The 65353-nt window shown below is 41.7% G+C and overlaps 2 protein-coding genes and 2 non-coding genes across 9 annotated transcripts; 3 read left to right on the forward strand and 1 right to left on the reverse strand.

Annotated features, from left to right (window-relative positions):
* The first annotated feature begins 12590 nt into the window (after positions 1-12590).
* On the forward strand, positions 12591-45596 carry tpd52l2b (tpd52 like 2b). 6 transcript variants are annotated; one of them, XM_071901322.2, is made up of 8 exons: positions 12591-12787; positions 16880-17037; positions 17966-18114; positions 29661-29708; positions 35444-35545; positions 39215-39259; positions 40469-40517; positions 41957-45596. In XM_071901322.2, the coding sequence occupies exons 1-8, from the start codon at positions 12769-12771 to the stop codon at positions 42038-42040; spliced, it is 654 nt and encodes a 217-aa protein (XP_071757423.1). In that variant the 5' UTR covers positions 12591-12768; the 3' UTR covers positions 42041-45596. The 6 variants fall into 6 exon arrangements, with proteins under 6 accessions (XP_071757423.1, XP_071757424.1, XP_071757428.1 ...); XM_071901323.2 differs by having other exon boundaries at positions 39218-39259; XM_071901327.2 differs by lacking the exon at positions 39215-39259.
* Positions 45597-48466: 2870 nt separating this feature from the next.
* Positions 48467-48538, reverse strand: trnae-cuc (transfer RNA glutamic acid (anticodon CUC)). The gene has a single exon. It is a non-coding gene; the product is annotated as a tRNA-Glu (tRNA).
* A 1199-nt stretch (positions 48539-49737) lies between these two features.
* Positions 49738-49819, forward strand: trnas-aga (transfer RNA serine (anticodon AGA)). The gene has a single exon. It is a non-coding gene; the product is annotated as a tRNA-Ser (tRNA).
* A 1252-nt stretch (positions 49820-51071) lies between these two features.
* On the forward strand, positions 51072-59265 carry ppdpfb (pancreatic progenitor cell differentiation and proliferation factor b). The gene is made up of 5 exons (XM_071901340.2): positions 51072-51244; positions 52256-52351; positions 54017-54094; positions 56833-56926; positions 58761-59265. Exons 2-5 carry the CDS (start codon positions 52297-52299, stop codon positions 58873-58875), a joined length of 342 nt encoding a protein of 113 aa, XP_071757441.1. The 5' UTR covers positions 51072-51244; positions 52256-52296; the 3' UTR covers positions 58876-59265.
* Positions 59266-65353: the final 6088 nt, after the last annotated feature.

The raw sequence follows: 65353 nt of genomic DNA on the forward strand, positions 1-65353 counted from the left end.
AAGGCCAAACTCCGATAGCGGCCTGCCAGAGACTAGACTCTGGACGTAAACACAAACCAAGTAACCCTATCTGGGTTCTTCTTTTGGATTTAATGTTCACTCCTACATTTTCCTCCAATCCAAAAATAGTTGGTAGTTGCAGTAGTTAAAGGGGAAGTAAGTAAGATTTTTACTGTTCCATAGCACAACATTACCATAATGTATCTGCAGGGGTTGATACGGTCGTTGATCAAAACCAGTGACTCAACCGTTACTTGGGATTTCTGGCTTACTGTTTTTGTTGTTGTTTTCAGTTGAGGAGGAAGCTCCTGAAGAACCAGAGGTGGAACCAGAGCCAGAAGAACCCAGAGACCTTCAGGAATCCACCGTCCAGAACCTAGAACCAAAACACCATCCAGAACCCACCGTCCAGAACTTGGAACCAAAACACCTTGCAGAACCCACCTTCCAGAACGTGGAACCCGTTCTGGAACCAGCCTTAGAACCAGTTCATGAGCCAATCTCAGAATCAGTACCACCACCAGTAGTACCAGTACAGATAGCCGTACCAGTGGCATCCTCGGTTTCACCAGTACCAGGTCTGGTTGTGGACTCTGTGGACTCTGTGGACTCTGTGGCGGTTCTGCAGCCGAGGACAGATGGCCTGGTTTTGAATGAACAAGGAGCCAGTCTGGTGAAGGAGGAGAAGAAGGAGGAGGAGGAGAAGAAGATGGAGGAGGTGGAGGAGGTCCGGGGAGAGGCGGAGGGATGTGCGACACCTGACCCTGTTAAAGAGGGAAGCCTCTGTGAAAACCAGGATGGGATGAGCACACAACAGGTACAGCATGACACACATTGTAGAGAGTGCAAAAAATCATCTATTTCAATTTTAGTATTAGTTTTCTTTAAGTGTAACCCATGTAGTATTTTTGTAAACATATTGGATTACATCATGATCCCCTCCCCACTGCATTTGACGAGAAATTCTCAGTATGCCGTCTAACAGAAGTTATGTTTGATGTGAAATTCGATCAAATTAAAGCTGCAACTACAGGCTAAAATGGACTTTTACAGGATAGTTCAAATGAATTAACTTCTCTGTAAACGTGTCTGTTTGAGCCCAGGGATCACACAGCAAATGTCCCAGTGTTAATTAAAAATGTTGATTTTTCAGTGACAGTTATTTTGAGATAACAAGTGTTGATTGGAGAGTTGTTTGTCCACTCATAGAGCTACGGCTAACTGTGTTAAATCAGCTCAGATGGGTGTGAACTTACATAAATACTGGCATACTGTTGATTTTTACTCTTTCAGAGTTAAATGATGGTTTTTCTGTGTAGTTTCCAACTGCTGTACTTCTCTTTCATCCTCCCACACATCTTTTGACAGACCGATCACCGACACTCTTTAATAGCAGCTATCTCTTCATTTACTCTTTCAAAATGAATATTTCCTCCCTGTCTCGTGTGAATATTTTAACTATCTCCCTCCACATATCAGTATGAGGGGGGAGAGGCAGAGCATGGTGCAGGTGATTGGACGACACAGAGAGAGACAGAGGAAGGCGCAGAGGAAAAACGAGATACACAGGATGAGGAAGACGGGACGCGGACAAAGGAGGAAGAAGAAGAAGATGCTGCGTTCTACCCCAGTTGGTACAAACCCAGCGGTTGGCACAAAGTTAGCCCTGGTCTGGCTGCTGCTGTGGAAACCCTGCCAAAGGTTTACGAGGTAGAAGAGAAGACACGCTCACCGCCTCAGACCCAGACTGAGGCTCAAGGTGCAGGCGAAGAACCCCAAATACAACCACAACCTCCGGTCCAGGATTCTCAGCTCCAGCATGGTCCATCAATGTCTGAAACTCAAGCTCAGACCCAGTCCCACCTTCTCTCATCTCTTCTGTCTCCATCTGAATCCAATACTGAACCACACAGCATGTCTTACCCCAACCGACCGACTCAAGAACTCCCACTTTCGTCTCAGCTTCACCCTCAGCCCCAACCTCAACCCCCACCCCCACCCCAATTGGGAAACCACTCCCAACCTCAACCTGTCCTCCATGAATCCCAATCCCTACTCGAGCCAATGCCTGTTGGGCCCGGCAGCGCCTTCATTCCCCCAGAGGGACCGACTCAGGAGATAACAGGAGAAACCGGTTCTATGGAGGAGGAAAACGAGGAGGAGGGGTGGGTGTGTCTATCCGGGGCTGTGGATAAAGGTTTTGGCCCGGTAGAGGATAGCTTAGATCTTGAGGAGGGTAGTTTAAAGAGTTTTGCAGGCAATATGAGCGCTACACCGCCCATACCACCAGAGGAGACCGGTCCTGGGCTGGAGAAAAGTAGTTCAGGGATGGATGAGGATGCCTCCGAGCTTGAGGATGGTAGCTTAGGTGGTGGAGAAGGGAGAGAGGAACTGGAAGAGGGTATTTCAGGTCTAAAAGGTACATCAGAGCTGAAAGAAACTGTCTTAGGGATGGGAGAGGGCAACTTAGAGGCTGGGAAGATGAATGAAGGACTGGAAGAGGGAATCTTAGGGCCTGAAGAAAGAAAAAACGAGCTGGGGAAGGATAGTTCTGAGTTGGGGGAGGATGCTTTAGCTTTGAGGGAGGATAGCCTTAAACTGAAAGATGATAGCCTGGACCAAGGAGATCACGCAGATCACAGCAGGGAGAATACAACTACAGCACCGCAACAACAGAATGGCTTGGCAGAGGAAGAGAGAGACGCAGAGAGAGAGAAGCTTGAGGCTTGTAGTTCAGGGTTTATAGAGAATAAACAGGAGGTTGGGGAGAGTAGCGAGCAGCCTGAAGACAAAGACCCCAAAATGGAGGATTGTGATGCTGAAAATGGGGAGAAAACAGCTTCCTCTGTCTCTCTTCAGGTCAGTTTCGTCTGGTTTTACCTTCATCGTCATCATCGTCGTCATCAACCAGGCTCTAGCGCTCTTCACCCACCTGCTGATGCCGCTACGCCTCCACATCATCTCGCCTCCTCTCTTTACTGTTCTCCTTGGTTGTTTGTCGACGTTTATGTTTTGCCGAGTCACCTTTGCAACATGGCCGAAACTGCTTCAGCGCTGTCACTCTGGTCACTGTGTTGTTGTTGTGTTTGTAGAAAATGAAGGGAGAAAAGGAGTGGTGGAAGGAAGGAAGGAAGGAAGGAAGGATTGATTTAGTGACGGACTTGAGGCACAGCTGAGTCTTGATACTTAAAGGAATAGTTCACCACAAAATTAAAATTCTCTCATTGTCTACTCCATTGAAGTTTGTTCAACCACCAAACACAACGAGTTAGCTACTGCAGTTTCATCTCAGCCTTCTTCCAAACAATTGAAGTGAATGGGGTCTGGTATTTTAGCATTACAAAAAGGGCATCAAATGAGTGAGTCTGTTTAAGTTTGTACGACCACAAATCACACAGCGAGTTAGCGCCTGCAGTTTCACCTAGCCTCAACTAGTCAACTCTCAAACAGTTGAAGTGAATGGGGTCTGATTGTTTCGAGTTACAAAAGGGCATAAAATTAGCATCAAATTTCTCTAAACAACTCGTGCAGCATAATCCAACTGTTTTGTAGCCAAACGATTGCACAAAGTCCTAAAAGCCTATTATTATTATTTCACACTTTTACTGTAGTAGTGAGTAGTGGTTCTTTGTGTGTAGTATGGCAACCAAAAACAAGGAAATTAAATTATCACACTAGAATAACACTACATAATGAGGTTAATACAGGCCTGTTGGATTCACACTGCTATCGTTTGGCTACAAAACACTTGGGTTACGCTGCACAAGTTGTTTAGCAAAGTTTGACGGTGATTTTATGCTCTTTTTGGAACCAGACCCCATTCACTTCAATTGTTTGAGAGTGACTAGCTAACTTGCTGTGTGTTTGGTGGTCATACGAACTTTAACGGCGTATCTACACATTTGGGGGTGAATAGATAAGGACTGAATTTCTTATTTTGGGGGCGAACTGTTCCTTTAAATCATAGACACTGTATTGTATAACCAAACAAGAGATGCACCTATCAGGACATTCTTATACCGAGCATCTTGGACCAGGTGAGCAGGCAGGGCACACTTCAGCAGGAAACATGGCTGTCCCGGGGCTCAAACCTGAGACCTTTCTGTTACGGGACGGTCATGCTAACCACCTGAACTCATGACCTAAACTCAATGAGTGACTGTGTGAATAAGCGTTCCCCCTTCCTTCCTCCTTTTCCGATGGTTTTCTGTGTTACAGTGTTTTTCTTGTTCTATGTTGCCCCATCATCACTCCATCTCTCCCCTCTCCTCCCTTCTCCTCCCATCACCACCTTCACCCCAAATATTTTCTATCCCTCCATCGCTCTTCCTCCTTTTCTGATTCCTCTCCTCTCCTCACTGCTTCCTTCACCCTTTTCTCTCTCTCCATCTCCCTGCTTTCCTTTCCTCCCTCACTTATTTTGTCTTTCCCTTCCCTCTCCTCCTTCTCCACTCCCTCCATCCTCTCCTCCGTTTGTTCTCTCTTCTATCTCCCCCTCCCTCCTTCATCAATCCCCCCATCTATTGAATTCTTACCTCTTCTCCTCAATTCTCTCGTTCTACCTCTCCATCCTTCCTCCTTTCCAATACCTTCTCCTTCAATCGCTTCATCTTTCTAATTCCTTCTCCTTCTTCTCCTCAATTCTCCCTTCTTCTGTCTCTTCCTCCTTCCTTCCACATTTTATCGGCTCTCGTTCTCCATCACTCCTTCCATCCTTCAAATTGCCTCTTCTCCTTCTCCATTCTTTCTCCATTCTCTCCCTCCCTCCTTCCTTCCCAATCTCCCATCCCTCCTTCTCCATCGCTCCTTCAATCCTTGTAATTCTTTCCTCTCCTCCTTCATCTTTTTCCCTCCCTCCTTTCCTCCCTCCCCCTTTTCCATCACTCTATTGTTTTCCCTTAACTCCTTTCATAAACTCTAATTCCTTCCTCTCATCCTCCATTCTCTTTTCTCTCTCCCTCCCTCCTTCCTTCCCAATCTCCCATCCCTCCTCCATCGCTCCTTCAATCCTTGTAATTCTTTACTCTCCTCCTTCATTTTTTTCTCTATCTCTCTCTCCCTCCTTTCCTCCCTCCCCTTTTCCATCGTTTCCCCTTAACTCCTTTCATAAACATGAATTCTTTCCTCTCATCCTCCATTCTCTTTTCTATCTCTCCCTACCTCTCTCCTTCATTTATTCCCCCTTTACCACTCCCTTTTCTCCCATCTCTCCTTCCCCCATCCCACCATCCCTTCCTTCACCCTTCTCCATCATCTCTCCTCTCTCCTCCTCCATTCTCCCATCCCTCCTTCTCCATCGCTCCTTCAATCCTTGTAATTCTTTCCTCTCCTCCTTCATTTTTTCTCTATCTCTCTCTCCCTCCTTTCCTCCCTCCCCTTTTCCATCATTTCCCCTTAACTCCTTTCATAAACTTTAATTCTTTCCTCTTCTCCATTCTCTTTTCTATCTCTCCCTACCTCTCTCCTTCATTTATCCCCCCTTTACCACTCCCTTTTCTCCCATCTCTCCTTCCCCATCTCTTCATCCCTCCCTTCTTCCTTCTCCATCATCTCTCCTCTCTCCTCCTCCATTCTCCCATCCCTCCTTCTCCATCGCTCCTTCAATCCTTGTAATTCTTTCCTCTCCTCCTTCATTTTTTTCTCTATTTCTCTCTCCCTCCTTTCCTCCCTCCCCTTTTCCATCGTTTCCCCTTAACTCCTTTCATAAACTTTAATTCTTTCCTCTCCTACATTCTCTTTTCTATCTCTCCCTACCTCTCTCCTTCATTTATTCCCCCTTTACCACTCCCTTTTCTCCCATCTCTCCTTCCCCCATCCCTCCATCCCCCCCTTCACCCTTCTCCATCATCTCTCCTCTCTCCTCCTCCATTCTCCCATCCCTCCTTCTCCATTGCTCCTTCAATCCTTGTAATTCTTTCCTCTCCTCCTTCATTTTTTTCTCTATCTCTCTTTCCCTCCTTTCCTCCCTCCCCTTTTCCATCGTTTCCCCTTAACTCCTTTCATAAACTTAAATTCTTTCCTCTCATCCTCCATTCTCTTTTCTATCTCTCCTTCATTTATTCCCCCTTACCACTCCCTTTTCTCCCATCTCTCCTTCCCCCATCCCACCATCCCTCCCTTCACCCTTCTCCATCATCTCTCCTCTCTCCTCCTCCATCCCTTCCTCTCTTCCTCCACTCTCTTTTCCCACCCCTCCTTCCTCCTCCCATCCCTCCACTCTCTTTTCCCGCCCCTCCTTCCTCCTCCCATCCCTCCTTCATTTTTTCTCTATCTCTCTTTCCCTCCTTTCCTCCCTCCCCTTTTCCATCGTTTCCCCTTAACTCCTTTCATAAACTTTAATTATTTCCTCTCATCCTCCATTCTCTTTTCTATCTCTCCTTCATTTATTCCCCCTTTACCATTCCCTTTTCTCCCATCTCTCCTTCCACCATCCCTCCCTTCACCCTTCTCCATCATCTCTCCTCTCTCCTCCTCCATCCCTTCCTCTCTTCCTCCACTCTCTTTTCCCGCCCCTCCTTCCTCCTCCCATCCCATCCCTCCCTCCATCCCTCCATCTCTCTCCAGGCTGTCACTCTGCTCTTCTACCTGCTGGCCTTCCTGGTCATCCTGCAGAGGGTTTGGTCTTACATCGGCTGCTTCATTTGCACATAACAGCAGCAGGAGACTCATCGTCACACTGCTGCTCAGCTCAGGTACACAGAGGCAGATAAACCACCCGGGGCAAATAACAGCTGGAATTTAAGGCTTTTATATTAGCCTTACGATAAAGTAGCATACTTTAAGTTTACTTGTTAAAGTGTAGTTAGGTATAAGAAGTATTTGTAAGGATTTCAGATACTTTCATGCAAGTGTGTGAGCGCTGTCTGAATCTTTTCTTCTTCTAGCACTTATTAATTTGATGTGATATTGTTTGGGGAACGTTGCTAACAAAGTGTTTTTATTCAGTAGCCATTGCACTGCTACTTGAATAAAAATGACAGGTAATCTGTGGAGTTACAATTACCTTGTCTCGCTATAAAACTAGCAAGTGATGAATTGCAGCCCTATAGCTTTAAAGCTTTTAATTCCACTAACTGTTAAATCAGTAATAATAGTATTTAATAATGTGTGAGCGCTTCGAAACAGTTTGAACAGTCAGTATAAATGCAGTTGTGTAGTCACTCAAGTTTCAAGTGTGATTGTTTTTTTGTTTTTTTGTGACCAAATTTTTATTTAAAAGAACATCAACTTGAGACTGTGATTGTTATGGATCAGCTGCAAGTGTGCAAGCTCTACTCTCTCTAGCCATGAATGCACAAGACACTCAAATATTTACTCTAATCTTATCTCTACTCTCTCATCTGAAGACTTCATTTGAGTTTTTGAAGCATTTGCTGGCAGGTCTGGCTGCCTGATGTACTGAAAGTAAACAGCGATGTGTTCATGGTTGTGTCTCACAGTGCTGACACTTTATTCTGCGTTAGAGAAGTGAGAAGCTGAAGTTTAAAGAGGCAGACCTCTATTGGCGATAAATAGGAAATCTCTGCATCAACAACCTTATTAACCCCCTACAGATACACTATATTATGGTCATTTTGTGCTATGGGGCAATAAAAATCTAATTTATTGCCCCTTTAACTCAGACTCTGGCCTCTGCTGACATCTAGTGCTACAACACAGGAATTACAATTCTGAATCTGATGCAGCTCACTTCAAACTTCAAGTCAGGTAAAACAAACGCTAAGATTATTATTATGAATGAACTATTTGACTTGGGTCTCTGGTTTGTACTTGTGCAGACGGTATTGTTGGTTTTGTTGGTTTGCAGCCTCAGCTCTCACTAACTCTTGCCCACAAGGCACTGAGCCTCTTTCTGCATGACAGTCCTGGCTGCTCTGTCTGCATGTTCATAGAAAAGCCATAATAACTCATTCGAGTGCTTCTGTTTCGGCTTCTTCCCATACTGTTGTATGCATTATGATGAGTTTGTTTCCAAAATGTCATATATCCATTGTGGAAAACATCATTAGCTGAAGTTCACCATTCAATATGTTTAAAATATAAGCGATCCAGTTTGTGAAAGTGTTATTTTGTCAACCAAAGACAAAACTACCTACCATCCTTTAAAAAGTACCATAATTTGTAACTTTGTGTTATGAATCATTGTGTAAGAGTAGGTGTGATTTTTCACAAACGGTGGATATTTCATTTTCTCTTCATACAGAGTTTATTCTTCATATTTGGATAATATACTCACTGGAATATAGGAAGCTACTCAGGAATAAATTAAATAAACCAAATGGTTAACAGCGATAATACACACCAAGGTGTGTGGTTAAAGTGTTGGGTGCTTCTAAGTCTGTGTCATCCATTCAAATGTTTTAACTCTAGAAAGGCCAGTGAAGTTTAGGGGTCAAAGAGAAGACCAACATGCCATCAGTTAAGAGGTAAATATAATTATAAGAACTTATTTCCTTGTGGGATTTAGAAAATCTCACAACACTGGTTTGTACAGAAAGTGGATTAGGAAAAGTTATGAAGAGACATTTTGAAAGCTGAGATGGTTCAATTCTAAAATTCAGAACTGAAAGTGAAGACTGTGGCTGAAACTTTCTGTTAACACACACTTTGCTGGGTATTATTTTCTTACTCATCCAACACCCCTCCAGCCAATTAGATGAACTTAATTCAAACAAATGTTATAACTTTTAGTCTAACAACAAACAAAAGGTGGATGTGTTTTCTTACTGTTGACACAAAACTTTATTTTTTCGTCATGTCGAGAAGGTTAAAAGTCACTATTGCATCATAACTCAGAAACTAAGTTTTTCAGAGTTTCTTCATCATCATCTGACTTTGGAGGGCCAAGTAGGAAATTTGTTTTTCCAATATATCTGATGGCACACGAACGCACCAAGAATCAGAGTCACTTTATTCACCTCGTACAGTAAATGTACAGGAAACTGGTGCAGGAACACTTTGACAACTGACAATCTCTATTTATTCATGTAAAACCATCTGCTGTCCCTCTGTTCTCCAGACTGGGAGTCCTGCTCAGACCAGCCGCCCCCTCCCCTCCTCTTCTTCCTCCCCCTCCTCCTCCTCTTCTTCCTCCCCCCCGTCCCCCTCCAGTGAGGCTCCCCGTCGGCCCAGTTTCTGCTTCTCCTGGCTCAACCCCCTCTACAAGAAGAAGTAGAGGAGCGGCGTTGGAAATGAAGTTTTCCCATGGAGAGAAAAGGAGAACGCTCGACACGCCACAGTCAGGTTTAAAAGGCATTTCAACAATTCAAGCCTTGGGACTCTTATTAAAACACACTGAGAACCTGTGGCGGTCTGAAATTGGTTTATCAGCTGAATTTCCATGGGTGAATTCAGTTTGATCTTTGGTTTCCACCCAGTTTAAAATAGAATAGTACTTTTGTCAGAAATAGACCTGATTTAGATCCGAGTCCTTGCTGTGAGAAACACTGCCTTTTTCTGATGGGGCTCTTATTTTGAAAAGGTAAAAACACTCAACACCAAAGATCTTCGTACGGTTGGAATCGAGTCACAGTTTTAATTGCTTGAGACTTGACTTGATGCATGAAGAGAAGACTTGAGACTTGACTTGACTTGGGTTCTGGTGACTTGGGACTTGACTCTGACTTGTACTTTGATGACTTGAAAAGGTTTCTAAAGTCTTGACTTGAGATCTTGTGTTTGTGTAAATGACTCAGATTGAAAGTGATGAGATTTGTTCCAGCAGACGACTGAATTTAAATTCTGTTTTCTGAATTTGTATGGAATGATTGAATTTATTGAAGTTGAAACTGATTATAGAAATCAAACTCATGATGCTCTTACCAAGTTTTTATCCTATTAAAACCATATTGCATTGAAAAGTCCTAGATATTTAGTTTTCTTTAAGATATTAAATTGATACTGGACTCTTGATTTGTTCTGACTTGACTTGCTGTTCTACATTTAGACTTGAGACTTGTGCCTCACAACTTGAGACTGACTTGGGACTCGAGCAAAGTTGACTTGGTCACACCTCTGGTAGCAGCAGTAATAGTAGAAGTAGTAGAAGAAGAAGTAGTAGCAGCAGCAGTAGGAGTAATCATAATAATAATAATGATAAACTTTATTTATATAAGCACTTTTCAAACCATTGTTATAAAGTCTTTAACAAAAAAATAAAAGTATAGACTAAGAATAGAAATAAAAATAAAATCACAACTACAGAAAAAAGATCAATGAAGTAAAAACAGATCAACTGAACAAGGAACAATTCATCTGGTTTCACTGCAGTATGACCCATGTGTTGCGTTTGATAGGCAATGATTTATTTATGATTAATTGATTAGATGATTGGATGATGAAATGAATTTTTTACCACACTGGTTCAGGTGCATGTCTGTGTCAGTGTCACTGGAGAATCCCTCTGTGTGTCTGAGTGTTTCAGTGTTTGGTGTTGTATCCAGGCTGATCGGTGATATTGGTTTTGTTTGAGGCATTTATTGATAAAAATAAATCTGATTTCACCTAAAATGTTAAAATGTGAGTGTGTGAGTCTCTCTCTCTCTCTCTCTCTTCATTTCATTTCAATGCTTTATTGGCATGACAGTTAAAAAAAAACAAATATTGCCAAAGCATGTAACAAGAAATTAATCAATTGATCAACATTACAGAAAATGAATTCTATCCCCTCCGATGTATCTTTGTGCGTGCATGTGTGTGTGTGTGTGTGTTTGTGTGTCTCACGCACGCGCACTTGTTTATTTATTAAAATACACAAAGGAAAATAGAAAGCAGACAGCACAGGGAATAAAGTCTGCATACCAAAACTATTGCAAAAATGTTTCCAGTTTTTTGACAGCTGCTGACTCTGCGACGTCATTTACAGCCGCCGGAAAAGGAGCAAAACTGAATTCAGCAACACTGAAGGAGAAAGAACACAACTTCCGGTTTCAGCGAGTCGCCTTCAAAATAAAAGCACATAAGATCATGAAATCGAGGTTTTTGTTCAGCAGACACTGCCGCAGGAAAACAGTACTGGACTCCATGCAAGCCCAAATGTGCATCCCATTAATAATAATAATTAAAAAATCACATTTACTTTTTAAATTTTAAGCATTTAGCTGACACTCTTCCCCAGAATGACTGAGAGTGAGTGTAGATGTAAGAAAGATGTAAGAAAATCTTCCTGTCGCCCTGGAAAGATGTTATGTGACAGAAAAGTGCTGCATGTGGAAATAAGATCTGAGGAGAGCAGATAGAATCCTTTCTTCCTTTCCTGATCCACTGCTTGTGTGATAGGCAGCAGGCCACGCCCATCCCCATTCCCTTTAAATCTACTGTAATCTGAGAGCTGAGGTCAACTCACATCCACTATCTTTCATTTTTTTAATTCACAGTACTCTGTTTCTAAATGTTTCAAACCAACCTGAATTGAGGAAGCAGAGCCTTGTAGTTTTGAATTTAGAAGATTATTCATTGAGCCGTCTGCTGATTCCAGTCAGACTCTGTGAATATTATTATATATATTGAATATATTGGATGTGGCTAACAAGTTTGTCTGGTGCTTTTGCCATAATGGCATCTAAATCTTCCCTCTACTGTTAAAGCTGCAAACTCGTTGAAAAATGTAAACAGCGTCTTAAAACCCGTCTCTTCATCCTGGACTTCCATTGATTTTATTGTTTTATGTGCTTCTTGTGTGCACAGAATGTGCTGAAATTTGCAGAAAAGCAGTATTTATATGTAAGTAAATATATATGATACCAGTAGTATTTATAAGCATATATGATCAGATATATACGTTCAGTACTGTGCAAAAGTCTTAGGCACCCTAGATGTTTTATATACATTTTTGTCTTAGATGTTTATTTATTTGTTTTCTGCATTAGTGTGTCAGTAGACTGCTCTTTATAGAATTTTTATATTTATATTTAGAAACTTTTAATTTCATTATTTTTGAAAGCATCTTCACTTTATGGATTTTTTTTTTTTAGACTTTTGCACAGTACTGTATATATAAATATAGTTATGTATAAACATATTTGCTATATAGGTATATCCAGAATAGGATATCAAGCTTTTTGTTCAGCAGACACTGTGGCTGCTGGATTTGGAAATTCTGCTGCTTTCACTGATGGAGCCGCTACAGAATATAAACAAGCAGAAACTGACTGGTTCCCTCCTCAGAGCAGAGGAACACCAGCAGCTGATCTCCTCCCCTGTCTTATCTGTGGCCTGAGTTCAGATAGTGGAGCTCAGAAATAACCCTCCTCCTTATCTGTATGTTGTTTCTGGGTTCACTGTAACTTCTAGAAATTTCACAGACAAAAAATTATAATGCTTCAAAGCAGGTATAAAGTCTGTTTAGTCAGAGGGTAAAAGGTGTTTGGGGAGGGCTTAGGTCTCTTGGGGAGGAATTAGAGCGCATGAATATATGTATAAACACCTTGCTATAGTAATAATGAGAAGAATGCGAAGAAGAGGATGAAGATGAAAAAGAAACTATTTTGCTTTTATTTTGAAAATCCCGTACAGGAAGTAGTTGTGTTATTCTAGTCAGCTTTACACAGACCTCTTTAAGCTGAGCTGGCTGTTTGGCTGTTTTGGGTTGGAGTGCACTTGCTGTTCCTGTCTCTGTCGACGAGTTTTCCTGAGTGGGATCTGTCACTAAACAGGAACATTTATATTTCCTGAGTGGAAGGCACACTGAGCTAGTTTGCTGTTCACGCTTTCCGACAGTTAACCTCAAGTTTTAACAGAAAAGAGTTCCAGCTCTGCCAAATCGACGCCATGGATCCCGCCAGCCAAGGTAATTGTTAGCTGGCAGGCTAGTTAGCTTAACGTTAGCTGGGCAGACGGCTGTGCTAGCTTAGCCTGGTGACGAGAAATTCGTGAATTATTCGCTAACCAGTCAGCAAATGTCTGTTATGAATTCACCCGCCTCCAGTCAGCTCGTGTCGCTGTCTATATGACAGTTTGTTGTCCTGGAAGTGTGAATTGTTTACCGCTAATAAGTATTAATTCTGCAGCAACGTGAAGACAGGACGGGCCCAGTTGGTAAATGTCAGGGACAGCAGCCAGTGAAGGGGACAGGGAGGCGGATCGTGTTACTATTACTGACAACATTCAATCCGTGCTGGCTAATCTAGCTAGCAAGTGAATATTGAATATTGGATGAATCATTTCTGCGAAACTGTCAAACCCTGTGAACTTTTCCAAACACACCAGGTTTAATGCTTGTAAACAGAAGACTTGTAGTTCAGACTGCTGGCTTCTTATGTATCTACCTGTAGTAATGTGTGTCGGTGTAGCTGAGTTGAGTCACACTTCCTCCTGTATACCCAAATCTGCTGACTAATTGAGTGTTGGTGATGATAACCCCTTCACTAGTCTAGCTGCTTCTTTATCACTATCATTGTGTAACTCTGTCAGGTCTTGTTTACTGCCTTTCTCAAAGTAGCTGCTGTTGTTTTTGGTTTCAGGTACTTTGCATTGAAGAAGCAAACAAACATTTCAAGGCGGCATTAGGCTAAGTGATGATCTTTATGGCTGCAAAAGCACTTTGGGAGTTTCCTAATGAGATCCCAGAGCTGTTTGTGATGATGAGTGGCCTGATAGACATGCCACTTCACATTAGTCTTCCTCCGCCTCAGCCCAGCCTGCTGTGGACGTACTGCTGGGGACGAGCTGCTTATTTCTGCTGATAGGAAGTGAGTAGGGATGCCTACATTCGTCTTGTCTCTTAATATGACAGAGCAGAGAATTGAGTTAAGTGGGCCTTATCTCTTCCTATGAAATGTCAGTACTAAATGATGAGTTGAAGGCCTACAATGGGATTTTGGCTGAGCTTGGTACTTTGCCTCGCTCTGATGTTAATATTTTTTAAAGGAAAATTCCACTCTTAAACACTTTCAACACTGTTAAAACAGCTGTTGGTGATGTACGTTGCATTTCTGGGTCCTGTGACGTCACCTCCAGATATTTCCAGCAGCTACAGTGGAGTTTGACATGAGAAAATGTTTCAGGATGTAAAACATCAGCGGTAAACGTCAGGTTTTGGTGTCAGTCCCTCAGAATCAAAGAGCGAGGGCTTCTTTCTAGAGCCGCCATTTTGCACCGAGAGACGTTCAACAATCATACAGGGAGAAATCCATCGTAGAAGAGGAGAGAGACCAATTTCTTCACCCACAGGAGCAGGAGAGAGACCAGAATGCACTGCAGCAGAGAGACAGGCTGGGGTTTGTGTAAAGGGCGTGGCTGCGATCACAGACACGCGCCCCCCCCCCAATGTTCAGAAACGTTGGCTAACTAGCTAACAGGTGAGGGGAAGCAAAAATCTAACATCTGAGGAAAACGACATCATCCACCTTTGTTTGAAAGCAACAAGTTCACGCCCTGTCTCTGGGGGACGTTGAAAGGCATTCTGGGAAACATAGGAAACCACTAAGTAGAAGTAGACGAGGCAGGTTGAGGGAAAGTGTTTTTCACTGATAAAGTAAATTGCATCACAAAATAATTCCTGGTGTGTATTGAACAGCACAGATCGATGATATCTCACAGTGTAAGAGGGTCTGAAGGGGATTTTTTTTACTTTAAATGAGTTGTGTCCCAGTTTAAATCCAAGCCCGTAAAGAATGTCGTCTCTTTCTGACTTCTCTGCGTTTTTAAATCTCTGGCCGGTCTGAATCAATATAGACCTTCAGGGTGGAGCCGTCGTTTCGCCAGCCAACTCGCACAAGGATGTTACTGCTGGCACTTTGACACACACTGCATCACAGCACTGTCTGCAGATACAGACACATTTAGTCTGTGTGGCGTTTGGCCTACTTTATTTTAAATAGCTAACGTTGAATAATGTTGTTGTGTAGTGATATTTATAGTGCATTGTGCAATCGTGTATTGCAATTTTAGTTTCCACAATTGAAATTGGTAGAATATATTGCTGTATTGGCAGTGTTGAAACATTTCTGTTGTAGTTTAAAATAGTGGAGATGCTGATGTAAGATGCCAAAAGTGCAGTGAAATAACTGTGTTTCTCAAATCAGTTTGTAATTATCAGAATGCAAAATAATTGGGATTATCTTGTTGGCTGTAATAGTGCCGCCCTGCTATGCTCCATGTGTCAGTATACTCTGTCACTGTATGAGCTGACAGAGAAGTTCCTGCACATTTTACTGTGTTTGTCAGAGAAAAGCTGATAACTGATTTCAGGTCAGAATCCTGTTTGACAGAATATTATCCTGGATGTCAAACAAACATCTTCCAGTCAGTTCACAGCAGGCAGTGGCAGCAATGGAAGAAGGTTTATCTGCTGTGATAGAAAACACACAGCTGAGTCAGTCTGAAGCTGTGAGCTTTGTGCAGCCAGGATCTGTCTGCTGGTCTGCTGGTCTGCTGGTCTGCTGGTCTGCTGGTCTGCAGGTCTGCTGGTCTGCTGGTCTGCTGGTCTGCTGCTGGACTTCTGCCTTCTGACCGCTCCTGTACTGACTTCTGACTGCAGTTCACTCTGCAGGCTTTCATGCTCTATTCTAAATCGATGCTCACATCTGAGTTTTTTCATTTCTATTCTCAAGCTGATGATACACAGGACATATTTTTGGGCAAATTGGGGTAATGAGAGGGCAGTGAGCAAGAATAAGTGTGAAAATGGATGAAATAACAAACCAAGCTGTGATCTCGACCTCCTCTGTTCTACTGAAAATTATTTCATCAATTTATCAAAGTTATCCACTGTAATTTCATAACGTATAATATAGGCCTATGCATGGCTAGCTAGCTTGCTAGGTTAAATGTTATATAAGACTTGCAGCTATTATTTCCTAGTTGTCACCTGACCAGTTTTCTTGTCTCTGATTGGTTGATGTTGAAATCTTGCCAGCTAAGTTTGCTCTCTGATCAGGCTTGGCTGGATTTTAAACTGATAGATTGTTTTCAGTGAGAAAATATTTCCCCAAATTTGCCCTAAAGATTTGCCTGTGTATCATCATCACCTTAAGATGTAGCTCATATCTGAATATGAACTGAGAGTGAAGTGGAGAAGACAACACATGCACAGAGAAACCAGTAAAGACGTCACATCTGTTTTTGTACCTGCACTCAAACTCACTTCAGATACAGTGTGAGCCTTTGGGTTTTAACTGAACTGAGGCGTCGCCCCAAATACCAATCAAGCTATTTGCTTTTCTTTCCTTTGTTGTGTCTCCCTGGCTCAGCCAAGCTGCAGTAGCTGCCAAAATTGTGACATTTGTCTCATGAATGATGCAAGATTTACATATCGTCATTGCAATGCTGACGAATTCCGATTTGAGCGTTTCCACCTTTGTGTGCAGTCAACAACCGCCGGGATAAATAAAGATTATAGAGTTTTTTAGATTTGGGTGATCTAAAAATGTGAGTTTTTGCTTTTTGGATTGCATCCTCTTCCCTAGGTTTATTGTGTGCAGTTCCTCCTGGTCTTCCTGTCCTGGGATGACAGAGTGGTGAACGGTGTAATGTCTCTCTGAGAGTTTGCGGTTTCCAGAGAGATCTTAGGTTTCTCTCCTAGAGCGGTTTAACTCCTAGCTTTGCTGCTAATTGCCACTTTCTCCCTCCGGATATCTCCTGCTGGCAACACTAGCCTTGGTTTCTCTGTGTGTGTGTTTGTTTGTGTGTGTGTGTGTGTGTGTGTGTGTGTGTGTGTGTGTGTGTGTGAGAGAGATCATGTGAGTAAACCACACTTGGCTTTTAACACTTCAACTAGGATAATGGTATTCTCTCTCTCTCTGTCCCACTCCTGTCTCTCCATCTTGCTCTCCCATTCCCTCATAACTCCGACTCCTCTTCACCCTCTCTTCCTCCCTTTATCCCACTCCCTCTCTGTCCCTCCCTCTCTCCCTCTCTCTCTCTCTCTCTCTCGTCCCAGATATCAACCTGAACTCCCCTAACAAGGGTCTCGGTGTGGAGCGCTCAGACAGCCTGTCCGACGTGCCGGTGGAGGGGGCGGTCGGGAACTCGGTGAACCCTCTCCCTCCAGGCCTGACGGAGGAGGAGGCCGAGGAGCTTCGCACCGAACTCACCAGGGTCGGCTCTGTCACCTAATCACCTGCTGATTACATTTACATTTCAAGCATTTGGCATTTAGCATTTAACCAGTGCTTCCACACTGCGAGCAACACGATCAGCAAGTCGCCGATATCCAAGTGCAAAACAGGCGAGAAGTGGAGAACGGTTGGAGAAGTAGCAAAACTCCGTTTATTCGATGGAGCATTTAGTCTAGAAAATGTCAAAAATAATGACAAATGCCCATTACAAGTTACCAGAGCCCAAAGTGATTCTTAAATTTCTTACTTAGTCTGACCAGCAGCCAACCCCCCCCCCCAAAAAAATACAAATTTTATAATGATATGAAGAGGAGAAAAGCTGCAAATCTTAGCATTTGTGAAGCTGTAAACAGCAAATGTTTGGTATTTTTACTTGATAAAAGACTAAAACAATGAATTCATTTGTCAGAATTATAATTGATACATTTTCTGTTGATAAACTAATTGATTAATTGACTAATCGTTTCAGCACTAATCCATAGGAAATGAATGCACTTCCGGGGACTTATTGATTGTGTTGCTTCTAGTCAGATCCATGATGCACTGACAATACCAGGCCAGAGAAATGGTCGACATGTAAGAGAGAAATGCTAGGAAATGAAAATGAGTGCTAGAGTGAACTAGAAAGGCTTTTTTTTGAGAGCAGCGAGTGAAGACGAGAGAGGATGTGACTCAGAGGGGAAAGGTGACGTGAGATCCTCCTTAAGAGATGAATTATCAGTCTGCAGCAGACGATAGAGAGCGACTTAGCTGTTTCTGAGCGGAGTGGTGAGGTCATTCCACTGTCGGGGGGGATCCAGGGAAGAGAAGAGAAGAGACGAGGGCGGGCGGGGCGAGGGGAAGGGAGAGCTAACCCCCAGACTTGACCCCGCCCCTCCGTCCCCTCCTGTCCGCTCTCTGTGCTGCAGGTGGAGGAGGAGATCGGCACCTTGCGTCAGGTTTTGTCCGCCAAAGAGAAACACGCGGCGGAGCTGAAGAGGAAGCTGGGCCTCAGCCCGCTCAACGAGCTCCGACAGAACCTCACCAAGGGCTGGCAGGACGTTCAGACCTCCAACGCGTACGTATTGATCCCATTACTTCAACAAAATGGTGGCAAAACATTCTAGACTATTCTGTGAACGACATGCGAGTAAAACATACGGGACAGAAATGCATTTGAACTAAGGCTTCACACACAAATTGCTGGAGACTTGATTTGTCTCGTCAGGTTCTTGATCGCTCAAAAAAGTAGAAGTCACTTTTAAGTTTGTCCTTAATTGTTCAGTTACGTAGGAACAGACATTATTTTTGCAAGACAAAGGGGGATATAAATGACCAGTCAAGTTTGGACACATTTTTCTTTATTTTTACTATTTTCCACATTTTAGAATAACAGTAAAGACATCAAAACTATGAAATAACGCAAATGGAATTATGCAGTGAGCAAAAAAGTGTTAAACGAATCAAAACTATCTTATACTTTAGATTCTTTAAAGTAGCCGCCCTTTGCCTTGATGGAAAGGCAAAGGCTTTGGAAAGAAATTCATACATAGGATCAACTTCACTATTTATATTTGTCTAAGAAACTAATTTCAAGCATTTAAGCAGAAGCCTTTAGATCAAAATGGTTTTAAGAGAAGTACATGTGTCCACACTTTTGACTGGTAGTGTACATACTGTATGTCTTTTAAGAAAGAGGGTAGACGTATACGCATCCAACTTGTTTTAGGCAAGTTGTTGGGACAAAGTAGACTATATCGCAGCTTAAAAAACCCACATAAATTAGAATATTCTCTTAAAACAAAACCACAGTATAAGAAGACAAACCTTAAATCATCACTCTCTGTTCTGAAGCGCTTTAGTGACTAGATTCTCTGACAGTAACGTTATCAAAAAAGAGCCAGTCACAGTCAGTGAGTCATCCCACGGTGACGCACCGGTGCTTCTGAGGCCTGTGGATCGTTTCCTGCAGAGCTTCACATTATGCAAGATGACGGCAAAACCTGTGAAACAGGCAGGGCTTCCCCCGGCTTCCAGAGAGGCGGAGGTGGGAACGCTGCTGACACGATGAATCCTCCTTGTGTTGCTAGATATTGTTCATCACGACTGCTCATCATGATAATTGGCAGCGATTTGGGAACCTTTTTTACTGCAGTTTTTTCATCTCATGATTAACACCGTCTTCAACTACAGCGGGCGTTCTAATTAAACTGAAATTTAGTGCTCCAGCGTCACAAGACTTCTGCTAATTAATTGTGGAATCTTAAAATTGCAAAATACGATTATGCATGATTAATTGTGCGGTCCTTAGGTGGGAGCAGCGGCAGGAGGGTTGCATGTAGGGAAACGGGGTTTGAAGAATCTTAATGAGCACACAACAAACAAGGCTATTGAAACTCATGGGTGAGTTCTTTGCAGGGAAAAGGTAGTGTCACTCTGCTCCATCTTATTATACAGATGATTGACACCCCATATTCCCCCAGGGATTAATAACATATCTGTCTTTCTGTCTGCCAATCATTCCATCTATCTATACATTTACAATTTCTCTATACAAGGAATAGCTGAAACATACAGTATTTTGTATATTTAACATTTTCATTAGCTTGTCATGTAGAGATGTAGAGAACCTTGTCAGGATTAAACAGGTTTGCCTAACTCTTGAATAGTGTTTGGCTCTCTGAACTCTTTTCTCTCCCTTATATATCATCTAATATGGATATGGAGCAAAGATGACCACACTAGGGCTGAACAATTAATTAAAATTTTATCGAAATCGCAATATGGCCTACTGCAATTTTCAAATCGCAGGAGGCGCAATATTTGTTAAAGGCGAAATGTGTGTCAAAATACCATTTTAAATTAAATATTGTCGTGCTGCAGAGATGTCCTGGCCTACACATCATATTCTACAGACTTAAGAAAACATCTTTGTTTGGTACAGATCCCCGCAAAAATCACACCGTAATCATTTTAATACATTTTTCAATGAAAATGAGAATAATGATGTAAAAATGATCATTCCCTCTAATATCGCAAATCATATCGCAATTGCAGTATCAGTCAAAATAATCGCAATTAGATATTTTTTCAAAATCGTTCAGCCCTAGACCACACTAATAAAATCTGTTACACATCGGCAACATTTTGAAGCCATTTACACTACGACCATCAGTATTTTTCCATGATCCTTTTGCTCTGTTAAGTCTTTGTTACCCACATTTATTTGTTTATTGATGTCAACTGTTTACACTGCATTAGAATGAGACATACACACAATATCATGGTGTATAATTTATATCCTGGTTAAAGTTTTATTAAGGATAAGGTGTTCATGTGCATTTCCGTATCCCAGTCACAAATATCGCTGTATACACAACAGAATATTCCAAATATTACCATGGAAACACATCTTAAAACAGACTGCAGAAACCAGCAGGAGACGGGATGAGGTGTTTACATGCAGGTGTCCCGGCTAATATCGTAAATAATACTGTACATTTTACATTTTTAGGCCTTTTTAACTGACGCAGCTAAAAACCGAATGCTTCAGTATCTCAAATAATATCAGAATATTAATTTGCATGTAAATTCACCTGTTATTACCATTGTATCACCACTAGCAGGGTGGGGTGAAGGTGGCCTGGTAGTGTAGTGAGCAGGGAGACCTTCCTTTAACCAAAAGGCCTGAGTTCAGGCAGCCATGTTGGCAGGCGTCCGCCCTGCTGGAGTGTCCTTGAGCAAAACACTGAGGCCCAGATTCACTGAAGGTTTGTGCAGGGAAGAGGGTGCACTGCTTCACCAAAACGACCAAATCAGAAAGAACTCCTATTCACTAACCATACGCAGTGAGGGGAAAGCGTGTTTAATACTGCCAGTCCAAATAAAGCCTCTCTGCACCTGTCATGCATATGTAAATTCTAGGTAATGGCTGCTAGGGATGGGACGATATATGTCGAAATTCAATATATCGCAATACAAAAATTAATGGTGATATTAGCTCCATTGTATTCTGCTGTAGTAATCGTAGATGAGACGGCTTGTCCATCACGATCTTATGACTAAAGCACACAATTTGCACTTACAGCTAGTGATGAAGGGCGCTGTTTTATTCCGCAGCCGTCTTTTCAAGGGTTAGTATTTACACCAGAACTTTATTTTAGAGCTGCAACGATTAATCGATTAGTTGTCAACTATTAAATTAATCGCCAACTATTTTGATAATCGATTAATCGGTTTGAGTAATTTTTTAAGAAAAATAAGTCAAAATTCTCAGATTCCAGCTTCTTAAATGTGAATATTTTCTGGTTTCTTTACTCCTCTATGACAGTAAACTGAATATCTTTGGGTTGTGGACAAAACAAGACATTTGAGGACGTCGTCTTGGGCTTTGGGAAACACTGATCGACATTTTTCACCATTTTCTGACATTTTAAAGACCAAACAACTAATCGATTAATCGAGAAAATAATCGACAGATTGATCGACAATGAAAATAATCGTTAGTTGCAGCCCTACTTGATTTGCATGAATTTCTTGGTGAAAAGAATGAAAAAAACTCATGTGCAGTTCGCCCTCGCAGCACAGCCTTTTGGTAAATCTGGACCTGAATCCCCAACAGCTCCAGGGACTCTGTTCTGCAGCCGACTTCACCTGCTTTTCACCTTATTATTATTATTATTATTATTATTATTATTCACATGATTAAGACCATATCTGCTCCACTGTAAGTTAATTGGAGACGACCTCAGTGCAGAGAATCTTTTGGGATTTCTCACCCTGGCTTCTTCCCCGAGCCAGCCTGCTTCCATCCTGCTGAACCCCCCCTCCCCCCTTCCCGCCTCCCCCTCCCCCCCCCTCCTTACCGTCTCTGTTTCTAGCTATGTGAGAACCACTGAGAAACTGGGCGAGTGGAATGAGAGAGTGACCAGTTCAGATCTGTGAGTCCATGTACTGTTTGCTGCTCGCACACTGGTGGAGTTTGGGCTTCTGCAGTGTTTACTCTCTCACGCTCCGCTCTAACACGCTCACACCCTCTCTCTCTCTCTCTCTCTCTCTCGGTCTCACCCTCTGCCTATGTTTGAGAACACTTGTTTTCCAGCAGGCGGTATTTAACATGGCGTCCGGCAGGTGGACTACAGCTGATCTGCAGTCAGTATAGCCGGTCTGCTCTCAATGAATGAGAATGAAACGAGGATCCTCCAATAAAGGCCCTTTCACATCTAGAACGATAACTTCAAAGATAAATGTAACTATAAAAAGATTTAAATCCTTTTAAGTAAATAGGCTGTCTGTGTTCCTGCTACAACGGTAACTGCAAAAACATCCAAAACAATAACTGTAACTATATTTTTGGTTCGATCTTAGAGTCATTTTTTAGGATTTTTCAATAGCTCACTGCAGCGACGCTTTGCTTTAGCATCAGTGTATTATTATAGTGTGTAGTTATCTTTATAGTTATCATTCTAGATGTGAACAGGCCTTTAGTACGCATTAAATTGATGATCCTCATGTGAGAAGATTGATATTTCCTTTCTAGATGTAATTTTGCATCGAAATGCACAACTTTCAGTTCTGTAGAGAGCAAAAAAAAACAGGAAAAGCAAAATCTGATCAGAATAGCAGAACTTGTGAAATTGTTTAGGATAAAAAAATAATATTTGAAGTATTTCTTATTTTGTTAGGGAGTTCCTGTGACCCTGTTCGGGACCTTTAGGTGTCCCAGGACCCTACTTTGACTATCTTGGGCTTACAGGACTCGGTTCATTGATTCTGGATCAGTACTCCTGCTGCTGTGAGACGCCTGTTTAAATATGAGACGAGGCTGGTAGCACTAAAGTGTGACTTGGTGTGGAGCTAACACTTAACCGCTGCAGTCCGAGTTACGTAACTGACTCACCTGAATCTGTCTTTGTCCACCGTGGCCCGTGACTCACCTTCTGCTACCTGATCATCTGTTTTGTAAGACCGTGCTTTAGGTTGTTCAGTAGGTTTCAGACCTGGCAGGATTTCTCTGATGGAAACAGTATTTAAAGAAGCCTAAGAAAGTATTTGTACAGCACCAGTCTTTGTCTCTCTATTTCTTCTATTTTCATTTCATTCTCTGTCTGTTTCTGTCTCTCTCATCCATCAGTCCGTCTCTTCCTGTCTCTCTCTCTCTGTGTCTCTGTCTCCCTCCTATCAGTGTCTTCCGTCTGTTTTTTTTACTTCCTGTTCCAGGGGTCAGGTGACCTCTCCTCCTCCTCCATCCAGAAGTGATGACACATGATGTCCTCCTCCTCTGTTTCCTCTCCTAACAGCATTCCTCCATATTTTTAACTTTTCAGACACTTCCTCTCCGCTTTTACGAGCAGTGGCCTTGCTGAAAAAGACGCTGCTGTCTGATTCTACAGTTATGCAACACAAAAATGATAATCTCATTATATGAGGATGTTGCCTTAGCTGTGAGATAAGTGTAGGTGAAAATGTGTTTCATGCAAGGGATAAAACTCAAGGTTTTGTTGTATAAACAGGCAGTCAGATTTTACCTGATCTAAAGTTGTTATTAAGCTTGTCTACCAGCCACCTTGACAGTGAAACACCAGTCATTAAGATGGACAATTTTACTTAAAAAAAACATTACATTGGCTGGTAAAATAATGAAAGATATATCAGTTTGTTTCCCTCCCTGGCACAAATCAATCATTCATATGTTGAAAAATCGGAAGTCATTAAGCCACACAGAGAGCGAGGTTTCTCATTACAGTGATTTCCTGGTCACACCAGGATTGACCAAGCTAAATCTATTCGCATACTGTAGCAAAACCAGAATAATAATAATAAAGACAATAATAGTTAATAGTAATGGTTTGCCCCTGCGCAGTGCGAGTTGCAGACGTTTTGGCAGACTGGCCAGTAGAAGTAGCATCGACTCGCGTTCATTGCTAGCGAGACGAGAAGTTGAGTCACAGCCAGACGAAAGCTTTGCCTAACATGCCGATACAATACTGTGATAACCCGAATCAGCTAAAATGAGAGTTTATACCATTTTGGCAGAAGAGAATCAGTCCCGCAGCAGTGAGTCATGTGAATTCGTAGGTCAAAGTTGAATAAATCTGAACTCTGTGCCAAGCCAACGCAGCAAGGTAGCGTCGCAACTGGAAGCGAACTCAGATTTCACATAGGGCTGGGCAATAATTCAATATAGATATCGTTTATCGTCTTTCAGTGGAATCATATCGTGATGATATGGATTTTGGGATATTGTGACGCATAATTCTGCTTTCTAAATTGATGACAGCAAGTAGATTTTATTTTAAAACTCTAACGAATTGAGGTGTGGTAGCAGTATTACTTTTGAGTTTTGAGTTTAACCTAACATTACCATTCAGTTCAATGGGATGAGCATTCATTTGACTATTTAATGTGATTTTGCATACGGGAACCAATCCTTATGATTATGGTGATATTGATTTTAACCATATCGCCCGGCCCTAGCTCCAGTGGTGTGACCGACGCTTTAGTAGAGAGTCTGAAGTGGTGAAGTTTGACGTGGAGATGGGAAGTTGAACACACTCTTATCAGAAAGAGAGAGAGCACAACAACCTGTATGGTAAACATGAGGCCGGTGTGTGTTTAGTAGTTGGTGTTTTTAAAGAGGCGGTGTACCGCCGCTGAGTTTAGGCAGTGAGTTTTCTGCCTGTTTCCACCAAGCTGCTGCTGCTGCTGCTGCTGCGAGGTTTGAAGCTAATGGAATTTTCTGGGTGGCTGCTTCTGAAAACGAACTGGATTGGCAAGCTCACTCAGCTAGTTAGCCTAACCTGACAGGACGACACACACACACACACACACACACACATACAGAGGCAGGTGCATTGGCCGTGGTTTCCGCATATGAACTTATACACACAGTAACAGACATGCATCCAGTCATGTGCACACATACGCAGGCAGGCTTACTCATGGATTAATAATACATATAAACTTAGAAAGGCATTAACAACAAACAGGCTCATTATTCTTGGATTCTGCAAACTGTATTTATACACAAACACAGACTCTTACGTATTATTACACATGAAGGCCTTGGAGAAGCGTACACATGCATAATCACACATGCAGGCCTAGAAAATTATTCACACACACACTGGCAAGTTTAGGAGGGTATGTGTTGTCAATCTCACACACACACACACACACACACACACACACACACACACGCAGCTCCTGCCTGGCGACCAGACAGACAGCTCAGGCTTGCCGCTGCAGGAACAAGTGGGAGGAGAGGAGGAGAGGAATGGAATGTGAGAGAGAGAGAAAAAGATAAAGGGAGGGAGGTAGATCGAGGAAGAGAAAGAAGGGGGGTGTAAGAGAGAGAGAGGCAGTGTTTTGCTTAGTCACATGACACGTGATATCCAAAGAGAGAGAGAGAGAGAGAGAGAGGATATGAAGTCTATAGAGAGACACAGACCGAGCTGAACAAAGAAATAGATGGTTATGAATTATGAATATGTCGGAGGCACAAAGACACACACACACACACACACACACTCAGTACAGACAATAGGGCTGCCATGAAATAGGAGTGGGCATGGAGAAAGACAAAAACAGTCAGCTGCTGTATTCCGTGATAAAGACTGTAGAGACGGAAAGAGATGCAAACACACACACACACACAAAACACACACACACACACACACTTAGAAGAGACAAAACCCTTGTTTCTATTCATTTGTGTCTTATTTTGCGGCACACACTGAAGCAGGAATAGAAGAGATAAACAGTGAAACAGTGTACAGACAGACAGCCAGTGTGCAGCGTGACGGGAGACAGTGGTGTGTGTGAAGTCACTGTGTGTGTGTGTGTGTGTGTGTGTGTGAAGTCACTGTGTTGTACAGTAAGCAGCTTTGTGCTGATGGAAGTCAGTACAGTGACCGGCCTTGTTTGAGCCGAGCGTCTCTTATTTCTGCTGCATAGGAAACTTGATGTTCCTGCACCAGACCAGGGGGAAACATTTACTTTATCTGTGAGATCCTGGGCGATACTGTGACGTCTTTTTCTGTTGCTGCAGTTTGAGTTTCTCTTTTCTTTGTCTGTTCAGCCATGGCGGCTATCGCTGCTCGTGCTAACTACCCAGCTCTTCTTCTTCTGTTTATTCCGAACAAACCGGAAATGTAAAACGCATCACTTCCTGTGCGGCAGAGGAAGGAAAGAGCGACCAGACACCGGCTGTTTAGAACAGACAGTGGAAAAGCTTTAATCAAGTGGATATAGGCTGAATCACTGTTGTGTTATATTGGTCGGTGATGGAGAGAAATAAAACGAAAATGTTGCTTTTAGAAAGAGTTTAGAGTTTTTAATATGTGAAAATCTGACCAGTGTGCACCGTGAACATGGAGGATTATGATAAGTGATTTGCCTATTTGTCAGCGTAAGATATTAATTGCAAAAACCTCCCAGAGGAATCGGGTTTTCTACATAGACAGTATACAAGACAATGAGTGCCAGAAAGGTTAAGACAGTCCCAGAGTTACATTACAAAGTCAGTAATTTGAAAGTTTTTGCCTGTCCTGGTCTGGATCATCCTGATGTTTTACCCATCTGGCACGCCACGCAGGCTTCAGCAAATGCTATGAATTATTTACAGATACTATTTGATTCAGCTCTGCTTTTTAGTAATAGTCCCAGCTTACATTCAGAAAACATACAGTTACACCACACTCATGCATTCATGCTTCATCCATTCTTCATGACCGTTTGCATGCTGGCTGAAAGTTGTAATTTCAGATGAGCCACTATGCATCATCAGTTTTACTAGGCCATCTTCTGATGTTCAGCCTGTATATCACACAAATGATATTTAGGTTGTCTGCACCTGCTCAATATGCTGAGCATGGTGCTAGTTACCGCCAGGGTCAGCGATCCCATTCCCACTGGGACCAGCAGTACTAAATATTCACCCATGGTACTGAAAGGTGCTTTGGATCAAAGCTTCAACCAAGTGGATGTAATTTTCCAAAGTAATGTTAGATCTGACAGACTCGTGCTTTGTTTGGGTTTGGCTGTGCTGCCATGCGATGCCTTATCTACCCTCTAACTCTCCTTTTCTAAATACTATACTGACAGGACGTGCAGGACTGTGTGTGTGTGTGTGTGTGTGCACGCTTGCTTAGTGACTAATCAGAAACAGGCTGTGCTGTCTGATGTTTGTTCCATTAACCTGTTTGGTTGGAGAGTTCCTGCAGGCCTGTTCTCTGCACTAAAGCACCAGCCTTCCCTTTTTCCACTAACACTGTGCTGCTGTGTCTCTTTGCCCTAACGACTTCCTGCACAATTGAATTGAACTGGGTTGATCCATTGCCCTTTTTGTCACTAGTGATGTTGACACTCCGGGCTGACTGAACACAATGAGTTGTATGTAGTCAGAACAGAACCAGGAAAAAACAACTAAATTTCCTTGACAACAGTGCAGATGTATATTGCCTGCTGTCAGCCAAATGCTGTGTTGTGGCTGGCTGATTTTTCTACATCAGAAACCAGCCATGATTTAGAATTTTTTTTTTTTTGTTAAATCCTGAAATGAATTTGACTCAGAAGTAAGTAGTGATTGGGGAATTTTGGAATACATCAGCTGCTGCGGGCGATGGTGGAAATGTCATCGGATCAGATGACTCGCTCTAAATTCCAGCATGAAAATATTACAGCAGAGAAAAGTTACGATTTCCTACTTCCTCAAAACTTGCCTCAGCCTCTACACAGGGAGGAACCACCATCAGTAGAGTAAGAAAAAGTGATGTAGTGAAGTTTTAGTGACTGAAATGTTGCGAGCAGACACTTTTCCCACTGAGCTGATATGGACTCAGCAGCCTGACCTACGTTAGACTCGTCTGCATTCAAAATGGAGCAACTTTATCTCATGTAAATACAATCCAAGTAGGTACACAACCGTGTAGCGTACAATCTTTAGCTTCACTGATTCATATTTGTTTCTGGGGACGATTATTTCACATCGGACAGAGCGCGTCTTATGAGTTCAGAGTGTTCAAAAAATGATAACAAATGTACATATTGTTGTCAGTGGAGTATTAAATCTAATGCACAGGAGAAAAATCAGGAGGTGCAACCACAAAAATCATCTAGGAGTACCGATGGATGGGTGCAACACTCTCCATTAAAAGTCATATTTATTTAACTAGAGAATATGAAATAGACTTGAGACCGATGAAGGCCTCCTTGTCTGAAATTTCACATATTTAATATTCTCTAGATGAATAAACTTAATCTTTTAATGGACAGAGTGTGACGCCCATCTGTTTTCTAGTAGTAGTAGCTCTAACCATTTTTCCTCCCATTGACCCTGTTTTGTGAACAATCTACAGTGCTAAATTTAACTTTCTTGTCTGTTTTTTTTACTATTTTTTTTTCTTTTCTTTGTTTTAATTTCAATGTATTTTCTTCCTCCCATTGAAATGTCTCAAGTTTGTCTTCTCCCCTGTTGTGTGCAGGGTTTCTGTGCAGGTCCTGCAAACATACGCCAAATGAGAATGATCATTTCCAGGTTTTGAAAAGTTTGGGAATTGTGCAAAATGGTCTGGAAAGGTTTTGGGGGGAAAAAGAAAATGTTTAGTCCCATTACACGTATGATTGTACATTTTCTGTTGTGCAGTGCTGTCAGTTCGTTTCCCGTCGTTAACACTTGTTGTGAAGATTAACCGTCAGCAGTGGACTGATACGGCCTCCTTGACATTTTGCCAGGCCAATGTCAGCTTGTGTCATATTGCACATTACAGTTAGACCAGTATATCAGTTTGACAATATGTGGGGCCAGTATCAGCCTTTTGTTAAATATCTGCTGGAGGTTCCTCCCTGACCACAGCTACAGAAACAGTTTGGAAGACATTTAGAAGAGACACACATTTCCATTTAATTGTTCAGTTACGTTTTTATGAAATTCATTCTTCATTTGAAGGCAGTAATGTATCCCTGAACTTCCCCTTCCACTGAATAGGTGCAGTGAGTCACACTGCCAACTAAAGCTGCTCCTAAAATAACTTCATTGGTTTTCAATGGAGAGTCGTAGAAACCTTGAATACGTGAAATGTTTTGCCGTGAAAATTGTTGCAAATTTAAAGACATTGAATATCTGCAGAAAATATTGGCTTTCTCCAAATTCAGTCTAAAAGTGTTGGTATTAGTGCTGATCAGATGAGGAACATGGAGCTGCTCATTGGAAATATGGGGAGTTGATGTTTCAGGAGAAAAAAAACAGAAGAAATCCACGGCAATCTCCTCTGTTTAAAGTTAAAAAGCCTTTATTATTCCTGACTATTTCTTGTTAAAATGTTATAAAACGCACGTCGCATTGTGGCCCCGCCCCTTCTTCAGGGTGCAGAGAACAGTGAAACATACCAAAATTAAACATAGTGATGGTTTTAGTATCAGCATTCAAAACCCCAGTCGAACCCTGTTGCACATCCACCAAAACCTTCAAATCCAGGCAATAAATGAAAGTAATGAAATATAAACCTGGAAAATGTGTTAGGAAGCGTGACTCTACTGAACTCTACTGAACTGTACTGTACTGTATTGTGAGTGTGTGTCTCTCTCCCTGGTCATTGTGTCATTATCCTACTGTTGTGTCCGTAGATATGTGTCTGCCTCAGCCACTTTGGATGACATTACCCGCTCTGAAGCGTGAGTTGACTCCTTTCACTTTTACGTTCTTGTTTTTGTTCTTTGTAGATGAAGCTAAGTTTTGGTTTTCAGTTTTGGGGGGGAGCTTCTTCTCTCTTTTGTTTTTTTTTTTGACTGTCCTTGCTTTTGGTTCTGGTTTTGTTTTGGCTGGTGCTGCGATGTCGAGGGTGATGTAGTGCGATTAGATTTGTGTCTGTGCTGGTTTTGTTAGCTGCCGTTGAGCTGGAGGAAGTTTTTCTCCTTCATGTCGGCCTCACGCTGATCAGATCGTTGTGTCTTTCAAGGCTCTGCGGTGCCGTTTTCCAAATTTTATAGACAAACATTTCGGAGCACAGGGAATAAATTTAGGCTCATGATCTATGAAATGAATTGATGACACCCGTCCCTGCTTTGAATGTCAAGTTGCACATGTGCTCCTTATTTTAAATCTCTCAATAGTCTGAATTTATTTCTAGAATGAAATGTTAGGACTGTAGAAACATGTCATTTTTTAAAATTTGGACCTTATTTATCCTTTTAGTAGTGAGACTTGCTTTGGTGCTGGAGAGATGCCTGCTGACAAACTGACTCTTCACATTTCATCTGTCAGACTAACAACTGATTTTGTGACCTGATTTTTAGACATTTTAGTTGACTCTCTTAATGTGGAGCGACTTTCAAGAAGTACTAACATATTCAACTTGATTATCTACAAGTGGAAATTGTTTTTGCAGCCAGGTGAATAAAACAGACACATTAGAAATTACAATAAGTCCACAGCATTCATAAAATGTAAGGCAACAGCAGAAAAAACAATTGAAAACTGTTAAGACAATAGTCAGGTGGTCAGATAAACCCAGTAATCAGGTAGTCAGCAATTGCAGAGAGACAAAAATATAATGATAGAACAAGACTGATAGTTGTTTTTTCTTCTACTAATTCTCCGCTGATTCTCTACTCAATCGACTAATTTCGCAGACATTTTGCCTCTTTGTTGTAACTGCTGGGCAGATCTGGGTCAAATAGTTGTAGAAACTTGTTTGTTTGTTTTAATCTCCATGGAGTGCCAGATGGGTGGAGTTTGCCATGAGGGTTTACCTGGTGCCAAGTGGGTTGTCAGTCACAGAGAGCCGTACAAAATGAACTTTCAAATACTTTACTGTGATTGTCTCAACTTTTCGGCACTCACGTTGTCCTGTGTGGAAAACCCCACTCACCTACGCAGGAGAAACAATATTATATATATAAAAATATTATCAGTCTCAGGTCTTTTACTGTCCTGCATTTATCTGCACTCATGTATTTCTCAGTCTGGTTTGCAGTCTGTGGGTGAAGATTCAGGCTTGATAGGTTAAGTTTTCTATACTTCAGACTGGCTGGCTCGTAGGCTACATGATATCCTAGTCCTTTTTGTTTTTTAAACTCTGGCTCGGGGCCCAGAGAGCGTCACAGTCCTGTTACTGGAGGATCCCCACATGATGAGAGTAGTGTTATATCTCTGTAAGCCTTTCTTATTTGGGAAAAACATTTCAGACCATGAGTTCTAGATAATAAAGAGCCTAAAATTGAAAAGCCTATTTGAAGAGTTGCTTTCCAAAATGAGATATCAACCACTTTGGAGAGAAAGTGACGCCTACTTTACTTAAAATGATAACACAAAATGGAAACAAATGATACTTTTCCATGGATAGGATAGGAAACTTAAGTCCATGGTTAATTAATTAATAACAGTTTTACAGACTGGATCCTCTAGATTTTACTGACATTGAATGATAAACTTTGTTGTAATGATTTTGAGTCCGTATTGATTGGTTTATAGTGTTTTTTTACAGCAGTGTAGAACGTCGGCCATGTTGATGGACTTCAACACAGTTTATCTCCAAAGTTGTATTTGCTCTGACAGTCAGCCTCTGTGATCCATCTGTCAGTTTTGTGTGTGTGAGAATGGTATGGCAGGTATATGAAGGTGTGTTTAAGTCTGTTTATGGATTGCGTCTGTGTGAGGGTGTGTGTGTGTGTGTGTTTGCAGTGTGACTACGCCTGTTGACCTTCCTTATCTCGGCTGCCTTGTGTGGATTCCTGTTGATAGGCAACTTCCCAACTCTCCTCCTTTTTTTTTAAACTCAAACTGTAAAATCTGTCATGCCAGTAACCTGGACCTGCTTCGGCAGCCTGGGAGGAGATTTAGGCCTTCACATTTTTATATTTATAATGGACCAAAGATTTTTGGATCGCTACTTGGTGCCAGAAATGTCTGTGGCAGAAAGTAATCAGCAGATGCTTTTCAGAACGGTGCTGCAGGAATGTCTTCAAAACCAGAGAGGGTCTGAGCTGCTGGGACTGCAGCGACACAGCTGATGTTTCAGCTCAAACAAACCTTCGTCAGGGTGTGGTCAAGCCAGGAAATAAGCATTTTGTGAACATGAATATATACTTTACACTAGGGCTGCACGATATATCGTTTCAGCATTGTCATCGCGATGTGCCCATGCGCAATAGTCACATCGCAGGACGTGCGATGTCAAGTAAGGCAAATTAACTCAAACACGTCATGCTACAACTTTTTTGCTGCTTGATACAAAAGGAAAACTCGCGCGGTTCTCATTTTCCATGACTAATCTATAAGAGAAGTCTGTCTGATATAACATAATTTACTCCGATTTAAGGGTTTGTTATAAGAGTAGCGTATGTTACCTTTCCAGCTTTTGCGGCTCCGAACCGTAGTTGGGAAGCCTCTGGTGTTGTGCTAGCCTACTTTAGCTTAGCCTGGCTCGTAGCTGGTAACAAGCTTTTTACTAAGAGTCCGGACCGACTCTGCAGTGGAGAACTGGCACTTTATTTCTGTACAGCAGCGAACATAATGCACGGCCTCTCGGTGACGCTCTAAGCTCTTTTCCCGTTAACTATGCTAACTTTACTCACTCAGCATCCTGCAACTCACTCTGGCTGCAGCTAAAAACACACTCACTTCCTGCTACGTCACCCGCGCAGGTTACCCACAAGGCCACCTTCTTAAAGGGGCTAGGCTTGATCATACATCCATGGGCTTGATAGAGCTATTCAAGTCATTCGGTGAAAATTCCTGTATTTTTTCATATCGCAATATATATCGCAGAAGAAAAAAATATTGCAATGTCAGTTTTTTCCAATATCGTGCAGCCCTACTGTACACATAAAAATGCTTATTTTCGGCCTTGACTGCCTTGATGAAGACTCATTTCAGCTGAAACGTGTCAGTCAGTTTTAGCTTTTCAGATTACCTTATTCTTTAGAGTACCTTGGACCCTATTTGGTTTTTAATACATTTTGCATTTTGGTGAAGCTGAAGCTCTGATTCAGATTGACTTACAATGAGCGCATCACTATAGCAGTCAAGTCCTAGATCACCATCATTACAGCAATCAGTGGTAACTAATGCAAAGGTCAAAGTCACAGTAACAAATATTCATGTGTCTTTAGATTATGTTTAACACATGAATACGTCTGTAACCTGTATGTTAATTTCAGCTTTAGACATCAACATTTGATTAGCCTTGATTATCCACATTGTAAGTCTTGAGTGTTTGATGTTTTTAAAGTGGTTTGCAGCGGTTCTCTAGAATTTTTATGACCCTTGTTGAACATTCAGTATCCTCCAATCAGCCGCACCCAGCCTGGTAAACAATACAGCAGTGTTATGCATTAGCGAAGCTGGTCTTGTGAAACTTGTCTTGGCTCCAAGTGCCATTACAGTATAGGAAACTCTGTATGAAGCTCTCTTTACGTTCATGAACTCAACTTGTTTACTTTACGTATCCTTTAGTTCAGACCGTTATGACCAGCTGTATTTTGTCATTATACTTCAGTTGTTCCTTATATGAGGGATAATGCACAGTGAGCCGGACATTATCAAACCTGATTGACAGTGAAGGTCTTGATCGCCCTGCAGAGGCTTATTTTGCAGTAGTGACTGTTTGCTGTACATTATCCCACTTATTACATCACTGATATTGATTTAAAATAATTTCATTAAAAGTTATAGTAACTTAGAAGCTTCCGCCACAAAGTAACCAAGGAGGAAGGTTGTCACCAGTTAATTAGATTTAAATTAACTATATTGGCCGCACTTCTTAACTGCGGAGTGATATGATTAGATGTGAAACAACACTGTTATAAAAATTAAAAAAAACAGACCTCAGAATCTGTTCATTGGCCAATCAGAATTGAGTATTCAACAGAATTGTTTATTAAAGCCTGTTATTTTGTCCACGTCAGTTTTGTCCCATTAAATAATTCTCGCCCAAGTAGAAATTAAAATCTCCACAGCATCAGTAAGTTCCCCATCTGTCATCCTGTTAAGTTAACAGTATGTGGAACTTATATCAGAATCATTTTCTTATTTATTTATAATTTATTCACCAAGTACAGTCGCTCTAACAGGATTAGTCTTTGGGACATTGGTGCAGAGACTCCACAAGTTAAAGATGAGCAGTACTGACACACATGGTACAGGAACACAAATCATCCTACATATATACATTAAATATCTCTGTGCATTGCATTTTATGCATAACGTGTGTTTTCAGATGTAGAGAGGAGACATAGGCCTAATGAATTTCATGTAGTACATGTACAGTATAGGGTTTATTTTTCTGTTTATGTGCCGTCACACACACTATACACTGCCAGTCAAAAGTTTGGACACAGCACATTTTTCTTTATTTTTACTATTTTCCACATTTTAGAATAATAGTAAAGACATCAAAACTATGAAATAACACAAATCAGATTAGATCAAAATGGCTTCAATCATACATTCAATCAGGTGTGTCCAAACTTTTGACTGGTAGTGTATATTTCCACTTTACTGAAGTAAACAAGAGAAACTAGTTACTCCAAGTCTTTGGCTGTAGCTGGACAGAGTGAATCATTACATGGCATTAGTACTGCTGTTTTTCTCCCTGCCTTTATAGTTTAGTGTCTCAGAAGAAAAACGTGGAAAGTTGACTGAAGTTACCAGGCTCTAATTATATCTATAGATGCTCCAACTTAGAATCTCTCTCTCTGGTTTGGCTTGTTTGTCAACTTCTGCAGTTAAACACAATTTGACATTCAAATTCAGGGTGGGAAATCTCCACCAGTCAAATGCTGGTGAACTTTGGCTATGGCTGGTAGGTTTCTCTGCACTAAAAGCCCCTTTTGTATCCCAAGAAACATTTGATACTCCGGCCTTTGTGGCAGATGGAGAGACATTTTCCTAAATCCCTGTAACACTTTCTTCAGATGTGTTTCTGTGTGAGTACTAACCCTTTTGATTGGTTTAATGCTGCGCTCCTTTGACTCAGAGATGGAGCACTAACTTAGATCAGTGTTAACCTGTGTTTTTGTGTTTGTTGTGGTGAAATATTTTGGTCTAATTTACACCTCTCTCCCTCCTGTCTTCCCTCTCCCGTCCACCTGCCTTGTTTTCCCTCACTCTGTCTGTCTGTCTGTCCCTCCATCCATTTTGTTTCTGTCTTGCCGTTCTCTTCTCTTTCTTTTCCTCCATCCTTTCCTATCCCCTCTCCCTCCCATCTCCCTCTTCCTTCCCTTCTCCTTCTCCTCCCTCATTTATCTCTATCCAACTTTCCCTTCTCACCTCTTCTTCATTCCATCGTCAACCATCCTTCCTCCTTCCTATTCCCCCCCATTCCCTCTCTCCTATCTCCTTCCTCTCTCCCTCCTCTCTCTCCTTCCGTCCTTCCCTCCTTCCCGCTCTCTCTCCCTCCCCTCTGCAGATACAAGAAGACTCAGGAGACTCTTTCCCAGGCGGGTCAGAAGACTAGTGCGGCTCTCTCCACAGTGGGCACCGCCATCAGCAGGAGGCTGGGCGACATGAGGTACGACGCCGCCGAGCCAAAATGGCCGACACACTCGCTCGGCTACAAGAGAGAATGATCAGAGCGGACGGTGTCAGAACAGAACTAGGGAGAACTGGGGTATCATGGAGTAATTTTAACGACTGGGTCAAGACTTTTAAATCATGTCGTTGCACATGTTTTGTACTTTCAGTTCAGGATAGAACAGAATACACAACCAAAGTGCATTCATGCTTTTGTAAAATGTTAACAAAAATTGGAGATACTTTGCATACCTGGAGGCACCAGTGTAGTTTTATCAGAAACTTTGCAGCCATCTCTTGTAGAAGAATGATTGGTAGTTAGAGTTATGCATAATTTTTATAATTAGTTAGCCTAATAGAACGAAAAGCATATCTCCACTGATGATTGGGTATCTCCAAAATGTGTTTAATAGTAGAAGTATGACTTTAGGTGTGTATTGGATTTTATAATAAAATGGTAATACTCCATTATTCCAAGGTGAAGCCAGCTGAAGCTTACGGGTACTGACACTGTCCGCTACTCATTTTTTCTTGTAGGTCTGAATTTTTCCTATAGTGCTGACCAGGGATCAGCTTCATGTCCCCCTCTTCTAACCTTAACCACTAGTTGAACAATTAACAAACTGACCCTCAATCAGTGTCTCTGGTAAACTCACTCTGCTCAGACTAGACGCCTTTCGAGCCAGAATGAAGATCTGTTACTAACTTAAAGGGTGGTTCAACATGATTTCATTTGTTCTACTTCTATTGAAAGTAAAGATTTACGATGTATGCATCATTTGGAGTCAAAGAACACAGTTGAATGAAGGTCCTGTGGTATGAAAGAAGGAAAATCCCAGGTTTTGTTTTGAAGAGTGAGCCAATTCTACATAAAATGGCATCTTTAGTAAATTATGTATTGTTGTTTTGAAGCAGTTGAACCACCCCTGTAATGTAGACAACCTTCTAACCCTGCAATCACACTTAATTTGCATTGGATTTATGTTGCTGCAAACTGTGTGCAGAGATCTACAACAGAATCCCATAGCTCAAATATACCATCATGAAAGTAATTAGACTAGATGTGGTTATCAGCTATAGTAATACACCATCAGTTTTCCCTGCTACTTTGATTCACTGATTAAATGTTTTCATCACTAAAAAGCAAAAGACAGTAAAGCAACGCACACCCCCGCCAACACTATGCAATTGTCAAGATATGCCAGTTCCACATGTTGGATTTTCACCAAAAGTTAATTTCTTCCATGACCCATTACCAGCTTGTCTCACATCAGGAGATGCTCACATTTTCATGACTGGACCTGAAATGGGACACGAGATCTGCCTGGTCAAATTCTTACCACTTTTAAGCATTTTAGCAGATTATTGCAACAAGTTCTCCCTTGCCTCCATGAGTAATCTTTCCACAAAGTTTCATGCAAATCCATTGATAACTTTTTGAGATGTCCTGCTAATAAACAAGAGGTAATGAATGTACTTTCATTGGACAACAACATGATTCAGTTAAGTGTGATTGCAGGGTAAGAGTGAGAACGTTTTAGATGTTGAATAGCAGACAGACTGGATGAGCATGAATCAGCATGGAGCCACTAACTTCTTCATGTCTCTAACTCGTCTGCTCACTCCTGTCACCTTGTTGACCTGCACAAGTGTGTCTAATCATATCACTGTGTCCACTCACACTGACGTGCTGTTCAGATGTGTGGGCGTGTCTGTGTGTGAGCGTACGATACATGGTGTGTGTGTGAGTGCGCTGACGTGTGTGTGTGTGCGTTGTTTACTGGCTTCTCACATCTCCCACTAATATCATAATTCAGCATTGTTTCTGCCTTGTTAAACCCAGTTTCCTCTTTCTCCTTTCCTGATTTGCAGTCCCTCCATCTTGCCCACTTTCCTCCCATCCATCCATCCACACTGTTTCCTCTGTAACTGCAGCAGTGCTGCTTGGGTGTAATTTTAGTTTTGGCCGCACATCTGTCCCTAGTTTGCTCCCAGTTATTGTTCTTGCACAAGCTGCAGTGCTAAAAACTTTCTGCTCTGGATAATTTATCATAATTAAAAACATAAATTCTACATATTTGGACCACAAAAGGGAGAATTGGATTAATCAGAATCCTTTTATTGTCCAAGTATATTTGCACATACAAGGAATTTAGCTTAGTGGTTGCTTGTGTACTTGTTAAAGACAGAAAGAATAAAACACAATATAAACCTATAAAGCAGTATATAAACAACCCAAAATTAAATAAATTACACTGTATATGTATGTGTATATTCTCCAAGCATCTTTATTTTTGTAGTCTTTCAAATAAAAACTGGGAAGCTCAGACCAGACAGTCCATTTGGAGCTGTAGTGTCACGGCACTGCTGAAGGAATACAGAGGAAACTTCACTGCTTCTACATTTCTTTTCTTTTCTTTTTAGCTTTTTAGATTTTCCCTACTAACATTTCTGTGTCTCTGCCTTGCTTTGTCCCATCTGAAGTGAGTCCTTGTCAGGTTTATTAGTGTCATTTGTTGGTAGTCGTGTCCTGATGCTCCTTCCTTTGGTTCACGCTTTCTCCTTTTCTTGTTTTTAATCGCTGCGTTGGTTTGATCTGCAGAGCTCTACCTTTCTCTAATTCCTTTGGGTAAGACTAACCAGTCCTGTCACAACGCAAAGTTTCACTACACGGACAATTATATATATAGCATTAAAATGATCATACAGAAAAGATTGACATTTTTAAAGCTTATTTTGTTGCTTAGAGGTTTAGCTCTGTCATTTTCAACATTGATAATTTGACTTCTATTCCTGCTTTGTCCAGAATGCTATTTATTTTTGTCCTTGAATCCAAAACCTTGCATCTCCTATTGTGTTATTCCCTTAGTTTGACTTTATGGAGATGGTTTTTATTCCCAGCTCCTAGATGTGATGCATGTCCTCCTATGCTATTATTGTAATAATAGTTTTTTGAAGGAATTGCTTATTTCTTATCCCCTTCCTTATTTTAGGCATATTTTGGTACATTCTAAAGGTGCTATGTGTAGCATTTTAACATCAATAAACCTTAACCACATTGATTTTGAGAAACCAGACCATCAGTGGTCAGCCTGTCAGCCTCTATCAGCCTCTACTCTGCATCCTCCATAGTTTCTCCACCTGGTGGATCTGGAGGGAAATCTGCTGGATCGCTTTACGGCACAAAACAGGAAGAGGTTCTGTTCTTCCAGAGCAAACGGAGCTAAAGCTGAAAGAGTTTCTGGCAATGACAACATGCTATTTACTACAGGAAGCAACGGGGCTTTTGGGAAGTGTAGTCTTAATTTGGAGAAACACTAGCACTAACGATACCACTGGTGGAGATAGAAGAGACCAGTCGTTTCCACCACGCTCTCATTGGTTTACAGTAATTAAACCAAGGTAGCACTGTTATGACAAAGATATATCGATGTTTAAAAATGCTACATGTAGCATCTTTAATGACTGAGAAATGAAGCCATATTTAACATAACTAATGACCACCAGAGACACTCCTGCCTGTGTATTTGACAGCCATAATGTGTGTGTGTGTGTGTGTGTGTGTGTGTGTGTGTGTGTGTGTGTGTGTGTGTGTGTGTGTTTGCCACTGCTTGCTTGCTTTGTAACACTTGCACTTCTCTGTCTCCCTTCTTTAACGCTTACAAAGTAGCAACTATTCCATTCGCCACTCGATAAGTATGCCGGCCATGAGGTAAAGTAACACACACGTCTGCTCACATTCCTCTTTATCCTTAATGCTTCAGTGTGTCAGTGCAGAAGTGACCCGTACCTGCTGTAATGCTGCTGTATGTTGTTGTTCTGCAACGTCTGTGTGTGTTGTGATGCTTTCCTGACCAGATCTCTTGAAAACAAGATTTTGACTCTTAACAGGAATACCTGGTTAATTAAAGGTTAAATAAAATAAACTGAGTGTATAAAATATTTGGAGCACCTTCCTCACAATGGGGGAAAAAAAAACCCTCTTTAATCTGTTTTCTCTTTTTCAACAACATCTCCCCTTTGAACTTAAGCAGATTTTACAGTCAGTCAATAGCGGTTTCACCAGGATTTACCAGGTCGGTTGGTTGGTTATAGAAAGAGCGGGTCGTCCCTCATATTTTGTGCACTCGGTGTAGATCAAATAGTTAATTGATCAGGTTTAGTTTGGTTCTGCTTGTTGTGACTGTCTTATTCATATTCAGGGTGGGAAATAAAAGTCACTTGGTTATTCAAACACTTCGGCTGGTAAAAAATAAATAAAATTGAAAATTTGCCTCCCACCGTGACAGAGCAAACATTAGTTTTCCCATCCTGTTCATAGAGTTAATTTGCCTTTTAATGTATAAAAAGGCTAAACCTGTTAAACATGCTATTCCTTATTCTTTTTCTGTGTTATTTGATGGTTCAAACTGATTATTTTACAGTGTCCCTATGTGTTCATGAGTCAACATTATGTTAATGTGGACTCTGTGTTTTTATTATGAACTTATGTTATGTTCTATGTCATAAATAGCTTGTCATGTCCTTAGAAACTAGGGAAGATGCATAGGACAGTTTTACCATGGATGGACCAGCTTACTCACCTTTTATTTCTAAATCAGAGTTTACCCGCCTTTTAAAGCTGATATAAATCTTTGATATATAAATTCATCGTTTGCATTCTAGTAAGTCATATCAGACAGATGCAAGTTAGGTGAAAACAGGCATCCATGAAATGAAATAAATCTATTCATCTATGAAATGAGTTTAATAGAATTCTGAAAATGTGATTGATATGTTTTTTTGTATATTCGTCAATTTGCCTTTACGGTGGTCACCAGCTGGAGTTTAAAGTGTACCCAACTTTTAATTTAGCGTGACATCACTGTGTGTACCGTAGCGTGTGTTTGTGTGAATGTAACGCCGAGTCTCTGTGCTGCAGGAACTCGCCAACCTTCAAGTCGTTTGAGGACAAAGTGGGGAACCTCAAGGTGAGCAGACTGTTAAAATAGAAGCGGAGTCGGCTCGGTGACTTTAGTGAATGAGCAAACTCTAGTGATCCACGCTCTTAGTTTGCAGTAGAGTTACACACAGGCCATACAGGTACAGTTAACTTTCACTTGTAGTACTTGTAGTCTATTGAAGTCTACCAGTAAATACAGGGAGGAAGGCAGTGCAAGAGTCATTTGCATTGGTATGAAAGAAATAATTTGATGTTGTACTTGCTAACGGAGCGAAATACCAACATTTTAGATGGGTCATGCTAATATTTTGGCTGTAACTTTAAAGTTGTAACAATTAACTTTACTCACACAATGTGTGAAAGTGTTTGAACGCAATTCATCAGCTTTGGTCTCAATGAAAGTAAATGCAGAAATGATGGATTTGGGGATTTTTTAGAGTTTTACAGTCAAGGCATGGTGTGCTTTTTTTATTTTGCTCTGCAGGAAACTGTTGTCACTGTGCTTAAGATGACTATCACTAATGTTCTGTTCTCTCTCTCACTCTTTCCTCTCTCTCTTCTTCCTCCATCCTCTCTCACCTCATTCTCTTGTCTCCCCTCTCTTCTTCCTCCATCTCCTTCTCTTGTCTCCCCTCTCTTCTTCCTCCATCCTCTCTCACCTCCTCTTGTCTCCCCTCTCTTCTTCCTCCATCTCCTTCTCTTGTCTCCCCTCTCTTCTTCCTCCATCCTCTCTCACCTCCTCTTGTCTCCCCTCTCTTCTTCCTCCATCCTCTCTCACCTCCTCTTGTCTCCCCTCTCTTCTTCCTCCATCCTCTCTCACCTCCTTCTTGTCTCCCCTCTCTTCTTCCTCCATCCTCTCTCACCTCCTCTTGTCTCCCCTCTCTTCTTCCTCCATCCTCTCTCACCTCCTTCTTGTCTCCCCTCTCTTCTTCCTCCATCCTCTCTCACCTCCTTCTCTTGTCCCCCCTCTCTTCTTCCTCCATCCTCTCTCACCTCCTTCTCTTGTCCCCCCTCTCTTCTTCCTCCATCCTCTCTCACCTCCTTCTCTTGTCCCCCCTCTCTTCTTCCTCCATCCTCTCTCACCTCCTTCTCTTGTCCCCCCTCTCTTCTTCCTCCATCCTCTCTCACCTCCTCTTGTCTCCCCTCTCTTCTTCCTCCATCCTCTCTCACCTCCTTCTTGTCTCCCCTCTCTTCTTCCTCCATCCTCTCTCACCTCCTCTTGTCTCCCCTCTCTTCTTCCTCCATCCTCTCTCACCTCCTTCTTGTCTCCCCTCTCTTCTTCCTCCATCCTCTCTCACCTCCTCTTGTCTCCCCTCTCTTCTTCCTCCATCCTCTCTCACCTCCTTCTTGTCTCCCCTCTCTTCTTCCTCCGTCCTCTCTCACCTCCTTCTCTTGTCCCCCCTCTCTTCTTCCTCCATCCTCTCTCACCTCCTTCTCTTGTCTCCCCTCTCTTCTTCGTGTCTTCAGTATAAGGTCGTTGGACCCAAAGGGAACGGGGAGGCCGTCACCCCCACCGACACCACCCCCACTCAGGAGAACCCGCCTTTCTGAACGCACCCCGCCTCCCCCTCCTCCTCCTCCTCCTCCTCCTCTCTGCTGCCACCTTCCTCACGACCCGAGACTGTACTGTCATCGCCTCACATCACCGAGTCGACCCTGACCTTTGACCCCTTCACCTCGCCACCGATCACCCGCCCCCAAGGTCTATAAATGACGAGGTAGAAGCGAGCGGCTCGTGGGTCGAGGTCACCGCTGGTCCCGCGGTCTCCAGACCTTCCGCCTCGCTGTCGGGGGGGAAAATCGACTGTTTTGTCATTGTCAAATAAACCTGAATAATTTATAGACCTTGCCTGCCGGCCGCCTCGTCACAACGCCACTCTCTGCATCCGCTTCCTCCCTTGTTAGATCCCCGTCCAATCAGCCGTCAGTCTCGCCTCCTGCGCCCTTTAGATGCCGTTTTAACCAGGTCGTCGTTCGTTTTCAGTGAGTCACCTGACTAAAATAAAGGCATTAAGATGATGTCAGCGGTTGTTAAACTTTATCGAGCCTGAGACCCAAGTCAGAAGTTTAGTCTCTGACTCTGGGACCCAGGCTCATTAAAGATACTGCTGCAGTAACCCTGCAATGCATTTTGGGTCCCGACTCTCGATATCTGGAGATCTAGTGTCAACAAAGGTTTGGATTTGATTGGATTTGATAGGGTGGAGGGAGGATTTGAGTATAAACAAGATGGTGGTCTCCATCTTGATGGGCTATATGCTACTTAAACTAAATCTCAAACCCAAATCTGAGTAAAGCCATGACATCTACTGATACAAAGCATGCTACTGAAATGGCCATCTGCTATTGGCTGGTCTTTGGTACCAAGTGATGTCACCACCTGTTGTACTCTGTAGAAGGTGACATCACTTGGCACCAAAGACCAGCCAATAACAGATGGCCATTTCAGTGGTCAGGTTTTACACAGATTTGGTTTTGGGGTTTCATTGCTCTTTAAACCTGCTATTTCTGTCTGTTTTGCTTCCTTCTGTCATCTCTAATCGAGCATTCACACCGCGAGCAACTCGAGAAATCAGCCGCCGGGCGTTCCTTCGCTCTCTCCGACCGGAGGAACGTCAGCCGCCGTGTTTCCTTGAAGCGTTGGCTGCAGCCGGACTGGTTTTAAATCTCCAGTCAGGCACCAGCGCCGCTCCGCCTCCACCGGTCGCGGCTCGCTGCTCAGCTACACGGTTGCCGGCGGTGTGAATGCAGGCGAACGTCTGCGGGGGGGGGGAACGAGGTTAGCGGTTCGACCGGGGAACAGGACACCCAGCACATCTCAACTTCCTACTAGGCCGACTACTGCTACACGCATGTGCATATCTCAACTGTACAAAACCAACCATGCAAAGACGACCGAGGTCTCGTGCAACACCCGAAAAACACCCCAGGATGTAAAAAAAGAGAAAAAAAACCTTAAACCATTTTGTATTATAAACTATTTTACACTGCTTTGCATAATGTTTTTACATAACTTTTATCTATATGTATAAATATATATGAATAAACTATATTGTAACCGATGCTGCTGAATGGTAGTAATCGGGTTGGCAGGTAAAAAAGGGGGAGGTGGAACTAACTTTAAAAATGAGGAATACAAAGAAACACTACGGGTCTGTTTCACACACATGAATTATCTTCTGTCTTTTAGACTATGAATTTTTCCCCTATGGAGTTTTCAGCTTCGTGGTCTAAGAAAAGTTTTAGTCCATGTTTGTGAAACTCGCCCAACCGGCAAAAATGATCTGCAGCTGTTCCCATCAAGATTTAGTCGGAGGCAGGAAGAGTCACATCAGAATTGATTTCACTTGAGAAACTGGAGGTGCGTTTGATCTAACATGCACCGCAGCATGGAAACGCCGCCATTTGCAAGTCAAACTAAAACCGAGCGCTTCTAAAATGTGCATCCGGTCCGACTGCCAGTCCCTTCGTTTTGTTATTACACAGAACACAATGTGAGCCGATGCTTTGCTGTGTATACTACCTGCTGAATGTCAACGCTTCTCTATCGGCCTTACTCACTCTAAACGCTTCATCCGTTATTATTTAGCTGGTAGAAGAGAAATATCTGTTTGTTTTCTTTCTGTTCCTCTTTTTTAAAGTTGTACAGACGGGTCGATGGAAGGAAGAGGGGGGGGGGGGGGGTCAACATGTTAAAATGTTTCGGGTCCGGTGCTGCACACCTAAAACTGTCAACTGGAAAACGTCTCGCTGCCATAGTGGAAACCTTGAGCCACAGCCCCTTAACACACACACACACACACACACACACACACACACATACACACAAATGCACTCCTATTAACACAGACACTAAATGCTACTTCACCTGATCCTACACAGCTAGCTTGAGGCCAAACACAAACTCACTAAAAACAAATTGCCATTTGCCAATGTCGCTCTTGCCTTTGTGCACTTCTGCCTCAACACACACACACACACACACACACACACACACTCTCTGAACATCCAACTGCACAATAGCAGCTCTGACAAACTACTTGGCCTCAACAACAACAGTGACATTAAACCTGACACCGCTGCAAATAGTTTGGTAGCACCGTCACTTTTTTTATTCTGAACATGAAGAAGTAGAAGATTGTATTATAGTTGTTTTTCTCCTCTGCTCACTGTCTCTGCCCTCCGGTGATACAAGGGCAACTTTTTCAGGCAATGGAGATGGGCAACATTGCCTCTGGTGTTACATAAAAATATTATTCACCATTACTGTTGGTAAAGTTGCCTGCTACATCACCTCACAACGTTGCCCTTGTATCACGGCCCTAAGCTTGATACAAGGGCAACTTTTTGAGGCAACGGAGATGGGCAACATTGCCTGTGGCATGGATGGGTGTTGGTAAATGGGACAATATCAATGGAAAACTTAGTGGGCTGTAATGACAAAAGACTGTTGGTAAAATTGCCCAAATACAGTGTATTGCCTCAAAATGTTGCCCTGTGTAGTTGTTCTAAGGTTGATGATACATGGGGTGATTTTTGTTTTTTGAGGCAACAGAATGAGCAACGTGGGCCGGTGTGACTCCTTTTGGATCAGCAAATTATTTAAGCCAGCTGTAGTAGGACAGTTACAGGATGGTCTGAACCACGATGCCAATATACAACAACTGTGGATGAGAAACATACAGCTGATCAGTTATGAACTCAATTTCCCATCAAACCTGCTTCAAAAATGTTGCCAGTGTATCATAACTTAAGTATTTCCTTGTTTTGTATCTATGTTTGTGTTGATCATTTTGGTAGTTAATTATTATTATTCTATTGCTGTTAGGTGACTTCTTCTGATTTTGTTTTCTTTTGGCTTGTTTTCTTTCGGGAGAGGAGGGCTTGCAGAAGGTTATTATTTGTATAATTTGCCATCAGTAAAACGTTGCCAATATTTAAATATCTGTTACAAAACCTCTCTCTCTCTTTCTCTCTCTCTCTCTGCCTCTCTGGATCTCTCCCTTCATCGCTCTTTGACTTTCTGCTGCGCCAACATGAAAATGCAGATGCACACTGCAAGAAATATTGATCTTGAGTCATTTACTTTAGTATCGACACCTAAAAATCATATTTTTCTTAAAACAAGTGGAACAAATTAAACAGGCTGAGAGAATATCGCTCATTTACAACACACTTTACTTACAAGAATCTTCCTCAGTCAAGTGATCTTGAAACAAGGCGGCTCACTCGGCTCCTTTCAAGGTAATATCACTTGATACAGACAAAATCCTTTAAGAAACAAGTGAAACTGCATTGGAAACCGGGGAAATTATTTCAGTCATGGGCAGTTTTTCTTAAAATCTGATTTTAAGACTGAACACCAGATTAAATGGCTTGTTAAGATGGACATTTCTGCAGTGCAGCTGTCGCTTGTTTAAAGCTGCAGTTGTGTTTTGGGGGGACTGAACAATATAAAAGGATATTTGTGCTTTTGTTTCGGGTGCCAATGAGAAGTGTAACATAACGGCCCGCGTCCCGCCGCCGCCGCAGAGGACGGGACAATATTAGAACATACTATAGCTTTATTCAGGTCCTGGACCTAGCTGATGTAGAATAATAAAAGGGATCACATTTGGAAGACTATGGTGGATGAATTAAAAATGTTCTTTTTTTTTTTCTTTTTTTTTTTGTCGTATATGTTTGGATATCAATAAAGCATTCCTTTAAATGAAAAAGTGGGTTGTGGTTAATGCTTGGTGAATTGTCATGACATCAGTTAGTACTGTAAATGTAGACAGTTTGTTAACTTGACTCTCTCCCAAAGGTAATTAAAACAAATCCTGGTGCTTTTTAAAAAGTACAGTGATTATTCAAAGTCTTCAGTTGCCAAAATGATAACTGCTTTACAGATTGGAGCCTCTATATTTTAGGGCAGGGGTCTCAAACTCAATTTACCTGGGGGCCGCTGGAGGCAGAGTCTGGGTGAGGCTGGGCCGCATCAGGTATTCCACAAGAAAAGCTTTGTTAAAAAAATTCCAATCTTCTCAAATGTCTTTATTTTTATTTTTTAACACAAAATAAGATTTAAACGTCTTTATTAACAGTTCTTTAACCTCAATGGGTTCTTCTGAATATGAATTGTCCTGAACATGAATGGAACATTGAAGAACATGAACTGTTCTTCTGAACATGGCTTCTCTTGCCTACTCCTTGCTGCTAGAGACCTGGCAGTAGTCATAGAAACAAAAAAAACAAATGACATCATATAGAAATATATGTAGTGTTCATCGTGTGAGGCAATGCAAATAGCGCGATGCAAATAAAAAATAATGACCCACAAATAACGGTGCGACCCTATAATTGGTCCGGGTTACCGGGGACTGTTATCGCCAACGGACAGGTGTCGCTATGTGACTGCAGACTACATTAGGCTACATTGAGTTCCTTACTTTTCTTTTATCCCGCCGCGTACGCATCACTTTGATTTATTTTGTCAGAGAGAGACATATATACGTATAATGTCCCGCTGGGCAGCAACTTTAAAAACTTTTTTTTGGAAGTGTTGTGAACGCAGCGCGCTGGGACGAATGTCCGCGTGTGCCCAATAGAAACGAGGCAGCCAGCCAGGCACGGAAGAAAACTCTCCATGGCAACGCTGCTGTAACTTTCACTCATTGAGAAATGTTTCTCTGCTTGCATCAAGCCCGGTCGATGTCCCACCCCCGAGAGCCATATACCCCACCGTGATTGGTAGGTTCGTTCAGCTCCGCACACAATACTGTAAAGTGCCATCTATATAAAACTCGCGGGCCGCACTAACATTAAACTTTCATATTAAGGTGGGGGCCACAAAATATCGTCTCGCGGGCCGCAATTGGCCCGCGGGCCGCGAGTTTGAGACCCATGTTTTAGGGAGACCAAATAGTGAACTTCAATTTTATCCACAGGTGGGGACTCAAGTCACAGTTTTAACTGCTTGAGACTTGACTTGATGCATGAAGAGAAGACTTGAGACTTGACTTGACTTGGGTTCTGGTGACTTGGGACTCGACTCTGACTTGTACTTTGATGACTTGAAAAGGTTTCTAAAGTCTTGACTTGAGATCTTGTGTTTGTGTAAATGACTTAGATTGAAAGTGATGAGATTTGTTCCAGCAGACGACTGAATTTAAATTCTGTTTTCTGAATTTGTATGGAATGATTGAATTTATTGAAGTTGAAACTGATTATAGAAATCAAACTCATGATGCTCTTACCAAGTTTTTATCCTATTAAAACCATATTGCATTGAAAAGTCCTAGATATTTAGTTTTCTTTAAGATATTAAATTGATACTGGACTCTTGATTTGTTCTGACTTGACTTGCTGTTCTACATTTAGACTTGAGACTTGGGACTTGAGCAAAGTTGACTTGGTAACACCTCTGATTTTAACTGGATAAAAGGAAACGAGTCCTTCATGAAGCCAACCTTTTTCCTGGACATAATCCCTCTGACCGGAAGATGGCGCTGCTGTTCATATATTCTCCAGAGGAAGCTGCTAAATTGGGGAATCTGGGTACTTTTACCAGTTTGTCACATTCTGGGATGTTTTCGACAGTTGTGTCCTGTCACAGTAATATAATATAAAACCTCCAAGCCTGCGTTTTTTTGTGTTTTTTCTTTTTTTAAATGTTCAAAAGTAAAATATAACTTACTCACTTAATTCAGTCAAAGAGGATTCACGTCAGTTGTTCACAATTAGAGTCCCAGAGTCCGGATGCTTTTTGCATAACTCGAGTCCAGTACAGAGTACAGGCTGCAAAGTAAAAGATAAAAGGAGGCTTTAAAAAACAACAAAAAATACACACAAATAGAGACAAAACGTTCCTTCGTTTCAATAAGACGCTACATGGATTTTGTTTGAGTCCCAGTACAGGACAGTGTGTATTGTGGAGTTCATCCAGCACCGTGTAAACCCCCGGCCGTGCGGCGACCCGCACCGTTAAAAAACGAGTTCCCTGACCGGGAATCGAACCCGGGCCGCGGCGGTGAGAGCGCCGAATCCTAACCACTAGACCACCAGGGAGCGCTGGATGCAAAGGGACGTCAACAATATTAATAGATACAAAGAAATAAAAATAAAACTATTGGATATTCTCTTGGTACCGAACATAAAATCACTCGCTTCTCGTCGTTACAGACTGCCCGGAGTGGAGCCGTGGAGCCGTGGAGCCGTGGAGCCGTGGAGCCGTGGAGCCGTGGAGCCGTGGAGCCGTGGAGCCGTGGAGCCGTGGAGCCGTGGAGCCGTGGAGCCGTGGAGCCGTGGAGCCGTGGAGCCGTGGAGCCGTGGAGCCGTGGAGCCGTGGAGCCGTGGAGCCGTGGAGCCGGCGGTGTCCGCAGGTCGCCTCGATCCGCCATTCTGGATTTCATGCTAGGCAACTTGTGAGAAGAAACCTATGGCAGCAAGTTTGCTTTTACACAGCAGTTCTATGAACAAAGTTATTTTTGTCTTTTGTTCGTCTCCGCCAACTAAAACAGCTCCCTCAGGATTCCACTACAACACATAAACTGTTTCTATTAGAAACACTTCTATTCTGTTTCTATTAGAGTGATACAGTAAAACGTCCCAGGGCTGTTACACTATATCAGCACTCATTGAATGCCTCCTCCTCCTCCTGCCTAATTAAATTACTCGACCTGAACTAACTGTTGTATAGGCTAATAAAAATTAGCCGCTGTTGCTTTAAAAAAAAAATTAAAAAATAAAAAGATTTCTATTCTTCCAGCTTCTAGTCACTATTGTAATTTTACTAGTTGCTAATATATAGGCTAGTAATGTTGGTTCTAACTACTAGTGACTAATTAAGTTTTACTAGTTACTTTTCTCATTTTTTCAAGTACTAACAACCTACCTATTGTAATATACTGGGCCGGCTAAACATAAAGTAACATCCCAACTGCATGTGCATCTTAAAGCCCCAAGGTGGCAAACAAGGCCACTCTATTACACCTATTTTATAGTTATTAGTGACTAATTTATTCCCTCAAATGCACTAGTCACTAAACTTTTGTCACTAGTACTTATTATTTAGTTAGTAGTCACTTTCTGCTAGTGAAAAGGCACTAATCACTCAGAAGTAAACCTCCATACAGCTTCATAGTTTAATACATCCATGCGAAGGAAACAACCAACGACAGGTTGCACTATTTTCCTGGGTACCCATCAGTATCGCGAGATTTGGGTCAACGGCGATCGAATGGATTGTATAGTGAGGTGTATGTTATGTTGTCGTGGCCGAGTGGTTAAGGCGATGGACTAGAAATCCATTGGGGTCTCCCCGCGCAGGTTCGAATCCTGCCGACAACGAGTTACTGTTTTTATTTTGATGTGGAAAAAACATTCAGCAGGTCATCACTAATTCATACAGGGAGAAAGTCTGGTTTATTCAACTGTCTTAACTCATGTAGGTCCTTTTCCTTTCTATTTTATTTTTTGCAAGTAATTGACCAATCACAGTGCCACCCAATTAGAGCACGGACTGTTTAAAAGGGATGTTACTTCCTGTTGTTTTACACTGTCACCGATGAAGCCCTAAATATGACCAAGAGGCTTTCCCAAACCGCTGACCCTCATGTTAAATATGTGGTTAATGATTCAATGTGGCTTTGATTTAAAAACTGAAAGCGTAATTCGTACATTTTACCACAAGAAGGCGCTGCCTGTACAAGGATCAGGGTTAAGGTTTAGTAACAGTAATTTCCCCTAAAATTCCACATTTACAATCACAATCCACATTGACAGATAATAAATAATCGGTGATCAAATCTGCTGGACACAAAGAGTTTGGAGTCCATACTGACCCACAAAGTGAAACAGGGTATTCTTTAAAAAGTCTGAAAAAGTCTTACAATATACTGGCTAAATTTACAGCCTTAAAAAAATATAAAAATGTCTTAAGACCTCTGAACTGTATTTATTTATTTATTTATTTTTACCGTGCAGTGTCTTTGTGTTGCATATATACTCTTAGATTAATACAGAAAAAGATTTGTAATACAATATTCAAAACGTATTTTTTTCAACTTATCTGCTTTACTAAACAAAACTGGGCTTCATGTCCATTAACGATTACTTTCCTGTTGTCCTTTTTCTTATACTTGCCATTTATAGTTTCAGAACATCATCAGCTATGTTCAATCAGAAATGGTTTTGGCTGGTTTTGACAGCTTTGTTTTTTTCATTTTGGATTTTCAAATGCTGTTAAATTTAATTCCAGGCAGCCTTAAAAAGGAAAAATTACTTTATCACCTCCCGTCCCACCAAAAGTATGGTTGGTAGTGGTACAGAAATGGATAATGTAGTTTAGTAGCATTTTTGGGGTATCATTTTTATTTATACGAAATCAAAAGCCTTGTCAGGACCTTTTACTTGTAAAACACAAAAATAGTTCCTACTGTTTGCCTTTGTAGGGCAACACAGCGTCATTTCTGCCCAAGTCTAACGTACAGATCAACAGTTCAGTGTTCAGTGCAACGTGCCAGGCCAGCGCGTGGGTTTCTTTCGGCCCGCCCCGATGTGACGCTGACGTCACATCATCTCTATAAAAGCACCAACGGACCCTTCATTTTGGCAAAAAACACAGCATCAATATCCGTTCGGACCTTGGAGGGTTACATTTACCCAAAACTTATTTTCAAATGGGCCCCGTCGCCTAGCGTTTACTCCCCCAGCCTCGCCGACTGAGTTGTATTGGGTGCTACTGAACATCGAGCACGTCTGGGTCACTACAAGGTGAGGGTTGATGCGGTGTGATGGGGGAAAATGTCGGTTATTTTGATGGTGGAGGGTCCAGACGGAGGGGGGGCGATGAGCTAACGATGCTAGCTTGTGCTAACGGCAGCTGAGTCTGCTGCATTAGCTAGCTCTCTAATGCCTTTGTTTTGTCCAGGTAACGTTAAAAGTTAGCTGTTGTTTACTTCATCATTTTTTTTTTTCCCCTGAACGCCGTCGGTTATATTGACGTTGCGTCGACTAGTGATGTCAAAACATTAACGGTAGCTGTCAACGTCAGATTTGGTTTTTTGTCTTTGTTTTGACTGCCATGTTCCCGGTCGAGCAGGCAGGTTTCACCCTTAAAAGCCAGTCTCCAATTCCTTTTCAGACACTTGCCCTCACATTTATGTAAAGCATCTTGTAAAAATAATTTTAAATCCATTTGCTGGTCATGAAACAAACAGCATTCTCAGTTTGTCGCAGTGTGTGTCATGTAAACAGGTCTGGGGTGACGTCATTGTATTGATAAGCCGTGTTGATATGGGGATGTACTGTACCTCATCATCTCTAATAAATCTATATCTTTTAAAAATTGATGCTATGTAGGCATGGCTACTTTGTATGCGTTTTATAGGCATACACGTGTGTTTTCTTTGTCCCTGTTAGATGCCTTGATTTTTGTTTTTTCGTGAATTTATACAAATAGGAGTGAAGGATGTCATCCAGATAGTAAGATGTCAAAAAAAAGAAAGAAATAAAAACAAAATCTACCGGTCTTAAAATGAAGAGTGAAACGTCTTCAACTCTTCATTTTAAGCCCAGTGTATTTTGTTTTTATTTTTTTTATTTTTGGACGAGTCAAGGATGTGTTTTCAAGGGTTTTCTAGTAGCTTCACATTCTTCCTGTGTAATGGCATCATTTTCTACTGTGTGTTATTGTTCTGAAGGAATATCCAAATACTGCTTTGATGACTCACAAGACTCCATCTGTTTTCATCCTCCTCTCCCCCTGTTCCCCTGTCTTTCTAGGTTTCCATCAAGCACAGCATTCAGCGACCAACAACAGTAGAATGGCAGCTATTCCAGCAGGCGGGTCTCTCGTGGCGACCACCGACTACTACCGAAGTGAGTCCCTCTGCCTTTGGTCCCCAATTATTTCACCAGTACTTTCGGTCGAAATGACTCCTTCATACGCTTGGTTGCATGTAATGTTGGTGATTTAGTGTCAGGTTTACTCTCACTTCAAGTCCCTCTGGATTAAAGCAGCAGCCAGGTGCCAACAATGCAAATGTAATGAGTTGTTTGCTTTGGGTCTCCTCAGTTAAAGGATGACTCGTATGTACGAGTCCAGGTTACCCATTTTGTCCCAGGCTGACTGACTAGGATTCTTGGCCAAAATTATCTCCATATACAATATTATCCCGTTAATGATCAATATGATGAAAACCTTTAAAACCAGTACTTTAATATGCTTTAATTATGTAAAACTTAATGTATCAAATCAATCATAAGACATTTTTCTTTTTGAACCATGTTTTTAGTGTAAAATATTTATGTAAAATATTGACTTTTTGCATTTGTCATTCAGCCACAAGTCAACGGTTATCACGGTGGTAATAAAGATTAGGGCCGGTGTCATAACTGTTATTGTTAATATATTTTTTATATATTAATACCGGTTATTGTCCCATCCCTACAGTACTGACTATTAGTGAATTATGTGGCTGTTCATATGTGGTTTTGAAGAATGTGCCATTAATGAGAGCAAAATATTAGTATTATACACAAATATTATTGTTTATCCACACCTGTCACTTAATCAGGGCAGGAAACCTTTGTGCTCCAGCCACAGTGACTGATGGATTACAAAATTGACCAGACATTCTGTTTGTTTACTAGCCAAATATGATATTTAGACTAGAATAGAGAATGGACTGATGGCTTGTTACCTGCCAAAGAGACTAGTAGAGTTCACATTACCAGCTGCAGGTAAAATTTACCATTATTTGCCTGGTAGCTGGTGGCGTCTCTCACCCTGCATTAATGTGTAGTGATCCAATGTCAAGTCATATCAAAGTCTAAAGTGTACAGCCAGACTTATATTTACATAGGGCTTTAGGGAGGGGAATTGTGTGTTCAACAAGACAACACCCATACTGCACTTATATTTTTATCTTGGGCCACTTCAGGCTCTGCTCTGCACTCACCAACACTGGCTCCAGGGAAATATTTAATGTCCCACTCCATTTTGAGTTGAGGATTTTGTGTGTGTGTGTGCACATGTCTATTTTAGCCTGAGCGCTAAAGTAAACTAGTTACCTGTCTCTGTGAATCAAATCAAGCGTACATTAGAGTTCAGAGTTGCCCCTCTAGCTTTGGTTATGCAACTAGAAGAAAATGGATTTTCGTGGTTCAGGTCCCTCCTGCCCTTTCCTCATTTTAAGGGATCCGACAGTGGAAGATTATGCAAGAGCATTAACACAACTACTGAGTTCTGCTTTTGGGTCAGAGAATCCAACGCCCAAATATAGCCTAGGCCTAATCCACGTAAAATGAAACTTGATGCCAGTGGGAGACCGTTAGATCCTTGCTGCTTTTTCCATTTCACATACAGCCAAAATGAATGAGCTTCCCTTTTTTCCAATTTGTTGTTGCTGCCAATGGAAGCACAGTCCACTTTTCATGCACTTGTGTTTTGTCAGCAAAGAGTTTGATCAGTGATTTTAAATTGATTGCTTCTCCTCCTCTCTTTCTTTACTTTCCTCCTCCCATCTCTCTCTCCTCCTGCAGGGCGCATCGGCTCTACGTCCAGCAGCAGCTCTTGCGGCAGTTCGGAGTACACTGGAGAGGTCATCCCTCACCATCCAGGTGTGTGTTTGTATTGTTGTGGAAACAAAATCCTCCCAAAATGAAGACATTTTGCTGGGGACAGTAGTGTAGGCAGTAGGGTTAGATTGAATGGTTGGGGTGTAGGAAATGAATGTAAATCACTGACATGCCTTTAGACCAGGGGTCAACCCATTTGGGTTTTTGAAGGCCGAAACCAATAATTTTGGATCAAAACTGTCCATATCAGACTTTTTATGCCGATATTCTGTATAGTTAAATCTGACCATTTTCATGTAAAATTCCAAGGATCCAGTGTTTCCCCCCAGAATTTTACTGTTTTCCAGATAGAAAAGCCTCTGAAACAGCATTTAGACCATCATGGGACACTAAAACTCTCCACTGAAATTCTCTCAGGCGGGTTAGCAGCTCTTTAAAACAGGTGAGGCAGGTTTCAGTGCAGGTTTTACAGCCTGACAGCCTGAGGCCGTGGAGTAAAAACACATCCTCACCTCCATCATATTGGCAGGGGAAGATACTGACAGGCCGATATCCAATTTTTATTTTTATTTTTTTTGTTTATTAAAAGTCGGGATACATCAGTCTAACCCTACTTAACAGATTTGGGTGTAGTTTGGTGAGTTTTGCGGAAACAATAACTATGTTCCAAATAACTAAACAAAACCTCAGCTAGCTACAGATGGAATACATTTCAACTTGTTACAGCACAGGGAAAAACATTATTCACTGTCTAAATAAATGACACACTGAGTCATTTAAGAGTACGGTTTGGGACAGAACAGAAGTTTGGCCGACGACTTCATCCAGAGAGACTTGGCTGACATTTTAGAAAGGGCAGCCTCACTCTCTTTAAGCTGAGGATATTGCTCAATAACCTGTCAGAACATTGCTCACATGTTCTTGGCGTTGCACCAGCTTCTGTACCAGAACGCCTCAGGATTGCCAGTGTTGAGTCAGTGTTTGCCTCAGTGAGCGGCTGACGGTACAGAATGACCTGTGGCTGAGTCATCCTGGACCTCAAACCCAGCTCGGGTTGTTATTCGACTCTGAACTGGTTTTATCATCTAGCTGGAAGTGGGTTTCAGTAGGGATGGGAATTGCGTTTAATCATTTCTGTTTAAACTAAAGTTATGTAACTGACTAACGACTATTCACACACACACATCAATTTATACACACTCAAAATACAGCTAATCTAAATTTCGATGAAACATGTTCCCATTTAAAACCATGAATGTAGGCCTATACACTCATGGCTTAGTAACAGTATGGAGTTATCATTAATACAGTAAACACTGCAAAATCTCTGGCTCATAAAGATGGAAAATGTGCATAAAATGTTGGCCCAATTTATTGAAATTGGGCCAACATTGCATCGCCTGAATGCCGTGGCAGCTCTGTTAAAACGATAATTGAGGTAAAGTAAAAGTAGGCCCGTCTGATCAAATCATATCATTTTAACCTGAACAATTTTTCTTTCAGTTCACTTGACTAGTCTGTTTTTGTTAAGGGATATGAGCATAAAAACATGTTGTTTTTAGTTTAAACTACTATTTTGACGTCGACTAGCACAACACTTGCGTTTAAACGACTAGCTGGTTAAACTCTCCCATCCCTAAAACGATCTCACATTATTTTTTTCTTTTCCTTCGTGATCCCATCCTGCATTAGGCTGTCATGTGTCATGGTTAACATAAAGCCGTCCTGGTTGAGGAACACGTGAGTTCAGCCTCTGTGTTCCCGCAGCGCTCCGCTGACTTTCCCACTAATCCTGGATCAGCAGCTTCATATGAAGCCAGCTGGGCTGCAGTTAAATGCTGCCTCAGCTTTGAGTCAGCTTGCCTGTTTTAACCACTGGGTCAACTTTGTAACCGGCGTCAGGGCACACACCCAACCTCCACAGTATAAATGAAATTAGGTGAAAGGGGAAAAATGGGTGTGTGCATACAGACACATTTCTGCACATGGGCCTTCCATTGAATTAGTCTATTCTGCTCTTATTCATTGTGTTGAAGAAGCCAAATCTCTCAGAATACAACAGTACAAAGTGACACACAGGAGCAGTATGGCCTGTTTCATAGCAATAAAAGCACTTACAACCATAACAGAACAATTATGGCACATTTTATGGCCACCAACTACCATATAACTAGGGAAAAGAAAGCAGTTTTTTAATAGATTTCTACTAGGCAGCAAAAGATCACCCACAAAAAAACATTTGGGGTCATTTTAGCATAGTATCAAATTGTAGGCCAGCGAACTTATTGGAGACTCTTCAGCTATATACTGTACATCTCTTCCTGGCACTATTTTAAAAACTTGACCTAGAAGCTAAGTTTGGCATGCAGCTGTAATCCTGTAAATATAACAACCCAGAAGGGGAAAGGCGTCAGTTCAGTTTGACATGGAGCCAAACGCACGGCCGAGTCGGGAAGAGAGAGAGAGAGAGAGAGAAACCTGAGTCACTGTTCAGCAGAGCAGAGCTGATGAAACACAGGCTCAACTTCAGCACACACATGGTCCGGTGTAATGTTATCTACTGTCTGCACACCACTGACTACAGTTTACTGCTCTAACTCAACACTGATCCAACCTAGATCCAGTTCATAAAGCTTCTCCACTGTCTGTTCTGAACAGCCGGTGTCTGGTAGCTCTTTCCTGGGAAAAAATCCTCTGCCACACAGGAAGTGATGCGTTTTAAGAGAAATGATTAAAGTCTGACTCCTGTCTCCTATCTGCCCCCCCCTCCCCTCCCCCAGGTCTCCCCAAGCAGGACTCTGGCCATTGGTGGTCCAGTTTCTTCTTTGGGAAGCAGCCGGGGATGACCACACTGACCGAGGAGGCACAGCAGAAGTAAGTTTTATTACATTAGGATTTTGATGATCAATTAATCGTTTTAGGCATTTATAAAGTAAAAATTTCAAACACTTGCTGGTTACAGCTTCAGAAATGCAAAGATTTGCTGCTTTTCTCCGTTTCATATCGTTATAAAATGAAAACTTTGGGAGGTTTTTTAGCTGCTGGTCAGATTAAATAAGAAATCTGAAGAATCACTTTGGACTCTGGTGACTTGTGATGGGCATTTGTCTTTTTTTTATTATTTTTTTACATTTTTTAGAAAAAATGATTAATCGATTAATTGAAAAAAATAATAGATTAATTGGTAATGAAAATAATTGTTAGTTGCAGCTCTAGTTCATGTACAGGACTCATCCCTAACACTCCCAGTCTCTTTTTATACTGAGCATCATTCTTACAGTTCTACAGCCTGACAGCAGAAACATTTCTACCATCATGACAGACTGACAGAAACACTGAACATTCACTTTTCTGTAAAGAAATGAAGGATGACTAAGGATTTTTTTTCGATATCGATACATATATCACAATATGGCAAGATCACACGTTAAACAATGTAATGTTCATCCCATTGGTACCAAATGGTAATATTAGGTGTGATGTCAAACAAAACGTGTCATACCTCATTTTTTCCCAGGTTTTTAAGTAAGATTTGCTTGTTATCATCAGTTTAGACCGCAGAATTGTGTCACGATATCCCAAAATCAGTATTTACACAATAAATACAATCCTCATACACTCCAGATTCATAAATCTGTGGATACACATGCAATATACCAGATCTAACGAAGAATGCCCGTCAGCGATATTGAATTCCCCGCTGCCACAGCTGTTAGTCAACTAGTTTTCTGAGAATTGTGCCTTTCAGCAGTTTGACTGGAAGCAAGTTTATTATTAGACGATGTATTGTGTAATCGGAGCTGTACTTTCCCCTTTCCCCAGTATTTCACCTGTAGAAGAATCCAGGTCAGTACAGTAAAGCCCGGAGCTTTGTGCGTGTGTTTTGATAAAGCCGAGCCGCTCTGTCACACCTGACAGGTTACCGTCACGTTCACTGCAGCCCGTTCTCCTTCAGCACACTGCCTCCACTCCTGCTCTCCTCCTGTCATCCTTCACTCCTCACCTCCCTTCAAGCGTCTTAATGTCTAGTGTTTCTCACGCTGCGTTCACACGGAAACTCCACGTTTTAACTTTTGTGGCCAAGATCTGACGTCCAGCTCTGCGTGACTGTGATCTGAACCTCTAAACAAACTCATTCCAATCTTATTTCTTGTTCTTATACTTTTATACTATACTTTTGTGCGTTTTATACAAACAATTTCGCCTCCTCAAGACAATTTTGACAATTTTCTCATTCTCCGTGAGTTTTCCAGGACTGGAAAAACTTATCTGGAAAATTCCAGGCTTTATATATGGGATAAAAAGCATGTTTTTTTTCTGTTTGGTTAGTCATGAACAAATCAGATTTGTGCCACAAAGTGTTAAAGAATTGAACTACTTTTTATAAGAGTTTCTGTTCCTGTGTAAATTCAGCCTTCCACTTTTGACACACACTCGCACCCATACATTTTTTTTAAAAATTTATTTTAATTGTAAAGCACTTTGTAACTGTGTAAAAATGCTCTATAAAGTTTATTATTACATCAAATGATTGAAGCTTTACATGAGCTATCACATGAATAACAGAAAAAAACATGAATTTATAGTGTTAGAACTGAGGATAATGAAATGTTTGAGAGTATTAAGACTAATGATGCTTTCTTCCTCTTTTTCTTTCTTGCCTCTCCCTCTTTCTCCCCCTCACTCTCTCTCTCTCTCTCTCTCTCAGGGCGGGGGTCTCGGGCGCGGTGACGAACGGTCAGATCACCTGCGTTGCCCGGGAGATGGTGATGCAGCGGCAGGTGAGCGAGAGCAGCGAATCGGGAAGCCCCACCTCTTCCTGATCCCGCCCCCTCGCGCCGCTCCGTTCCGCACCTCGGGGGAATCAAACCAATGACCAACGCTAGGTGACGGGAGGACGTCCCGTTTACAACCTTTAGTTTTTTTTTAATTAGCGTTATTATTATTCATAGTAGTATAGGCTGCCTTGTTTTTGTTTTTGTAACCTTGTGTTTTTTATCGACAACCAAAAAAAAAAGAAGAAAAACAAACAAAAATAAATAAATAATAAGACAACGCAACTGATAAGCTACATGTTGGTTTGTTTTTTACATTTGTACTGTTCGGTGTCTGTAATACTGTGGTGAACACACATCCACTTGCCTTTTGTTGAGCATTTTTCACTCTGTCACCCTGTGATTGCAGATGCAATAAAGTAGACTCTTGCAGCCTAATTTTCCGTGTCGGGTTCATTTTTATTTTCTCCTCATACATATGGATATATCATGGCAGGAAAACATCATACAGGCACAGGAACCATGACTTATTTGACTTATTGGTTTACAAGGCGGTCGCTGATGGGTTTTTTTAACTCGCTGACCTTAATTCTTCTCTGGTGTTGTGATGCCATAGCTGTGGGTCAAAACGGCACGTAGGAGGAACTGAAGTTGAATGTTTGCTTGGCGGGTGTGGCTGGTCTGTGCTGTACAGATCTATTCCCAGAGCACAGTGAACACTGACCGAGCAGCACTCCAAGTTCTCCTGCAGCCGCTGGTGGTTCTGGAGTTACACAACCGCTGGCTCCGACTCAAGAGCATCCATCACGTCCGGAAATGAAGTCCCAACAATCCCCAGGCTGCTTTAATAAAACTGTTGCTGTGCAAACTGGACTCAGCTGGCCGGCCTTCTCATGCACACTGTTTCAACTTTGCATCTGTTTTTGCCTCTGAAATCAAAACTTTGCACCAAATGTGTTTAAAAAGTTTCATTTTTGGAGTTAAAACTTTTGCTTCTCAAGTTTCAATTTTGGAAGTAAATTTGCAAAGTTTCAACTTTTTGGATTCTGAAGTTAAAAATTTGCACCAAATCTTTTCTGAAGGAAGCTCATTTTAGGCATGCTAGATAGAAAGTTAAAGGCTGATACTTAGCAGCATTAAATGAACAAAAAAAATAAATGATGGGTGCAGTTTTGGTTTTGGGTTCACTTGGTAAATCAGGATCAACCCACCCAGCTTCTTGCACCGTTAGAGGTTTGGATCAAACTCACAGCATTTGTTCCATGTCAGCTCTCCTCCTCCCTGTCACTCTACTCTAAATAGCAGGAATGGAAAAAAAAAAAAAAATCTTTTGCAGCAATTCATGCATGTTTGTTAAGAAGTCTTGACGAAATGGGCATGATTGCAAACAGGGAAATTAGGGAAAATGATTGGTGAATCTGAACAAACTATTCCTGTAGTGATGTGACATTTGGTTGTGGCTTATACACATTAATTGCATTACTGTGAAAAGGTGAAAGGTGAAACTTGCTTCGGTGCCCGATTCTGCAAACTCCCTTTTTCTTTTCAGTGTTAAAATTCATTCTGTGCCGTTCGTGACATGCGGAGAAAACTCTGACTCGAGGGTTTTCTGACTGTAAGCTGTACTGTAGTGGGTTTGTCCTCTGTTCACCTCTCCGTCTCTCTGTCTGTCTCTATGAAACAGAGGAAAAACAAACAATGGGCGGCGGGTCAAAATGGCCTCTCTGTGTGAAAAGAGGATTTGTTCTCCCACGCTGCAGTTTTTCCAGGTCAGCGGGTTGCTGCCAGGTTCATTAGAAGCGAGGTGGGAATGATCCGGTTTTCCTCTCTCTCTCTCTCTCTCTCGCTCTCTCTCTCTCTCTATCTCCATCACCTCTTTCTCCCCTCCCCTCCCCTCTCCTCCTTCTTCTCTTTCTCCATATCTGTTCTTCTTTTGGCTCCCTGGCCAAAGGATCCGGTTTTCTCACCATGTGTGGAACAGATCTGGACTTCTTCTGGATCTCACTGCTGTCTGGACACTTGGAGTCTGATACTTTGGGGGTCAGATGTAGTTCAGTATAAAACTTTACTGCAGCAAAAATAAAGAAGTGGATGAAGGAATCAGAACAGCATCTTAACTAACTAAACTACATACAGTAGCAGTAGAAAGAGTACTAGAATGTCCTACTTGAATAGAAGTATTGTTACTTTGCTGATATTTTACTTCAGTAGAAGTAAAAGTACCGGTGTAAAAATCTACTGAAGTGAAAGTAAAAAGTGTATGATTTAAAATGTCGTCAGAGTAAAAGTTCCTGAGTTCCTCTTTAGAACAGAGAGCGTTGTTAGCTGTGATCTTTTCCATGTGATTCTAAAAGGAGAGAGGTCAGAGTTCACACTAGATTCTTTTCACTGGAAACATTAGAAACGACAAAATAAAGTGCAGAAACAAAGTAAAGTCAGATTCCTCTTCTCACTGTGAACGGATCCACAGTTTGTCAGTTTACGTCGATCCAGTTTCTGTTGCTGATGGAGAGACACAATCTGTTCTGTGATGGATGGGATTTAAAGGACAATACTGCAGGAAAAATAGACTTAAGTAAAAGTAAAAGTACTCAAGTGAAAAAATACTCAATTACAGTAATGGGAGTAAATGTAATTAGTTACTTCCACTATTTTACAGTAGTTAACTAACCAAAACTAAACTAAACTCACTCAGTTGTGTGAGATGCACAAGATCCAGGATTCATGTTACATTTCAGGTATTATTTGGAGTTTTAGTTATATAAACTATACAAAAGGAAGAAAAAATGTCATTGGTTGAATCAGGGTAAGAAATTCAACTGTTTTTCAGAGGGTGTCTTCTCACCTCCTCATTCAGATTTTTAGGGGCATTTTGATCATTTGCAAAGGCAATTTTATTGGCGCTCCGTCTCCTGACGGATCCTAATAGGGAAGAACAGCTTGTGAATGCAGAGGCAGAGAAGGAGGTGAAGTGTAGCTCGGAGAGATAAACAGCTGGATCTGATGCAGCAGGATGCAGGTTCAAACCTCAATAGTTTCTATGTTTTCATGTTCAGAAATGTTGGTAATCATACGCTGATGATAGTAAAATACAACAGAAGCTTGTCATGTGTGAGGATGCTGGTTTGAATCCCTGAGCTCTCTCTCTTTCTCTCTCTTAGGAGTTTCCATGTTGTTTCCAAGATAGAAATAAGATGATGAACACAAGCTCAGAAGTAGCTCAGCAGGATCAGCAGCTGGTTTCTCCATCACTACCTGACAGTCTGAGTGTGGGTTCAATCCCTCATGGAGGAGAAGTCCTCTTTCTAAAAACTGGTTTGCAGTGCCAATGTGACTGGTAAACACACTGGCTTACAGAGGAGACATACTGTCAGTTACACAGACATGTATGATGTGTAAAAACAGATACTATATGTAACTGGCTCAATATGTACAGAGGCAAATGTGAAATAGTGTATGTAAATAGATCCACAATAGGTAGATAAGCATAAAGGTGTGCACTTAGGCTCATACACACAAAACACTTCGAACATTTTAAGAATCTCAACACAACTTTTCATGTCAGTAAAGCCTCAGGCAGGTGCGTCTTCCTCTTTCATCACCGCCTCCTTCCCGACTGTAAGGTGAGGACGGTGTTTTGGGTGGAATCGAACAGGCGACCCCTCGTCCTCAGACATATCCCGCATCTGTGTTGACAACACCGTCGCTCCACCAGGTCCTCCTCCCTCTTAAAGCTCTCCTCTCAGAGCTTTTCAGTCTTTCCTCTGGGTGTCGCCTTTCAAAATTCACTAGCTTCCTCAGGCTTGAACCCGTAACCTCAAAAACTTCGTGTAGCTGCTCAGCTCTCTCAGCCGCTGGGTTGAACTGCTTCAGGCTCTGAACTCTTGAACCCAAAACCTCAACACTTCCAAGCAGTTGTGCAGCTCTCTATCTCTCTATCTCTCTGAGCCACTGGGTCCAACTGGTTCAGAGAGTTTTTTCTCAGACCTTTTCAATCTTTACTTGGGATACCAACTTTAAAAAATTTGCTAACTTACTCGGGCTTGAACCTACGAAATGAAAACTTCAACATGGCCAACATGCTCTCTGAGCCACTGAGTTATACATACCAGCTCAGATCATTTCTTCTCTGAGCTTTTCAATCTTTACTCAGGATGTTGCCTTTCAGTGCTGCCTTACTTGCGACCTCTGAGTGGAAACTGGGCTGAACCCTTGAATCCAGAACCTCAAAACGTTTAGATAGCCGTCCAGCGCTTTGAGCCGCTGGGTCGGAGGATTTCTGTGTTGTTAAAAATCAGGTAAAGAAGAAAAAGTGTGCACATCCAAAAAAAACTTCCTACAGGTGCTGGATTGTGTTACCTGTGCCTGACGAAGATCTCTGTGAGATCGAAACATTGTCTTGCCATTAAAATCGCTGGGAGCTTTTAATAGTGTGTGGATTCTACCTTTTCTTACCTGTTAAAAATCAGGTATCAAACTTTGTGTATCTGCTGAACTCCTGAGCTTCTCTGACAGCCTGTGGATGGAGCCTCTCAAAAAACGACTTAGGATTGTTAATGGAGTTGTGAACTACAATCGCAAAGATTTCATGCAGCAGTTTATGAATCTGAGCTGCTGAATCCAGTTAAGACAGAAGATTAAAGTAAAACAGGTTTCCCTCCGAATGTCAGCTTTTAAAACTGAACTGGAACGTAACACTGACAACAACTTAACTTCATCAATTCAACCAATAGCTGTTTAACACGCCGACGCTTTCTAGTGTTTCCCCTTAGCTGTTGGCTCTACTGTTAAAACATGAAGTCGGGTATCTGAAACAGCATCTTGTGTATTTTCTCATCACAGTGAGCTAACACACAGTACAGCTTGTGGTCTTGATGCTGGATCTGAAAAAAGAAGACGACTTTGAAGAGAATTGGCATGAGGATCCGTTTCCTTTGACCGCACTCACAGAAACTATACAGACTATATAGCAAATTAAATAACTCAGAAAGTTACAGCGTTGTTTTCCTGTGTTAGAAGAAAAAATAGAGACAGTCACAGATCATTTATTTAGATCACAAGTTGCATCATATTCACTTAGGTACAGTGGATTCACTTTGTGTTACTCCAAAAATTGCAAACTGCCTCCTGGGAATGTTCACCAAAATGGGTTTTATTCTGAAATTTTGACCAGAGGTGATATATATATATATATTTTTTATTCTTGCTGACTTGACACCTGTTGATGTACCAACGTGAAAATGCTGAAATGTGAAATGTGTTTGTGAAAAAGAAAAACATTCTGCTTGTTTTCTATTTTATTAGTTTTGTTATTATGAATTATTAGACAATTTTCAGTGCATATTTTGATCAAATGAAGCGCTTGTTCCTGCAATGGTTTTCTAACAGACCGACACTAGGAGACATGAATGAATGGGTAACACTTTACAATAAGGGTCACTAAGTTAAGGGTTAGTTAATGCTTAATAAGGGTTAGTTAATGCTCAATAAGCATTAACTAACCCTTAATTAACAGTTAACTAATGTGTAATTTACTAATGGTGTTCACGTTAACTAAGGTATTAATTTATATATCATTTAATAGTTTATAAGGATGACTTAAATGTATAAATTAATGCCTTAGTTAACATGAACACCATTAGTAAATGATTACGACACATTAGTTAACTGTTAATTAAGGGTTAGTTAATGCTTATTAAGCATTAACTAACCCTTAACTTAGTGACCCTTATTGTAAAGTGTTACCAATGAATGTTAATTGAGCGATACTCGGACCGCTACTCGTTTTGGCCGATTTACTCCTCATAAAGTATTCTGTATTCTGTAAAAACTGTTGTTGGTGCAGCTCTACTTGTGATGCAGGAGGCTGCTTTACCTCCACCACACCCATGTTCCCCGTTCTGTTCAGCAGTGTGAACATTAATTAATTGCTTTAACAGGAAGATGAATGAGCAAACAGGCAGTTCAGATCCTGCAGCTCAGTGTGAGCGCTGCATTTCTCCATCAGCACCTGACTCTCTCCAGTGAAAGACTGAGGAAGTTGTTGCTGCTGAAACCGTGTGGAGGGAAACCAGTTTGTAATTTCACGCAGACTGGAAACATTAGCATTACTTACAGAAAACAGCCACACACACACACACACACACACACACACACACACACATACAGACAGGCTCCTATAGGAAGTTACAGAGACAGAAGTGCTTACTGCAACATTTTAGGAATCACAACACCATGTTTGTAAAATTTGGAGAGTGGGAATTGCCGCAGTGGCTATTGAATTCAACGGTTCAATATGTACATGACAAATTCATATTTCCGCAATTAATATACAATCTCTGCTGGCTCAGATCTCTTGCCTCAGACTCTCTTTGCTTTCTACAAATCAGATGTTTTGTGCCTGTGTGAAGGAAAAATCTTTCTTATACGTTGCCTGGTTATCAGCCAAGAGAGAGAGAGTGAGAGAGAGAGAGAGAGAGAGAGAGAGACAGAGAGAGAGAGAGAGAGATTAGGGCAGAAAATGCAG

The sequence above is a fragment of the Centroberyx gerrardi genome, chromosome 14 (assembly GCF_048128805.1).
Source record: "Centroberyx gerrardi isolate f3 chromosome 14, fCenGer3.hap1.cur.20231027, whole genome shotgun sequence".
Classification (NCBI taxonomy): Eukaryota; Metazoa; Chordata; class Actinopteri; order Beryciformes; family Berycidae; genus Centroberyx; species Centroberyx gerrardi.

Excerpts from the sequence above, each read along its gene's own strand:
- tpd52l2b (XM_071901322.2), top strand. Across the intron at positions 17,038-17,965 it reads TTCGCACCGAACTCACCAGG|GTGGAGGAGGAGATCGGCAC; the intron begins GTCGGCTCTGTC and ends TCTGTGCTGCAG. Across the intron at positions 35,546-39,214 it reads AGGAGGCTGGGCGACATGAG|TAGCAACTATTCCATTCGCC; the intron begins GTACGACGCCGC and ends ACGCTTACAAAG.
- ppdpfb (XM_071901340.2), top strand. The coding sequence starts at position 52,297 with ATGGCAGCTATTCCAGCAGGCGGGTCTCTCGTGGCGACCACCGACTAC. Across the intron at positions 54,095-56,832 it reads GGTCATCCCTCACCATCCAG|GTCTCCCCAAGCAGGACTCT; the intron begins GTGTGTGTTTGT and ends CCCCTCCCCCAG. Across the intron at positions 56,927-58,760 it reads ACCGAGGAGGCACAGCAGAA|GGCGGGGGTCTCGGGCGCGG; the intron begins GTAAGTTTTATT and ends TCTCTCTCTCAG.